This window comes from Nymphalis io, chromosome 2 (assembly GCF_905147045.1).
Source record: "Nymphalis io chromosome 2, ilAglIoxx1.1, whole genome shotgun sequence".
NCBI lineage: Eukaryota > Metazoa > Arthropoda > Insecta > Lepidoptera > Nymphalidae > Nymphalis > Nymphalis io.
Window position 1 is genome coordinate 13,640,249 of NC_065889.1, and position 72,089 is coordinate 13,712,337.

General features: G+C 33.4%; 1 protein-coding gene across 2 annotated transcripts; it reads right to left on the reverse strand.

Annotated features, from left to right (window-relative positions):
- Positions 1 to 20,796: 20,796 nt before the first annotated feature.
- Positions 20,797 to 51,461, reverse strand: LOC126776301 (uncharacterized). 2 transcript variants are annotated; one of them, XM_050498704.1, is made up of 12 exons: positions 50,592 to 51,461; positions 45,840 to 46,031; positions 34,785 to 34,931; positions 33,955 to 34,143; positions 32,493 to 32,643; positions 32,130 to 32,261; positions 31,724 to 31,891; positions 26,604 to 26,793; positions 25,506 to 25,657; positions 24,380 to 24,495; positions 23,748 to 23,906; positions 20,797 to 23,526 (listed from the first exon to the last, which is right to left on the reverse strand). In XM_050498704.1, exons 1-12 carry the CDS (start codon positions 50,878 to 50,880, stop codon positions 21,020 to 21,022), a joined length of 4,392 nt encoding a protein of 1,463 aa, XP_050354661.1. In that variant the 5' UTR covers positions 50,881 to 51,461; the 3' UTR covers positions 20,797 to 21,019. The 2 variants fall into 2 exon arrangements, with proteins under 2 accessions (XP_050354661.1, XP_050354670.1); XM_050498713.1 differs by having other exon boundaries at positions 45,840 to 46,027; positions 50,592 to 50,819.
- Between the last annotated feature and the right edge of the window lie 20,628 nt (positions 51,462 to 72,089).

The window sequence follows — 72,089 nt, forward strand, 5'->3', positions numbered from 1 at the left end:
GTCTTGAAGGTCTTAGACCCAGCCGTACGGACAGTTTCCACAAGCCTGTCGTTGTATGTGTCCACTTCCTAGCAGTCTGCTAGGCAATCTAATCGGTTTTGGAGTTCGAGCTGAAAGGCTTCGGGATTTCGGATTTGAAGAGGTGATGGTCGGAGCGTAGACTTCATCAGTCGGGACCTCTGGATTTTAACATTGATATTTAACGAGCCTCTTACGAGTCTGTGATCGCTACCAGTTTTGACTGCATTGATCACGGAGACGTCGTTAAATATTTGTCTTCTCGTCGACAAGATGAAGTCTATCTCATTCTTGGTTTTCCCATCAGGGCTCACCCAGGTCCATTTACGCTGACCTGGCTTCTTGAAAAAGGAGTTCATCATAAAGAGTCTCTCCTTCTCCATAAAGTCGGCCAACATCTGGCCCCGAGGGTTGCGGTCTCCAATTCCATGAGGTCCCACCTTTAACTCATCACCGAATCGTTTGCCTAGCTTCGCGTTGAAGTCCCCCATTACAACAGTGAAATGAGTCTTGTTGGTATGTATGGCTTTAGATAAATCCTCATACATGACCTCAACCTCATCGTCGGAGTGTGGCGCGTATACCTGTATGACCTTCAAAGAATACCGCTTGGTGATTCTGAGTATAAGGTACGCCACCCTAGCCGACACGCTCTCGATTTTCACAACGTTGTTAACGAGGTACTTGTGGACTATGAACCCGACACCACCTTGAGACAGTTGATCGCCCTCTCGGAAATAGAGAAGGTTAAAGGATTTCAGGATCATCGTATCCTCCCCCTGTCTTCGGACTTCGGATAATCCGACGATATCCCAGTGTAACCTGCTCAATTCTTCCTCCAGTTCGATGATCTTCTCGTCGGTCCGCAGTGTACGCGTGTTATATGTTGCCAGGGCCAGAGGTCGTCGGTGTTGGTAACACGAAATCTGCCGGGGATTCTTAGCACCCCCTGCCCCGCCGTTACCACAGCTGTTACCAAGGCTAGGAATAGCAGGGCTGCCGGGGACTAGGGGCCGTGGTTTAGTTGCGCGAATCATGAGGGGATATGCCATAATCGCCACGCTTGGCAGACGGGTTGGCGATCGCAGTAAGTTAGTCATAGTACTCAGAGAGACGCTGCTGCCCGTTCTCTGGTGTGTATTTCCTCGGGTCGACTTCTACGCCCCCCACGGGATGAGATGGGGTGGTGATATTTGTCGCCGTCACCACACGGCACACTCAATAATATGTAAAAAAAACCTACCTAGACTAAAACACGCCATAACAAACTTTAACGAAAGAATGGTAATTAAATTGCTTATCAATTTTACAATAACTTGTAAACTGCCTTGGTAATCTCGTAGGTAGTTAGTATCCGAGGTAGTAACCGAGGTTAGTCTAATACTACTACTCTATACTCTACAGTCTATACTATTCTATACTCCAACTCTCTACTCAGTCTAAGCTGAGTTATAGAGTTGGTCTTGTGGCTGTTATCTCGTCATCGAATTATGAAATAAATTATGCGTGGTTTACCAGATTTTGTTGGATTTGAATTGGAAAAAAGAAGACATTATTATTGAGCTGTAATGGTCAGTAAAAGTATAGTATATCCAGTGAAAGGTCAGCTTTAAGGGTATTTTATGATGAACGATCAATGTCCGCGACTTTGTTTGCATAAACGTGGGGTATGTAAAGTATTCTGACTGTCAACTATAGAAACGCGTGAAAATACTTTTTATAATTTTTTTTTATCTACACACAAACACACACACTCATACGAATACACAGACAAACATGCAAGCATTGCTTGAATAAATAAATTATCTACACTAATGTATTTTATACAGGTTGACTAGTGAATTACTATCAATATTTAAGGAGAATACTCGGAACATGATTCAAATTGTGTAAAAGAAATGGGTACTAAATTTTTGACCAAATTTACATAAATTTAAATTTAAATAAACGAAGTGTGGACATATTTCCAGCCGTGCCGGCGGCGCGTGCGGCGTGGTGTCTTACTGTGCCGCTTGCGACCCGCAACCCCTGCCCCGTGGCATAATATAATATCAACCAAAAATATATCTATAAATTGATACGAATGATATTATATGATTCAATTTGTCGTTTCTATAACCTTACCGAACAAACAAAGAAGTTCTTTTACATATGAATGCTTATACTTAACAACTCAATTTACAAAACAATAAAAAAAAATTATAGAATAGGAAGGCGGACGAGCATATGGGCCACCCGATGGTGAGTGGTCAACAACGCCCGCAGACATTGGCATTGTAAGAAATGTTAACCATCGCTTACATCACCAATGCGCCACCAACCTTGGGAACTAAGATGTTATGTCCCTTGTTCCTGTAATTACACTGGCCCACTCACCCTTTAAACCGGAACATAAAAATACCAAATACTGCTGTTTTGCCGTAGATATCTGATGAGTGTGTGGTACCTACCCGGACGAGCTTGCACAAAGCTCTACCACCTCTAAATATTGTATATAGTGTATTGGTATCATAGACTGATACTAACAATAAAATTAATATTTCATTTAATTTAGAATTTATAAATAATTTTTCACTCATACAGAATCGGTCCAACAGAATTAGTTATAGCAGATTCTTATACAATATACCAACCCGGCTTCATGCCTAGGCCTAAAGGGAACTGGGCCAAAAAAAAAACAAAAATAATATAATTTTACTTTAACCGCTTTGGAATAGTCCGACCTCTTTGAGAATATCGTGTACTGGTAGTAGGGTTTTGTGCAAGCTCGTCTGGGATCCCACTCATCAGAAATTCTACTGCAAAACAGCAGTACTTCGAATTGTTGTGTTCCGGTTTGTAGAGTGAGTGAGTCAGTGTAATTACAGGCACAAGGGACATAATATCTTAGTTCCCAAGGCTGGTGGTGCACTGGCGACGTAAGCGATGGTTTACATTTCTTACAACGCCAAGGTCTAAAGGCGTTGGTGACCACTTACCACCAAGTGGCCCATATGCTCGTCCGCCTACCTATACTATAAAAAAATGTTACTGAAATTAATATTTAAGTCACACTTAGCGGTACACAGTTGTCTGTGTATTTTTAATTTAGTATAAGTATTATTGGGACTACAACGCACAATATAAGTCTGCCAGCCAGTAACGCTCTCCGAAATGTTGTCTTAAGATCCTGGAATAAACAACGATTTAGGTAATAGTATAGTGCAATATTCGTATTTGCATCTAGCCTCGAGTATCGCTCTTACTTCGCTATTGTTGCCACAGACTATATCCGTGCAGCCACACGTGAATAATTTCTGATCAGACAAACTTAGATTGCCGTATTCGGCTTAAATTAATTCTAAACGTTATATTTACACTACAAAATGGTATAATAATATAAGAATATTGTTATAATATAATTTATATCAACAAAATTGTGATCGAAAACTAAAAATCTATTTTAAAATAAATGACTAAAAAAAGATTGCTTCGATGATAAACGGTTTAAATCTCTCAGCAGATACCATATGACGAACAATCATTCTAAGCATTTTCTTAAGACCTTATTCAGCTCATTGTCAGAACTTAGTTATAATACCATGACATATACGAGTTTGGATTATACATAACATGGGAATGAAACGATCGCTATCCTGGCTTTATGTTCAAAGAATCTTTATTTTCTAAAATACGAACGTCAATTAAATGAACAACATGACATAAAGTAAAATATAATAACTATGTCTTTTTATACTGAAAATTTATAAATAACTACTTGACATGATAAAAAACAAAACAATTGTGAACCATTAATATAGTGATTTCTCGCTTGTTTACTTTGGAACTTTTTTTATTTAAACTATGAATTTCGGAAATTGATAAAAATCTATTAATTTGTATTGTTTAATAATATAATAAGTATTTTAACGTATTTAAATAAATTATAATTAACTTTATTCTTTAAAAATACTATAAATACAACTTTAGCTACAAACAAAGTTACGTACTATGTTTAGCGTAAGCAAAACTACGTTAAATATTCATTAGTTTGGTATAGTTTGAAACACGCTGAGGTAAATACGAGGCGTTATATGTACAAATTATGTTATTATGTTTAAATATATTGAGATAGTAGGGAAACTAGAGTTAAATTTAATATTCAGGAAGTTTAAATAATAATGACGGTTAATAATAAATTGGATGGTTATACACAGTGATGGCTCATTTGAGTAACGATTGTAAACTCATAATTCCATACCCATATGGAGCGAGTCGGATAAAACGGAATTATCTGCTGAGATATCTGACCTAAAAACAGCTTGCAACATTAGCAGACTGAAGATGCTGTGGGTTGGTTACGTATATTGAAGGAACTATGATTTTTTGAGCAAACGAGTCGTTGGACGCCCTCTAGCCAGGTGGATCAAAGATCTAAATACGGTGACAGGACTTGATTAGATATAGAGTGCATCACTTTAGAAGAAACCAATTTTCAACCACTGCTAACATAGGTTTTAAAGACATTCTGCGAAAATGTCATGTCGCAGAAGGAGGCCGCGGAGCGGGAGCGCGAGGAGAGTGCCTCCGCTGATCCGCTTCGCCGAAGAAGACCGGGGAGAAGACGCCGGTGCTATGCGCATCTTCTACTCCCGCCGTGAGTGTCGCCGGGGCCAGGGGGTCTCTGTACCCCGAGTACCCCCTAGGATTTGGAGGCCCGCAGGAGCGGGCCAACCGTCGGGACGGCACGGTAGTATGCGCAAGCGATCCCGTGACGTCCCCCGACAAGATGGAGAGGGTACCGCTGGTTTTTTAGTGGGACTCGCCTTCAGCCCCACTAAAAAAACCACACACCCCCACACACCCCCCCACCTCATGTGGGGGAAACACATAAATGTGATTTTCCAGCAAGAAAAAAAAGGGTTTAAAGAACTTAACGGTATGCGGTAAAGTGAAAATTCATAGGTGCCACTTTATAAAGCAACAAAGACAGTGAAATAAAAGAGGCACAAATACACGGATCATTTCTGTCATATAGTGGATATTATTGATGGATATTGGATATCTTATAGCACCAAGTTTCCGATATCGCGAATCAATATATCATTCCTGGGGCAAAGTATATAACACGATTAAAAAGCATAGATGTAGTTTATTGATTGTCAATGTAAAGTTAATTGTATTTTATTACATTAAAGATAATGTAATTGAATGACAATTATAATTGTTTTTAAAAAAATTCTCACTGCTGGGCTGAGACTGTCTCTGCTTTCGAAAACGGGTTAGGAATTATACCAACAGCAGCACCGTTGTGGGTTGTTTGATTCACATCTTCATCCGACAATTTCCTCACAAGGTTTTTTTTTACCATCGAGCATGACATGCATTGTAAATACTAATTAAGCACATGAAAATCAGATTTACAAATTTAATTTCAAATCATACTGTTAGACTGTAAGATTACCGCGTTAAATAAACATATAAACAAAACAATTAATAAAAAATATGTATGTCAGTAATATTTATATAGTTAGTAGTTTTTTAAAACTAATTAATTTTACCATTGAAATGACGTTAATTTTCTAAGGAAATTGTGCCCGTCGACCTTTTCATCGAATACTCATCTCGCACAGTCTTATCCGGGATTTAATATAGGAAGTTCATTGAACCGGTAAAGGCCTTCTATGATCTACTTAAAGGATTGCTAGACATCCATTAAAGCGAGTATATTGTATAGAGGAAACTCCAACAAGATATTTTGCCGGTTTGGAAACGGCAATATCTAATGTTATTACTTATTGAAAAAGATAATAAGTAAATAATTATTAAATTAAATAATTATTGATTTGTAATGCTTCGTACTTTACAATATTTACTTTTTAACATAAGGCTCGTGCAAGCCTCTCTGATGATATTTGCTCATGTTTGACAAGTTCTTTCAACTAACACAACCTAATCAACCACGCAAATCTTAATAAAGTGAATCATCATAAATGATTTTAATAATATAGTAAGATTGCGCAAATAGCGCGTATGCTCGCGCAAGCGCTTTCCTGTGCGCTACTTTTAAAGCCTTTTCCGCTCGTGGACGTATTTGTTTATTTTTTTATTTGAAATTTAATTTTCATATATGTAATGTTGTTTTTTAATTAACAGTAAACAGTACTCTGCACGGCGAATGACCGGGCCTAACTTGGAAAAAAATAAAATAGGAACACTTTATAAAACTATGACACTCAACATGCGGCCGCAAAGGATTTGCGATAAGATAAGACTGTGGCTCTCAAGTGAGGAGAAAATTAAATTCAACCCAATTACCTAAGAGACTCTTGATCTTAATTTGAATTATGTTTAAGATACCAGAATTATCATATAATATTCGTTGGCTATAAAAGCTGTCTTTTTCGAGGTTATTCGCTATAAAAGGGTTTTTAAATAATACACTTCGATTATGTGAATAATTTATTTAATTTGATAGTTTAAATGAAACAAAAAATAAATACTAAAACTTGTATTTGCTCAAAGCTTACGTCAATGAAAAAGTTAATGCGGGCAAACCTTCAACAAATAAAGTAAATAAACATTCCACATTTAACGGCCTAATGGAGACATCGTTTTCCCGTATCAGCACAAAATAAATACAACATATAACTACATTCATCAGAAGTAATTACGGTCAAGCCTAGAACAAAGTGAAATAAAATTAAACAAGCTCACGTCTGGCCAGCATGCAATCGAACAGCGCGTGCGTAAGTAAACGAAAAAAATTTCAACCAATACTCGTAAATATTATAAATATAATTAAAGAAAACGAATGCAATTTTATTGTAATTAAAATATTACTAGATTAAAAAAATCTGCATATATATTAAAAGCGATGTGAAACATATTCCATTGAAACATTTTCGCACGTATTCATTCCCATATTTGCATATCATTTCATTCAAATAATTCCGTGTCAACGAAACTTGGGCGACAATTAAAAGCGGATGAAAAACTAGACTATCTGGGTTAAGCATTGTTCCTCATTCCATACATCCGACCCGAATGAGAATGATAAAGCTCTTGTAATTGCTACATATAATTTATTATAAAAATATATGCTTTAGAATTATTTTCGTCGCATTTAATTATGTAATACTCTAGAGTCTTTCATATAAAATTTATTCATATCACAATTAAAAACATATTTTATATGAAATAATGAAATTTCGTAAAGACGTGAAAGCATTATAGTTATAATATGGTTTGCTTAAACTCAATGCCAAATAGGACAAAAGGGTCTCATGTTTGAGCTCCTAAACTGATAAAATAATACGGATATAGAAATAACTAAAGTGAAAGAATTAAACGACGAAATTTTAATTAAGAACGATTTATATAAGCATGAAACCATAGACATACAATAATGCGGGAATTATGACGTATACAATATATTTACAGGTGGTAGGGCTTTGTGCAAGCTCGTCTGGGTAAGTACCACCCACTCATCAGATATTCTTCCGAAAAACAGCAGTACTTGTTATTGTTGTGTTCCGGTTTGAAGGGTGAGTGAGCCAGTGTAATTACAGGCACAAGGGACATAAAATCTTAGTTCCCAAGGTTGGTGGCGCATTGGCTATGTAAGCGATGGTTGACATTTCTTACAATGCCAATGTCTAAGGGCGTTTGGTGACCACTTACCATCAGGTGGCCCATATGGTCGTCCGCCTACCTATTCTATAAAAAAAAATACAAACAGCAATGATTTTAACAATTTTAACATTCTGATATCCTATCCCTTTTTTCTTCTTCACGCAGTGGAAACCTTCAGAAAGGTACCCGGCTCTCTTGAGGGAGGAACCGGGTTATGTAGGATCCTAGCCCATCCTATCCTAACCAAGTATAAGATGTTACTAAATACCACACAAAAGTGATGAAAGTGTTATATAAGATGAAAGAAATAATTCCACGTAAGGTCATTTATTATTCAAATTTAGCCTTAAGGTTCGTATTACATTATAAAAATTAAACGATATACTTTTATTTAACTATATACTTGGTACCTTATAGCTCCTTTTTAATAACGTTGCAAATTTTGTGTTTTACAGTGAAACTTAATTTGAAGTCGGTGTTTCAAATGTATTTGAATTCTTGCAAATGTTTCGAATTTACATATAAATTATTTAAAATATCCATTGAAATAGTTTAAAACCAAGTTTATTTGAACGCCCGCGCCAGAGGTCCCATTGCACAATATCTTAAAGCGATAAATTTTAAGGAAATGTGGATAATGCCTTTCTTGTAAGCACTTTATAAGTAACGATTATTTCATATAAATAATTATCTTGTAATGGTTCATCTCATTATATTTTTTATTTATTCTACAGTTTACGTCATATCTTAAAAGTATTAATGCATTCATACTTTTTTCAAAAATTGTAATATCTTCTACAGAATAACTGCAATTGTCTTATCATAATTTTTCATTATTTTAAAGGCAATTTAGTAAATTAATTACTAGGTATTAGGTAAAATTACTTATTGATAACTCAAAATAGAAAGAGTTTCTTTCATTACACAGTTGGCATAATAATAATTACCTTTACCCTTTATTAGTATTGAAGTATTTTTTTTTATTATTTGTTTACTTAATTGCTGTTGACGATATTCCGAACGAGATAGTCGTGTCGTAAGCTTAAAACAGAATCATTCGGTAAACCGCATGGGAGCCATACTCCCGTTGTTTGTGGAAAATATGACGCGATTACAATAAATTTTTGTAGTACATTGGAATACACAATTCCTGTTTTGCAATGGACGTGACATTCGTAAAAGACAACAAATCAATTTCGACTTTAATTATAAGAATGTGTTAAATAAGTAAATATATAAGATAATTCAATTAAAATATAATTTTGATTCTTCGTTATATACAACTAACATATTAACAGACTGCAAATGTTAAGTAGATAATAAAATATACATAAGCATACAATTCACTCAATGGGTTGGAATAAATGAGGAACCTATAAAAAAATTAACAATCTTTCCTCTGAGACATTTTATTTTTCTCATTTATACAATTAATCATTTATTACTATAGTTATTTATTTATTAACAACATAATATAAATGTTTCTTTTTATTCTTGACACTCATAGCCTTGTCAGCTTATTTGAGTGCTGCTTAAACTAACAAACATAAGCTCAGACAAACTAACATATATAATTAAAACACACATACATCAAACTGAATAAGCTCCAAACCATCTCATCAAAAAAAAGGGAGAGGAGCCCTTAGCCCAGCTGTGGGACAATAACACGCCGTTACTGTTACACATCAAGATAACATATAGGTGAGCTTTCACTAAATAAATCAAAACAAAGCTAATTTAATATTATACGTATGAGCGTACAGACATACTTTCATTACTAAATTATTAAATATTATCACAAGTGTTATTCTTATAGACGCAATCATAAAATATCGTTATAATATATTTTATGAAGCAATGCCAGTGAGGAAAATTAAAAATTTAAATTTTCCGCCATGAAGTTTCAGTGCTCTTGATGACAGATTAAATTTTTTTTTTTATTCTCTCCCACAGACAATAATGTTTACATTTTCTTTTTTTATAATATATATAAATACAGTGGGATCTATATCTATATATATAAATACATGGGATATGTGGGATCCGTAATGCGTAACAGCCTGTGAATGTCCCACTGCTGGGCTAAAGGCCTCCTCTCCTCTTTTTGAGGAGAAGGTTTGGAGCTTATTCCACCACTATGCTCCAATGCGGGTTGGTAGAATTCACATGTGGCAGAATTTCAGTGAAATTAGACACATGCAGGATTCCTCACGATGTTTTCCTTCACCGTAAAGCACGAGATGAATTATAATCACAAATTAAGCACATGAAAATTCAGTGGTGCTTGCCCGGGTTTGAACCCACGATCATCGGTAAGCCGAGATGGCCCTGTGGTAAGAACGCGTGAATCTATATGTGGGATACAGGAGCCCAAACTAGGTTGCCCTGTGCAAAGGGTCTCCTGGCTCCCCCTCTTGAGTATGGAACTATTTATTTGTTTAATTTTATAGAAAACAGGAGAAACACTAAAGCTTTTACAATATATTATCTAGTAATAAGTTATACTTATGCTAATAGAAATAAAAAGATAATGTATGCTTGTGAATATGTGCGTGTGAGTGCATGTGTATGGGTGTGTGTGTGTGTGTGTTTGTGCCTGTGTGTTGTATGTATGTGTATATATGGTGTGTAGTTTATTTTTTTAACTACAATTGCTTGTTTATTATTAATGTATTAAATTAATAATTTTTCTGTCTCTTCATAGTCCAGTTTTAAAAGCCAGTCAGTTAATTTCCTCTTACATGCGAATTTTAGTAAATTTGAAATAGAGAGTAATTTATTTAATTTATTGTAAAGCCTGGCTGCTTTAAAATCAAAGAATTTTTGGGCAAAGAATGTTTTGACCATTACAGATTTACATACTTCATAAGATCTTCTAGAGTCAGCTATATCAATAAGTGAGGCCTTAATCCTGGAGTGTTTTTTTTAAAATGATGTTCAAAATGTAAAGTTTTCTGACTGCTAGAACATTTGCTTCCCTATATAGGTCTACAGTAGGAAATATGCGTGGCTTAGAGAGAGCTACTTTAAGTATCATTCTTTGAGCTCTTTCAACTTCAATTATGTGCGTTTTGTTAGAACCACCCCATACAGTTATACAGTATGCTATTAAAGATTGACATAATGATATATAAACAGTCCTGATGAGGGTTGGCAGAAATTGTTTTGCACAGACTTGGTCAGACGCCAGAAGCTACGGGAGCCCCTAGGATGCGAAATAAGGTCATGACCAATCTGTACAATGCGCTGTGCATCCGCTCTCGTGTATGCCTTCCTACAGGACTTGGAATTTTTATTGTAGTTAAATTACATTTGGTATGATCTGCTAGATTACACGAATGAGCTACTAATTGGTGTGATATTGTATTATTAGGTGTGTTGCGTATTGAAAAAACTATGTATTGAATTTTACTTGGATTCAGAGTGAAGGTATTATAAGACATCCAGTGATTAACTGTATTAAAACCTTCTTGTGCAAATTCAAATACTTCATTCCATGTTTTACCGTGAAATGTAAGTGTGGTATCTGTAATGTATGGGGTAGTTTTATAATATTACTTTTGACTGTGGGTAATTGTAAACCTATGTATGGTGGTCTCTCGCAATTAAACGCTTAACCGAACGGACGTCTTTTATTGTGCTCAGTAATTATCCTCAAATAATTATTAATAATATTATATATTATTCACATACTCAACAGTGGCGACGAGTAGTAAAGAAACTACGTGTGTGACGCATCGTTTTTATTACTATGTCGGTGGGAAAACTGGAACACTTCGACCTTGGCAAGGACGATTGGAATTTGTATGTGGATCGGTTGGAACAGTATTTTATTGTTAACGATGTGAAACCGGCGATACGAGTAGCGACACTGATAACGGTGATCGGAAGTGACGCGTACGAACTGATGGTGAATTTATGTACACCAGTCAAACCATCTGCGAAAAGCTATGAAGAGCTGGTGGATGTTATGCGACGCCATCTTCAACTAAAACCGAGTGTATTGGCGGAGCGGTTCAAATTCAGACAAAGAGTGCAACGTCATAATGAGTCCGTGGCGGAATATGCGGCGGCATTAAAGAAATTGACGAAACATTGCGGTTTTTGTTCGGAAACATTATTGGATAATTTGAGGGATCAATTTGTATGTGGTATTAACAGTGACTGTATCCGTCAAAGAATGTTTGCGGAGGATAATATAACGTTCGATTCGGCGTTTAAACTCGCGGTGACAATGGAAGCTGCAGAGGCGGATGCAGCCTTGGTAGAAGGTCGTACCAGGAGATTAGGTGACGGCGTATCAGAGGCGGAGGAATCTATAAACCAGATTACGTCCAGGAGAAGAAGCACAGGGAAACATCTACGAAAATATATGAACGTAGGAACGCGAGAACCGGTTTTAAGCAGTGGTACAAGCCTCACAAGCGGAGCGATAATTAGCAGGCGGAGCGATAATAATATGAATGACTTCGCACGACAAAAGAAGGGAACGACTTTTAAACAAGTGTGTGACGTTTGTGGTGCAAATCATCAAGTAAATCGGTGTAAATTTAGACTTTATATATGTCGAGTTTGCAACGAACAAGGTCATTTAAAAAAGGTTTGCCCAGTACTACAAAGTCAGGTGTCATTAAACATCGCAAAAGATGATAGTTCCGTATGCACAGAAAACGAAGGCTCGGGCAGTGAGGAGGTAAACAATTTTTCTATAAGTAGTTATTTAAAAAAATTTGCACCATACACAATTAGTATCAATATTGATAAATGTGTTCTTTGTATGGAAATAGACACGGGCAGTGCGATATCATGCATTAGTTATAATTGCTATAAGAAATATCTGTCACATAATTTAATTCAAAAGTGTGATTTAAATTTACGCTATTATACTGGAGAAATTGTAAAACCCGTTGGTAAAATAAGTCCTATAGTTAATTACAAAAATAAAAGAAAATCGTTGGATATATTTATTATAAAAGATGCAAAAACGAATCTGTTAGGCAGGCATTGGATTAGCGAGTTACAGATCGAGATTCCTATTATGAATTGTAATAGTATTGATTTTAATTCCAAGCTGTTTAATTTTAATGAATTCAGTTCCAGATATTGTGAAGTGTTTTCGGACGGGCTGGGACGATTCAATGGTGGAACGGTTGGTTTTCGGCTGCGACCCGACGCGAAGCCGGTGTTCATGCGCGCACGACCGCTCGCTTACGCGCTTCGCGAGCCTGTGGAGCGGGCGCTGGATCAGCTGGTACGGGATGGAGTGATCACGCCGGTTACTACATCTGACTGGGCTACACCGATCGTACCGGTAATGAAAAAGGACGGCACAATACGCGTATGTGGTGATTTTAAATTAACATTAAATAAGTGCTTGGAGGTGGATCGTTTTCCTTTACCGAGAGTCGAGGATCTGTTAGTTAAATTACACGGGGGTATCAAATTTACTAAGTTAGATCTGTCTCAGGCCTATGCACAACTTGAACTTGATGAATCAAAAAAATACACTGTAATAAACACTCACAAGGGCTTATTTAGGTATAATAGACTGATTTATGGTTTGGCTTCGAGTCCAGGTATTTTTCAAAGATTGTTAGAACAACTATTTTCGGATATGCCTCGAGTGGGTGTTTTCCTAGATGATGTGATAATTACCGGGGAGGACGACCAATCACATTTAAAAACACTTCACGAGGTATTTAAGCGATTACAAAAATATGGTTTAAAAATTAAAAAAGATAAGTGTACGTTCTTTGCCGACTCTGTTACATATTTAGGCTTTGTAATTAGTAAAGAAGGGGTTCATACATGCCCAAATAAGATTGAAGCAATTCAGAAGGTTCGCATACCGAATAATGTATCCGAATTGCGCTCATTTTTAGGATTAGTTATGTATTACGCTAGATTTGTTCCAAACATTAGTACAATTTTAGCACCATTGTATATTTTATTAAAAAAGAAAAAAATATATGAATGGAATACAGTAAGTAATATAGCTTTTAATAAGGTTAAGCAATTGTTAACATCTAGTGAAATTTTAGCACATTATTCACCTGACTTACCCTTAATTCTAACAACTGACGCTAGCAGTTATGGAGTAGGGGCTGTAATTTCACATATAACCGCTAAAGGGGAGCGACCTATAGCTTATGCGTCTCGGGTGCTTAATGCTGCTGAGAAATCGTATGCTCAAATAGAAAAGGAAGCTTTAGCTATTATTTATGGCATTAAAAAATTTCACACGTACTTATACGGAAGGAAATTTACGTTACGCACGGATCATAAACCGTTGGTAGCTATTTTCGGTGATAAACATGGTATCCCTACAATGGCGGCTAGCAGAATGCAACGGTGGGCCGTTATTTTAGCTGGTAATAATTATATTGAATACGTTCAAAGTAATAAGAACGCGGCCGATGCTTTATCTAGATTTCCAACGGGAGAAGGGAAACTACAAGTAGAGGAGAAAACTTACGTTAATTTCATACAATTTTTTTACCTATAACACGGAAGACAGTAGTAGAACATCAGAATAAGGATAACATACTTAAGAAAGTAATTTTATACTTACAATCCGGGTGGTCCAAGGCGTGCGACGATGAAGATCTTAAGCCATATTTTGTACGTCGTAATGAATTGTATTTAGATACGGGGTGTATAATTTGGGGATACCGCTTAGTAATACCTAAATCATTAACATCTGAGTTGCTAAAGGAAATACACGTTGGTCATTTAGGTATAGTAAAGATGAAGAGCATTGCACGTAGTTACGTTTGGTGGCCCGGTATCGACGCCGACATTGAACGCACTTGTAATGAGTGTGTTACTTGTGCGATGGAAAACGCAGCACCAGCGAAAGCTCCGATCAAGCCATGGCCTTTTATTCCGGAGCCATGGTCAAGAATACACATTGACTTCTTAGGACCGCTTAACGGTAAAACATTTTTAGTTTTTTTTTTTTTTTTTATAGAATAGGAAGGTGGACGAGCATATGGGCAACCTGATGGTAAGTGGTCACCAAACGCCCTTAGACATTGGCATTCTAAGAAATGTCAACCATCGCTTATAGCCAATGCGCCACCAACCTTGGGAACTAAGATTTTATGTCCCTTGTGCCTGTAATTACACTGGCTCACTCACCCTTCAAACCGGAACACAACAATATCAAGTATTGCTGTTTTGCGTTTTAATAGACTCCACATCGAAATGGTTAGAAATTTTTAACATGCCAAATACGACCGCGGCTGCTGTTATTAAAGTTTTACGGGAAACTTTCGCTAGGTTCGGTTTGCCTAAAGAAATTGTTTCGGATAATGGGCCGCCTTTCTCGAGCAAAGAATATGCCAATTTTATGAGGAACAACGGTATTAAGGTTACATTCTCCCCCGTGTATCATCCGTCTAGTAATGGAGCAGCGGAAGGCGCTGTTAAGTTGTGCAAACGGGCAATAAAAAAGTCGTTAAGGGATGGTTGCGATATCGATGCCGCATTGCAAACCTATTTATTAGCATACAGGAACGTCGATCAAAGTACCACGGGTCTTTCACCTGCCATGATTTTACAACGTAGGCGTATAAGATCAAGACTAGACTTATTGCATAGGGATTGGGCGATGGAAGATAGAGTACGGGAGGTGCAAAATAAGCAAATAGAAAGAGGAAAAGGAGTTATAAGGCAATTTAAACAAGGGGATAATGTCTGGGTAAGGAATTATGGGGAAGGAAAGAAATGGTTAAAAGGTAAAATAGATGGTAATTTTGGGTCTCGTAATTACCTCATAGGTAGGGATGACGGTCCACCTATCAAAAGACACGTTAATCAGAAAAAAAACGTTGGGTAAGCTTTAATTTATCTACGTCGAAATCGCCACCACAAAACCAAAACATGCCGAGTGATCACCCCATATCTGAGCCACAGCTAGAAATACCGACGACTGAGTCGGCTGAATCATCCAACACGGAACTTATTATTCCACCATCGATATCCCCTGAGACTCAGGTAGATGTTCCACCATCGATTCGTTCCCAGCGCGTTAGGAAACCAGTTGAACGATTTCGATTCTAATTTGATTAGGCAACTAATATTATATAATTTATTTTTAAGTTAGGTTAAGTAATGTATAAGTAATTAAGGGTGAGGGTGTAATGTATGGGGTAGTTTTATAATATTACTTTTAACTGTGGGTAATTGTAAACCTATGTATGGTGGTCTCTCGCAATTAAACGCTTAACCGAACGGACGTCTTTTATTGTGCTCAGTAATTATCCTCAAATAATTATCAATAATATTATATATTATTCACATACTCAACAGTATCATCTGCATATGTTATTATTTAACACTTTCTTAGCTTTAGGTTACAAAGTTCATTTATATAGCAAAGAAATAGAGTTGGGCCTAAAATGCTACCCTGCGGAATTCCATAAGTGACAAATCTCTCATTGCTGATAACGTCACCTATTTTAACCTGCAGGGAGCGACCTAGCAGATAATTTTGTAAAAGTTGTAGTTGTCTATCTCTAATGCCTAAACTGTCTAGCTTCTATCGAGAAGTTAGACAGTTTAGGCATTAGAGATAGACAACTAATATAAAATGATCGCATTTTATTCAAAGAGACTGTATCGAATGCCTTTTGAAGATCAATAAAAATAGTTAGGCATTTTTCTTTATTGTCTAATTTGTCTACTATGAAATCCGCAAGAGAATGAACTGCACCCGAGGTTGATTTTCCTTTCCTAAAGCCATATTGTGTATCTGCGATTAAATTTTTATCTTCCAAATATTTAACAAGTCTATTATTTATAATTTTTTCAAGTATTTTCGAGAGGGATGGTAATATCGAGATTGGACGGTAATTTGATACAAGGTTTCTGTCTCCGGCTTTAAAGATGGGTATAACTATGGATTTCTTGAGAGAAACAGGAAATATACCTTCGGATAAACATCTATTAAAAATGTAGGTGAGCGGAGTCACAATAAATTCAATCAGACACTTGACTACCTTGGACGTTATGCCATCCCAGCCAGGACTACAGTTTGATTTTAGATCGATTATAAGTCTACATATTTCATCTTTTGTAGTGCTTAAGAGAACGAATGAGTTTTGTATAGATGATGTTCTAAAGGTATTAGTGGAGGTGGTTGGTAGGTTTGAGGTTATTTTTGAGGCCAGATCAGCACCTATGCTTGCTAAGTATTTGTTTACTGAGTTTACTGATTCCAGGGGTGTTTTATTTATATTAAGGAGTTCAAAAGGTTGGTTTGTAGTTTTATTTAAGTTATTAATATTTTTTATTACGTTCCATATTTTTTTGTTATTATTTCCTGCGGCTTTAATTTCATTTCTTTCGTAGTCTCTCTTACATTTTTTTAAAATTTGATTACAAAAATTCCTGTAACGTTTGTATGTAATTCTTAGTCTCATTATTTACCTCTTTCTTTTATTTGTAGTGCATTCTATCCCTAGTTCTTATGTATTTCAGCAAACCTATGGTGATCCAGGGTTTTTTAATTATTTTACTTCGAGGAAGTCTATTGGTAATTGTGTTTTTCAAAATAATGTTTTATATAAGGTTAATAAATATGTTCATGCACTGATCTGGATTGTTATTTATATTATATATCTCACTAAAATCTAAATTTTTACAATCATCTTTTAATTTGTCAAAATTTAATTTATATGAGTATTTTAATTTTTTATACATACTATTGGTATTTTTATTCATACATAAAAGAATTGGTTCGTGATCTGTTATTGCTTTTTTTAAGATGAAGGTAAAAGATGATAGTTTTGTTTTAAAGATTATATGGTCTAAGCAACTATTGGCTCTAGTAGGTGTGTAATATGCCGGGATTAAACCAAAAAATGACAGGACTTTAAGATAATTCGAAGTATCCTGATTTAAGTCAGCAATATTAATATTGATGTCTCCCATTAATATTATGTTTTTGTATGATGAGAGATGCACGAGCAAGTTGTGGAGAGATTCAATGAAATTATTTAAGAGGCGGAAACTAGGAGTTCTGTATATGGCAATTATCACCGTGTCTTTATTTATTTTTATTGTGAGGCAATTAGCCTCCTGCATGTTAGGTTCTTCTACTTTAAAATCTATATTATTATTAAAAATAACAATGACCCCATCGTTTTGATTGTAGTTTACTGAAGTGCTAAAACACGTGTATCCCGGAACGTTGGGGAGATTAATGACGTTAGAAAGCCAGCATTCAGATAAAATAATTATGTCAATGTTGAAATTCAATCTCGATAGTAGGACATTTAAGCTGTCAAAGTTTTTATTTACGCTTCTGATGTTCTGTTGCAATATTTTAAGATAAGCATTAGGGTTCAAAATTATGGTATTACAATATTCCGGATCACAACATTTTAAGTCTGTTAATTCAAAGTTATCAATGTTATTTATATTATTTAATTCTGCCATTATATTAAAATCGAATATTAGAAATGCAGTATGGAGGACTTATGAAAAATGTTCAATTAGTCTCATACTTTTCTTGCTTTCGTTGCATAAGATTAAGTGAGGTGGGTATGAGCATTAGTAAATACGCTATATAAACATTTATTATACTATGAAGTTTTATAATTGATTGAGTGCTTCTTATAATTGAGTTAAAAAAGAAAAATGAGTACTGAGTTTGTGATGTATATGTGTGAGTGTGCAATGTGTATACAAACAATAGATTAATAACTAAGAGAAAAGAATATAGTAATAATAAGCCCGAGTCGCTTATGTAGTTTCCAAGCGCTTGAGGTCTTGTTCGTTTTTTAACCGAATTGAGGGCTCATTTTCTTTCTTACGTAACAATATATTACCTGGAGTAGCCCAGCAGAACTTGTACTTGTTTTACGCAGCAAAATCTCTTGCAAGGAAATAGAGTCTTTTCATGCTTGGTGTAAGGAAGTCCGACACATAAACTGTTTTTTGAGGTCCATCGAGGCTCAGGTGCTTGGTGTTCAGTCTGTCGCCATTATCATCCTTAGTGAAACGTTTTGCCGAGCTCAATATTATGTCCTTAATGATTACCGACGAAAATTCCACAATTAATGGTTTAGATTTCTCATTTTTTGAAAATCCCCTGTGGATGTTTCGTATTTCATAAGGGTCAATCTCGACTTTGAGCACATCACCAAGTGATTTAACAATATCTTGTAATTCCTGCGTTTTTTCGGTTTTCACACTCGGAATATTTCTAATTTCTATACAAGTAGCACGACTTCTTCTTTCTAGTTTTTCTATTTTATCTACCAAATTTCTAATTTGTGCTTTGTCTTCTAGATTATCTTGCATAAGTGTGTCGTATTTAATTTTCAGCTCTTCGTATTTGTTACTTATGAACTCAATTGACGATGAAATTTGTGAGTTCTGATCTCTGATTGTGTTGACGGTACTTAGTAGTGATTCATACTTCGCGTCCTGTGCGGCTGTCCATGTAGTGAACATATTTTCAAATTTACTCAGAAAATATTCCAAGTCATCTCCCTCCCTGTTTACGCTTTAGTCTCTGTGACCTCATGGTTACATTGGAATCTCCGGTTATATCCGGAGATGATTGAGAATGCTGTAACATAGGAGTAGGTGTTTTCGGAGGGGAGTGTTCAATTGGCATTTTTCTATATATGCCCTTGACAAAGTGTCACCCCAACTTTATTTTTAATAAATAATTAAAAGTGATCGTATTTAAAGTACCAGGGCAGCAGAACTTCGCAAGAGGTAGGCGGGGCCTTATAAATCGTAGCCACGAAGCGGATTGTACTAGGCGCAAAGTACCAGGCGCCCCGATGAACGTATACCTTCTTATTGGTTATGCACTCCTATTTTATAGCACGGATTTATTGTTTTTAATTGTAACTTTAACAAACAATTTTATTCACAAACAAGCCATATGCACTCAGTAAGCGGTCCGAGAGGGAAGAGGATACCAATGTAGAGGATAAAAATGTAGATACCTTTATCTTATAAAAATTCGTGTTACATCTAATATTATATACAATCTGATTTAGTCTTACTTACATTATATTGAATATAGCGATTAATTTATCATCATATATACTTTTCTTTTCACAAATCTAGAATCTTATCACAAGTAGATACTTTGCTTGGGAAGATAGAAACCAAAGGTTTCGCTTAACTCAAGAGGCTTATTAGAATATAGATATGACTATGACTAATACGTATTCTCGAAAATCTTTGATTAATAGCGTATTAATAAAGACTTATTGATACTTATCAATAAGAAATAATTTATTTTTAATAATATAAATTGGTACGTATATTATATTTACTTATATGTGACATTGATTTGTTTTTATTTCACGCAGTAATGGAGCAAATTGTTAAGCGTGTTTTCTTGCTATTATAGAGAAATTTGTAATATAGAGAGAGATATTTTATAGGTCAGTAACTTTTTTATTTCAGAAAAAATATGCATAAATAAGAGCGTAAAAATAATAATTAAATAGTCAATTAATTTCCAATTGCATTTTAAATATTAATAAATGCCTAATAGAAAAAAAACAGATATATTTTTTTACTAAAATCCAAATATTATTTATTTAGTACTTTATTTATAGTGAGAATATATTTACTAGAAAGATTTAGATATTTTTAAAGAAAGTATCTTCTTTCGGTCGCTTATAGTTCACACCACAGACATAACGAAGCTTGGCAAGTCACATCGTATCAAAGAATTTAAGATAATAGGGATGTTAAGAAACCGTTTAAGTCAAGTTCAGCTAAATGCTCTTGTTGAATTACTCGAATGTAACTTTTGGTTAATTTAATTGTTCCATTTATCTCGAAGTGTTCTTTTTGATCTAGAAACTTCCATTCAGCGTTTCAAAGCCCGAGATATGGTTGATCCCTTCAATAAAATCCTCTTAAAGCCGTGACAAGCGAAATACTGCAGTAGATAAACGTTTCCAAATATACGATGGAATATATTTTAGAGAAGGACCTTTTAGTCGTGAATATGTAAAATAAAACACAGATATATTTCATCAGTATTTCATCAGTATCTAAATGCATTAAATAACTAGTTCTTTGGTTACAAATTGGTCAAATTTTTAATAAATATTATTCATTCCTTTATCACGTAGCATTTTTTAAGGCTAATTAATTTAAATAAAAGCAACCTCTTATCTCTAATGCTAAAGTAATTTTAAAGCTTTTTATTGTATAGCATCATCTACTTGCATCAGATACATATCGATTTAACAAACAATACACGAATTAAAAAGAAATAAGTTTACTATTCCTTACTAAATGCATTAAGTTAACATTTCCCTATTGCTTATGATAGAATTAGAATCTAAAATACATTTACATGTCAATCTTATAGAAAAACTAATAATTAATCTAAGCTATGTTACTTTAATTGAACTTTTCGTACAGTTCCTGTACTGGTCTCCGTATCATTGGAAGAACCTGAATTTGAATGTTCTAATTTGCTAGAATCAGATTTACTGTTAAAGCTACTTCCACTGCTGCCTTTTGTATTTCTATTTAAAATAGACGAAGGTTTTATTGTTTTTCTTGGTTTTAATTTCACGGCCTTTTCTGGAGGACTGTTTATACTCTCACTTCTATTTTTTAACTTGTTCAAACTGAAATTAGCCTTTATTTGTGCTGTTTGTTCCAAACTGCTTACATCAGGTAAAAGTAAATCCGAAATACATACGTAATTTTCTTTACTTTTTGGATCGATATGTACTGTGTTTATTTTAACGGGTACAATTTCCACTTTCTTTTCAAATATTGTTTCTGGGCCTTTTGAATCTAAAACATCCATATCCGTTGGTGATTCTACACCTCCAACCAATTCCTGAATTAATCTATCTTCAGCGAGATTATCGAGAAATTCGTCATCTACTTCATCATTTATATCGTCATCAGAATAAAACGACGAAAATGAAGTAACTGATCCCGAAGCGTGCGAATGAAAATCATCAGGTAACCTAACTCTTGGTACGTTTGAAGGAATTTCAATTTGACTAAGTGAAGGTTTGATTATAATTGTCGGTTCTGGAGTACACGGTGTATCACTCGATGCAATAATCACTTTCGGATATTCTCGATTACTACCAGATTTATCGCTCCTACTGACAGACTCAAAAGATTTATTATATGTTTTTTTGTCAGTCGCAGGAGACAAACTATCTATATTCTCGTAATTTCTATTTGAAATATCTGATTCAGATATCTTTTTCACATTTGAAACGTCAAAAGAAGAAAGTTGTTTGGAATTTTTGTATGCAAGGCGTCGTTCCAAAGTAGTAGTCCGTGGTGGCGGTTGCGGTGGAACTTTCGACCTGTCTTGTTGATGTTCAATACTGCCTATTCCGACATACCCGCGAAACGTTTGCAAAACGGTTGGTTGTAGAGATAATCTTTTATGTGCATTTGGTAAATCTGGAAGCACTTTGGGATAATTTCTCCTTTTAATAGTCATTAAAGCTTCTTCTGCAGACAGTGGCTCTGCTTGTGCTTTATCATCTCGAGAAGTTACATTAACTTCATTTCTGAAAGTAACTGGAGGAAGTATATCAATAATTTCAGCTTCACGTCGCAATTTTTCTTTTAAAAGCTCATAATTAACATCTGTCACTGGGTCAGAAGTAGAATGCTTATGTGATATTTTAAGTTCGTTATTTTGGCTTAAAGCCAATATCACCTCATTAGTGTACGTCTTGCTAACTTCATTTTTACCTACGGTATTGTTAACATTCTCAGATATAATAGCGCCATCAGTTTTTGATCTTTGTAATTTATTTTCCATACTGGAATGTTTTGATTCATCAAAAGATTTAGATAATTCTATTGGTTCTTGCTTTAGAATTGAATTTGTTCGAGCTGCAGGTGTAGCATCGATGGCAACGGAAACTTTTCTAGATTTAATACTGTCCGTTCCTTTGCTTTTTAAGGAATCGCTTGATTTATTTGTTCGTTTACCTAGTGTCGATTGCTTATTGCTAATTAGGGATGAATGTGAATCTAAAGCCGATGTTGATGTTGTTTTTTCTGAAGTTTTGTTATTTCCGCTATAGGTTTTTGCCAAAAGACTATTCGGGCTTAATGATTCATTAATTTTTAAATTTACTTTTGTTATTTTTCTAGAATCAGAAAGTAATTCTTCAGATCTCGTGTAAGGCTTTGTACTTATAAATGACTTATCATTTAATTCAGAGTTAGATTTTCTCAGTATACTTGGCGAGCATCTGTGCATAACTCCATTCGCGATCCAGTCCCTAACTTTAGTATGAGCATCTAGAGTACTAGTAGATAAATGCCTACGTAGCTGGAAACGTTCTCTAAAACCACCAGAATCGTCAGATTTCGGTGTTTTACAAACTTCTTTCTTTTTCACTTTCTTGCTATTGTTTCTAATTTTCGTAATACTCATCGACTTGATTACACTACAGCCATTTTTAAAGGTTTGTAATGCACTTTTGTCGTCCTTAGAACTTTTTTGCCCTATGACATCCACTTCACCGACTTCAGCGCGTGATTGATTAGAAACTTCAAATGATCGTTCTCTAATTTGTGATTTTCTTTTCTTGTAATAAAATAAACCGCATATACCAACATTTATAGCTATAAATAATATTCCAAGAGAAACAACAAGGGTGATGGTAGCGCTGGATGTTTTAACAGGTATTTCAGTTATTGGTTTTACAGTAGTGTGTACAGTTTTTTCCATTAAACCGGACGGTATGGGTCGTGATGGCGTTTTTATTGATTGTATTTCTCTGTATATCGTTTCAGTATCTGGTTTCGATACAGGCGGTGAATACGGCCGTAATTTACCATAAGCGGTTGGAGAACTGTAGTGAGGTGGGTTATATACTTGGGGCGTCCAAATTTTTCGAATGGGATCTGGAAAAGTTTAAGCTTTATTACTTTAAGAATAAATAAATAGTTTTATGTGAATATTTTATATTTCTCTAAAGAATACATCAATCATGTTGATGATGTATTTTTATATGATAAAAATAATGAAATATATGACAGTTGTATCAGTAAAAAAATAGTGGAAAATAAAATACAATATTTTAACTGAAGTTGATTATAAAAAATATTTATGGAACAAGATTTACCTGTTATTCTATGACTAGGTTTCGGTCTATGTGTTGATGGTGTGGGAGTAAACTCAAATAGAGGATCAACAATGTATCTTTTCATTTTATTTGGTAGCGTCTCGATCCAAAAGCTACTATAGTTAGATCTATATAAACTATTTATTGTGGGTGGCAAGTCTGAAAATATAATCCTATTGATATTATACATATATAACTAACTAATATTATAAATGTGGTGTTAGAGGCACCACCATCCTCTCAATATATATTTTATCTACAAGCCGCAATACTTGGTATTGTTGTGTTCCGATTTGAAGGGCAAGCAGGTAAGTATCACTACAAGTACCAAAGACATAACATCTTAGTTTCCAGGATTGGTGGTGCATTGGTGATGTAAGGGGTTTCTAATATTTTTTACAATGCTGTTTATGGGTGATGTAGACCACTTACTATCAGTTGCTAGTCTGCCTGAATACAACAATAAAAACAAGAAACATGATGAAATTTTACATTTTTTCGTTTTCTGTACCCTTGACAATTCAAGGGAAGGGAAGAAAACAGAAAAGGAAATAGGTAACTAAGCACCCACCCTTCCTAAGTGGGCGGAAACTGGTATTTTATAATACCGATCGAATTTTAAAATACTTTACCTATTCTTAAATACGGTTGATGAGCAATATTGTACTCCGGCCATTCCACATTATACTGGTTCCATTGTTTTTTATCGAATGTGAAATATTCGTTCACGCTTTGTGTGTTAGGTGACCTGTAGTATCGTAAATAAATTTAAGTCAGTTAAGTGAAATTTTTATGACGAAAATAAAGTAAGAGGAAAGTAATCGTCTGTAAATGTCCGACTGTAAGACAAAAGGCCGCTTTTCCTCTTAAGGAGTTGTATTTGGAGCTTATTCAATTATGTTGTTACAGTGTACTTTTATGGGTACATGATAGATTTTTATCTGACACATTCAGGTTCTCTCCAATTTTGTCTCATTCGAGCTCGAGACGAATAATTATTACATATACCAATTAAACACACTACGACTAAGTTGCGCTTACACGGAAAAGAACGCTTAGTCCGCAATCTTCGGTCAAGATTCACGTTTTAAGCCACTAGCCCATTTCGGTTCAATTTTATAACAATATGAGCTAAACATTTAAATAAAAACTTTTTCATAGAAAAAAAGGCGAAGTGATATTTTTAAAACACATTTATTTTATTTATCTTAAGATCGCTTATTTATTTATAAATATGATTAGAACTGATTTTAATAAGTTTTTTCTTGAATTCACTTTGAATGAAAAATATGTTCAAGACATAAAGTCGAGTGATGACGCGAACCATGCAGGACGTGTTCATAATTGGCAAGAAACACAACTTTCCGTAGTTGATTCGTTTCTCACTCCCGCAATTCAAATATAACACTAAAAAGTTATTGAATACATAATATCAATTTAGTGTATTTATAATTTTAAACGCTTACTATACATAAAATAAATGTTCTCCTGACCTATTTTAGTATCGGCAACCATTATATAAAATTCAAGTGCAGGACCAATGGCTTTACATGTTTTTCCCAGGAAAGGGAAACACTGCCAACTTTTAAATTTGGAACTGTTATTGAAAATTTCCGGAAAAAAACCCACCTGGTTTTGAGTCCAGGACTTGATGGTCTACCACCATAAAAGCTAGCCTTAAGTCAAGCAGTTGTTTATAGAATTGTATCTATACAGTGCTATAAGCAACGAATAGTATATATACTACTATATACCTACCCATTTTTAACAAAATTTGTCCACAGCCTCATTATCACTTCACTGAGTAGTTTTTCCTGCTGCGTGTATTCCGAATGAAAATGCGTATTGGCACCACCCAGAGGAATACCCAGCACGTATGGCATTTCTTCTCCGTGAACACTTTTGTTTAACTGAAAATATATGTTAATAGTATACAACAAACATTCTGATATAATTAAAAAAAAATTTTACATTGCACTTCAATCTACATTCAATTTAAATTATACAAACACATATCTAAAATTTACAGGATTTCATTGAATTTTAATCAAAATTTAAATATTCTTTATGCAAGTAGGCTCATAAAAGCAATTTTGAATTGTCATATCAAAGTATTTCTTGTAAAGAACCCACCTAATATGCAATTATTTATCATTTATAAACTACAACAGAATCCAATGCTCTGAGCTAAGTATTAAAACACATACTAAGTCATCAACTACAGCTCAGCGCTCACGTAAGATAAACTCATTCAGTCCGCTTGCATATGTACGTGTATTTGGACAAACATCTGCTACAGTAATATCAAGGGTTTATATAATTTAATATTTAAGTCTTAATAGTGGCACTTTTAAGGTTTGTTCTGCAATTTGTTAATACGATAAAAAATGAAAATATTTGTTATTATTACTCAGGATTGCCATTTCATTTACGCTGTTTATCGAGAAATTCTCGAAGGTCGACGGGTCGCATTGATTTGAGTATTTGATGGGATAATTAAAGGCTTGTAACTCGAGGGTCATATTTTTCTATTGATTTTTGTGAAAAATATCATAACTAGAATCTATGTTGATTTCATTAAAATGTTCTCTTCTATAACACTGAATCTTCCCGCACTGTGGGACCAGTTTATATTAAAACTTGATGTGATTTATTGGTTTTCAGTGCTGACATTCCTTAATATTTACTCGTAATTAATTCTAAAATTATTAATAAGAAGATACACAGCTATTCTTAGGAATATTAAGATTAGTTAAACAAAGCTGTGACTTCTTCTTTCGAATGTCAAATTAATATGACAGAAAGAAAAAAAAATGGTGTTATACGTAACGCTGACAATATATAATAATATCTTACTGGTGCATAATCCGTGCTAACAGAATTGTGGCCAAATACGTAAAAATATGATTGTCTATTGGCCTTCGATTGGTAGTTAGCGAAGCTGATCATCGGAGCCAGGGTCCGGGCGTCACTGAACAGGTTTAAAATAACATCGCGGTTCGTCTCCACACTCCAACGCTGAGGGTCCAGTTTTGACGGAGAGTATCTGAAAAATTGTAAGCACATAAATTATACATTATTTAATTTTTGCAATAAATAAATAAAAACTTTATTGTACACTTTTTTCATAGTAATGCAGCCCTTACTTCTGAACTAGTGTTAACCTTGCATTGTTTATTTATTTTTTTCAAATTGACATGTTGCTGTTAGCCCATGTGGCCTCGACAGCGTAACCGGGCGGGGAACGAGTCTTTATGATACTCAGCCGGTGACTCAGCCCACTTAAGGGCTCAGAATTCGCGTGTCCTTAGGGCGCCTCCTGTGAGGCACCTCGGTTTAGGAATCATCGACGTCGAGAAGGATCTTGCGTTAGAAGTCAATTACTACTTTTACGAACACTCTTATTAATCTAAATTAATCGAATAGCTTGAATATATGTTTGAGTGAATGCTTAGTAAATTTACAAAACATTTTTTATACACTAACAATCAGAATGTAGGTATGTGAACATACCGATCAATTTAAAGCAAGGCAAAAGCCTGTTATAAAAGGAAGATGCTTGGAGTTTATTCCCTCTTAGCTATATATGTTAGAACTTCATCTGTCAAATGCATTATATCTCAAGATGTTTCCTTTGGCATCAAGCACGAGATAAATTTTAAACACAAATTAAAGTAAGGATAGTGATAATGTATGTCAAGATCACATACTCACATACTGAGATATGAGCGAAAAGCAATTAATTTTTTTTTTTTATAGAATAGGAAGGTGGACGAGCATATGGGCCACCTTTTCTTTTTTTTTTTTTTTTATATGCCCCGGGATGGCAAATGACTCCACTCCACCTGATGGTAAGTGGTAGTAGAGTCCAAACGCGACGACGGCCAGTACAGTCGGGAAGAATGTTCTGTACTAGCCGTCCCCGCCATGCCGGCCCGCAAGATGCCTCTTCACGCCTCGTTTGAAGGAACCCGGGTTGTAAGAGGAGGGGAACACGTGAGCTGGTAAAGAATTCCATTCTTTGGTAGTGCGGAAAAGAAAGGAGTTGCCAAATTTCTTTGTGCGCGATGGAATTGATGTCACAGTTAGGCGGTGACATCGAGAACCAGCTCGCGTGGACTTAAGAAGGAAGGGGGAAGCAGGAATTAGAGAGAATAATTCCTCAGAGCACTCGCCGTGATACAGACGATAGAAAGCGCTCAGTGCTGCTATCTCGCGACGCAATTGTAAAGGTTCAAGGGTGTTTGTGACCTTTACGTCGCCAATAATGCGTACTGCACGTCGCTGCAAACGGTCCAAGGCCTCCATTAGGTACTTAGCGGAGCCATCCCAAAGGTGCGAGCAATATTCAACGCAAGACCGTACCTGTGTTTTGTATAACAGGCACAGTTGTTGTGGCGTGAAAAAACGCCGCACCTTGTTCAGAACTCCGAGTTTTCGTGAAGCTGTTTTTATAATAGCCTCGATGTAATCCCTTGGACTAAGGTACACCTGATGGTAAGTGGTCACCAAACGCCTTTAGACATTGGCATTGTAAGAAATGTCAACCATCGCTTATAGTCAATGCGCCACCAACCTTGGAAACTAAGATTTTATGTCCCTTGTGCCTGTAATTACACTGGCTCACTCACCCTTCAAACCGGAACACAACAATATCAAGTACTGATGTTTTGCGGTAGAATATCTGATGAGTGGGTGGTACCTACCCAGACGAGCTTGCACAAAGCCCTACCACCAGTAAAAGTAAATATATTTATTTATTATTAACTTTTAATGTGCTATGTTTAAGGTTAACATAGTTTTATGCCGTGACGACAAACGAATTGATGCTCTCTTATTATCTTTCCCACCACCCTCTACTCTCTACTCCCTCAGGTCTGCATAGAGTTTACTACAGTAACAGCCTGTTAATGTCCCACTGCTGGGCTAAGGCCTCCTCTCCCTTTTGAGGAGAAGGTTTTGGAGCTTATTCCACCACGCTGCTCCAATGCGGGTTGGTAGAATACACATGTGGCAGAATTTCAATGAAATTAGACACATGCAGGTTTCCTCACTATATATTAGACACATGCAGGTTTCCTCACTATATCAGTTTACTATAGACATAATTCGTTGCTATATATTTTTTTAGAATATCGCTGTGCTTGTGTTTTTAATAAAAGGGTATGTATAAATTTTCTACTTATTAGATGATAAATTTTAATATTTTGTGGATATAAATGTCAGATAATGATATTTTATTGTATCATACTTTTCAGATTGAGATTTTTTCCGTAGTCGAGTTATTATATTTAAACTGATTTTTTTTCTAATATATCGTTCAACCGATCGAAAAATCTGGTATATATTAGAGCATAGGGAATATTTTAATGCAAGGCATTTCCAATGATAGTTTTGTACACAAATTTGATGAGGCATAGAAATGGAGGCCGAGCCTAGTAAAAACTATTTATATTTGAAAAATTGTTTCTAATCTCCATATAGAACGAATAAATGTACTTATTTGGGTCCATATAATTTAAATTCATGGGGTCGTAACATTCGGTATCACATAATATCGACCTATATAACTGTTTTATGGGGAGAAATGTGTAACAGTCGGAGAGATGCCCTTTGAGATATTTTAGTTGAAGTTTTTACTTAGTGACAAGACTATATATCCCACTGCTAGAGTGAGACCTCCGTCATCAAAAGTCACTCCAAGCTCCAATCCGGTTTGGTGAATACTCAAGTGGCAGAGATTCGACATTTTTTTACTTTACCGTCGTACGAGACGAATCATAAACTCATATTAAGGGCGTGAATATTAATTGGTGCATGCCCGGATTTGCCTGCCATCTTCGATTACAAATCGAGTATTCTAACCACTGTAAACTGTGTCTAAAAATAAACTATAAGGATATTGCAATCTGTTTTATTTATTTGTGGATGCAGTTTCCAATATCGCTCGGATCACATGAAAAATAATGAAAAATATTGCAGCCACCAGCTTCATTGTGTTGTGACATCATTTGGGAACTATACCTATATTTAGACATGAAGCTATCAATGATATCGACATGATTGTGAATTTTGGGGATTCTTTTTTATTGTAAAAGATGGTTATATGATAATAATTTATATGATATAAATGAAATATAATTGTTACGATCGGCATACGTATGCGTATTTGTGATAAATCGAAAAAATAATTGCACCCATTCGATAATTAAACACAACAAAGAAACAATACAAGCCTTGATATGGTCGATTAATTTGGCGTAAATAGGAACAATATGGGATATTTATAGCACTTAGAACTACCAACCTCCTTGTGGGTAGCCACATTATTTACAAGCAGTTGATAGTTTAAAAATAAACTTTTTTAAATTTATTAAATGTTTCTAACTTAATTGTTCTTTTAAAAATCTCCTTTTAATATATAATACGGAATTTAATGTTAGCTTTTCGACTACAAGTAATGTCCATATATTAAGATGTAGACAAATCATATCGATAATTCTTATTCCACGTGCTGAAGTCATTTCATCTTTTAGCATTGCACGAAAATGTAAGGAAATTTAGAAAAATATGAAGATTTTAACCTTGGAATATTACCTAACCATAATTTAATTTTACGTTCATCAAAGTAAATCACGCAGCGTAATGCCATAAAGAAATAATGTTTGTACATAAGTCATCCAGTTCAGTGGTTCGCACTAGAGGTGTGAACCATGAACTAAAAAAAATGCCTTGTTAATATGATTAATCATTCATCTAAAATATAATTTTTAGGACATAAAAATATCCATAAATATATATTTACATATCCGTTCAATAGATAGTCATTTAAAATAATAAATGGTAATGATTAATCATAGAAAATTTAAACTGGAGTCACTCAAAACATTGGGTCAGTAAGACACTTGAGACTTAAAAAAAATATATTAGACAATAATAGTCCCAATATTAGAGAAGAAGAGTTGGAGAAGAGCTTGGAGCTTGGAGGACTTTTTCCAATTTACTGCTTCAATGCGGATTGGCAGAAACAAATTTGCGGAATTCACTTCACCGATTAGCTAGAGAATGAATCATTAACACTATTTTTTTGTTTTTTATTGACATTGATAATATTAGCAACATAATAAAAAAACTATGGTAAAGACAATCTGAACCCTTCGATACTAGTTTGAGATGTATTTATTGCTAATATTCTAGGCTAAGGTTGTTCATATGTGCTTAAACTCTCACCGGCAAGACACATTGATACAGTGCAACAGGTTTCGTGTGATTGATATTAAGCTTTATGTGCTTTTATTTACGGTGCAAATTTGCGAAGCGGATTATCTTTCTCTTAACACCCTGACAAATTTAAGTCATACGTCAGTGGAGATTGCTCTCGTAGGTATTTTCGCTGTCGTGCCTTGAAAGCACATTAAGCCGTCAGATCTTGTCGTATGATACAAGCAAATGGTGGCAAGCGTCTAATAAATGTTTAAAACTATTTTTGCAACAGCCTTAAAGTATTAAAAAATACTGCATAAAACCCATATGAAAGCATCTACATAAATGTCATTGTATATACATTGTTATATTTAAGAAACGATATTATAAAATTACGTCAATTTATTAAATAGGCTTTGAATAGAGCTTAAATAATTTAGCTTACACATCATTATAACAATAACAGTAGAGTCATGTTATTTGGCATAACAACATTTGATTTCATAAGCTTTGCATTAAATCCATATCCTAAATTATGAAGTTCTCGGGTTGTATTGTTTTATAGAAGGTCCCTTTATATATATATATTGTTATTTTAGGAATAGTTTTATGCATTTAGTTCTTTATTTGACATGTAATACAGTTAACAACTGAAAGACAAATGACATGATTTTCTGATAATATTGCGAAAATATTATTCTTTTAAGCTGCATGTATATTTAAAATGATGATATTAAATTAAGTCACATGTTATTAATTATCTAAGCACGTACTGTTTTAAGACTTCCTTCAGAGTCACATCTTCCGCTCCTTCGAAAACTATTTTAGCAAACTTCGTAATAAATTCATCTCTTTGATTCTCCAGAATACCATGGTCAAGTTCGATCACACCAAAATCATGGTAACTCTCAAGTTCTGTGACACCACTTAACAGTTGGTACCTAAAAAATATTACAAAATCATGAATATACTATAATCCTTCGTTGTGTCGTTTATGGTGGGTTTTTGGTGATAAGTGAATTTTGAGACTACACACGAGTCTAAGGTAATAGTAAAATTAACTAGCACTTGTGAAACTAAGAGTCGATAGTTGGAAGCTCGGTATTTTGTATCAACGTGAAATATTTCAGTGTTACTTCTGACGTAACTGTAACCGACTGAGAGCCGTAAATAACTTACTTGCTCAGAAGATTTGGAAATGCCTCCATTGTCTTCGCTGGTTCGCTTGGAATAAATGAACCAGCGACAACTGGTCCTAGAGCTGTCTCGAACTCTCGAGCTAGTATTTGCACTTTCTTTATTTCTGATAATCTGCAAATAATAATATTAAGCACTGAATATAGAAAAAAAGTCCTATATTACCAAGTATTTTAATTGTGTATCTAATAAAAACTAGTACATAATTATTTTTTAATTTAATAATTAATTTAAAAATTGTTACCTAAATTTTATGTAATTTACTTTTTCATCAATCTTTAGAATTTATAATTAATGTAAGATTTATTTAGTTATTTTTTATATTAGAATTGCAATGTATCTTACGGTTTATTTTGTAAACAAGCCATCATATTCTTCGAATTTAGATTACAGCCTAAACTCTGAGCGACTTGCAGTGTATACTGTGTAGGATCCTTGGTCATCGCTGAATCGGATAAAGAAGATCCTGACATGAGTATCGCTCGATGGAATAATCCTGAAATAATGATAAACGAAGATTGTAAATGAACATTAACGTAGCAATAAGTACTAAATCGACCACTTTACGTTAATACAACGTCTGAAATATTTCACTATTGTAAATCAAAATTTTGCAAACACAATTTTCGATGCTTCTATGCGGTTTGTGAATACACATGTGGCAGAATTTCAGTTAAATTAGACGTGCAGATTTACTTATGATGGTTTCCTTCACCATCGGATACGAGATGAATTTTAAAGACAAATTAAGCACATGAAAATTCAATGACCTGCCTGGGTTTGACCCACAATCACTGATTCAAGCGGTCTAACCACTGAACTATATTGTCTCATAGCCTTAGTCTTTGCTCAATATTATCAAAATAAATCGAAATTTAACTAAGTCAAATGGTATCTTGGCTAATGAAGTTAAAATATTTTTTGCTAACGAACAACCTAATCTAATCAAAACAAAACAATCTTCATTAAATATCTTACAAAACTTAGACGAAGATTGTTAACAATGACCAACAATGAACTGGCTCACTTTGTGGACGACACGAAATCCTACCCAGATTAATTATTCTCATTTCAATGGGTCAGATGTTTTGCTCAATTTCCCGTTTTTGTTAATGAAGCATCATTAGTCAAAACATTGTTTTCGTTCGTTAGCAGTTTTCTTTATGACGAAAGAAAATATTAAAATTGTTCAGAAAATTGCGAACCAGCTACTATGACTTTAATTAGGAAAGAAATTTTTAAATGTACAAAAAGAAAGAATAATAATGCTAATGGTAATGGTGGAATAAGTACACCATTTACTAAGAATTTTTTTTCTGTCTTCTGAAAGCAAAATATTTGAGTATTTTTTATTTTTCAGTTTCAGTACAGTTTTGGGCATTGCAGCATTGCAAGCAATGTATCAACGAATAGATAGTAGCCAAAGGTTGATTTAAGTTAAGGATTTCTTTCTTTTACCTAAAACCCACGTAACATATATAATCATTGTCATATATAATAACCAATTATGATGTGCGTTTTGCATACGTACCTAACTTCCTACGTACAACATAACAAAATTCTTCCATTCCGAGTGCATATAAGAAAATATTTGATATCATTTTAACTAACCGTGTATATATGAAGTATATGTGAAGTATTGGTTACCTGTTACTACAATGATCCACTGAGCTGCTTGCCGGACTCAGTAGAACCGGACTACACGGTAGATTATTTGTTTCCGTGACAACTTTACATTGTACATGCTAAAGTTCTATGGTCTATACTTTCTTCTTATGTAAAAAGATTATAAAGCAAAAATTCTTACCGTTAGATATAGGAGATAGCATGAGGAAATTTACACATGCCGCTCCAGTTCCATGACCCATCAGTGTCACCGAATTTGGATCCCCATTTAAATCTTCTATGTTATCCTTTATCCATTGTAATGCTGCTAGTTGATCTAGAAGACCGTTGTTACCGTAGACATGTTCAGTGATGCTCGGTTTCATGAAACCTAGAAATGTAATCAAATGTAATTTGCCATTTTAGAACAAATGTATAAATAAACTAGAACAGAGCGGTGTCCATATAAAAAGTTTTAAAATTGTTTGAAACAAGATAACAGCTGAAATATGATAAGCAATAGAACTAATCTGAAAGTCGCAAGATATAAATAGGGTTTATATAATGTTGATCACGAATATTCTAAGTATCATTATTTATTAATATATCTGTATGGTTACAGGTATTACTAGTGGTAGAGCTTTGTGCAAGCTCGTCTGGGTAGGTACCACCCACTCATCAGACATTCTACCGCAAAACAGCATTACTTGGTATTGTTGTGCTTTGGTTTGAAGGGTGAGTGAGCCATAGTAATTACAGGCACAAGGGACATAACATCTTAGTTCTCAAGTTTGTGGCGCGTTGGCGATGTAAGCGATGATTAAAATTTCTTACAATGATAATGTCTATGGGCGTTGGTGACCTCTTACCGTCAGGTAGCCTATATGCTCGTCCGCCTGCCTATATTATAAAAAAAAGATTTTAATATAATACCAATGATACCCTAAGAAATTGATTAGTACTTCGTGAGAGTGGTAATTCTAAAAGCTTATTACAATAAGTTATGATCAAAACTTTATCTGAACAACTTACCTAAGATACCCAACCTAAAGTTAACGGTGATAACCATGACATTGCCATAGGACGACAAAATCCTGCCATCGTATGGGTTGGCTGAGCTCCACTCAAACGAGTCGCCATGTATGAATACCAGCACTGGAAATTTCTTAGATTTATGCTCTGGAACAAAAATATAAATGAAATATAAGAAATAAAAAAGAAAGTGCAATAAATAATTAATATAATTCTACTACTACAACTAAGTTGTAGTTGCAATTTATTCTTTCATGTACATAAAAATGTTTACATAAAGGACTTAAATGAATGATATATGTGTACCAATAAATATTTAATAAATTAATACTAGCAACTGTGCATAAATTAACCACGCTACTAGCAGGCTAACAGCATTACTTCTTTGAATCGCAATTCCGATTCATTACACGAATATACACACAGTAGCAATAAGACGTGTTGTTATATATTTTAGAATTGTATATATATTTACATTTTTTTCACTTGCGAGAATGTTTGTGCGGTTACATAGCGTGTGGTTGTGAATATATTAAGTGACTGGACTATATCAGCGGTAAAAAATAGTGAAATCGATATACTTGATTTAATTTTGGGACTTGTTTAACATTTTTTAGATTCGTAAAATATCACACTACTAAATATGTCTACTGTTGAATATATTGCCATCAAATCAATTTGTACTTATATTTACAACAGGTTTTACAAAGTCAATTCATTCTTCCTTGGGCAAGGGTTACGCTGTACAATAAAATTCCTCAAACACTATTTAGCTTTGCCGATAAATACATTTAAATCACATCCGAAGTAAACTTTTGTTAATAAGGCGTATTATTCAATAAATATATAGACGATAAATAGTGTTAAGTTATTATTCGTTGATTTCCATTGTTAATTATAATAATTTTTTTGTATTTAATTATCAATGTAACTTGATGAATTACTGATTTTTATACCTTCCAAACTGGTGGTACCTTTCTTAGTTTAATCTTTCGCTTAAGCTCGCAAGCGCTTACTTGAATGAAGTATTAAGTATACGTAAAGGTCACAAACACCCTTGAACCTTTACAATTGCGTCGCGAGATAGCAGCACTGAGCGCTTTCTATCGTCTGTATCACGGCGAGTGCTCTGAGGAATTATTCTCTCTAATTCCTGCTTCCCCCTTCCTTCTTAAGTCCACGCGAGCTGGTTCTCGATGTCACCGCCTAACTGTGACATCAATTCCATTGCGCACAAAGAAATTTGGCAACTCCTTTCTTTGTCGCACTACCAAAAAATGGAATTCCTTACCAGCTCACGTGTTCCCCTCCTCTTACAACCCGGGTTCCTTCAAACGAGGCGTGAAGAGGCATCTTGCGGGCCGGCAAGGCGGGGACGGCTAGTACAGAATATTCTTCCCGACTGTACTGGCCGTCGTCGCGTTTGGACTCTACTACCACTTACCATCAGGTGGAGTAGAGTCATTTGCCATCTCGGGGCATATAAAAAAAAAAAATATATTTTGATTAGATTTGATTTATTTGTAAGTCTTATTCAACTTCGGTTCACGTGAATTTCTTATTACTCTGTCGATACCAAACTTTTCCATCAGATCAAGATGGCTTGAACTTTTAAGGTCACATAAGATTAATATAAAGTATTCGTTGGATGTTTATTGTATATTTTATGAGTTACACTTTAATATATTATATCAATATATAGTTTTTTGGTACCGCTTTCAAAGCTACTCCTGAATGGTTCACGTTCAACAGTCATTAAAAATGTTATTATTTAAGTATATTAAAAAAAAATAAGTTGTAAACAACAATATGTAAAAATTGATTAATAACACAAAATAATATTAATATGTCTCGTATTGTTAAGAAGAAAATATTTTGCTGCCATAAAACTTTCGAAATGTAATAAATCTTGTCGAAAACAAAAACAATATTTTGTTGCCTAAGATTAACATAAAACGAGAGAGTAACGCCATCTGTGTTCGATTTGACAACCTAAATATTAAAACTTTTTTTTTAAATTATTAATTTAATTTAAAATTCTTTGTTTTTTTTTTTCAACAAGACAATTAATTGTTTTAAGACTATAATAATTTGATAATTCATTATTTTCTAAATATATTAACGCCACCTAGCATATCTCGGTAGAACTTTCTATAGTGCTCATTTAAAGCTAGAATTTGTTATGTTCTGAGCAATTTTTTGTTTCTTTTATAGATGGCGCTGTAACAAGGTTATATTTATTTTATTATTAGCTTTAATATAAATGGGAGTTAGAAAAATAAGTACGTTATTTTTTACGACTATGATGAATGTCATTTTTTATTATATTAGATAGACAGACTAGAAAGTAGGCCACCTGACGGTAAGTGGTCACCGCCGTCCATCTACATTGTCATTGTAAGGAATATTAATCATACCTCACATCGCCGATGTGCCACCTATTCGTTATAATTTAGTATTAGTATTGCAGTTGCAGCAGCCAGTTACACTGACTCACTCACCCTTCAAACATGCACGAGGGACATAACATCTTAGTTTCCAAGGTTGACGGAGACGCATTGGTGATGTAATGGATAGCTACTATTTCTTACAATGCCAATGTATGTAAATAGGCGGTAGTGACCACTTACCAAAAATTCTATTTACGCCTGCGCATACCTATACTATAAATATATATAAAGTCCTTCCAAAGACCTTAAGCGACTCAATGCTACATATATTTGATCGTTATGAAAATCGTCAAAAGCAACCCAATGAGCCCAAACTCGAGGTTTGTAAAAACGGTTGAAGAGTTCTAATATCCATCTCATGATAAAGAATCATGAGGTCGACAGTCAGAGTAAGAACTCTTCATCATACCCTTGTAACCCAGTTGAAACTATCATGATTTTGTATACACAATGTATGTGCAAAATATCATTAGAATCGAATCAGTCTATAGAAAAAGTTGAAAATCCTTCACAAGTTTAGAAACAAACAAACAAATACATGTACTTTGCGACCTAAATAATACCGTTTAGAAGTATCATCATTTATAAGTATAGACTTGCATTGACATACAATTTCTCGATCTGATATTACGCGTAGAAATAGTATTGCAAAATGGAATTATCGCTATGTCGTTAGTAGTAATAGTAGTTCATGTGTAAAATACATGGAGACCAGCCAAAGATGTCACAACGAATATGTGATACCTTGACCTTACCCGTATTATGAGATTAATGCGTTCTTTCCATTTTAATTGCTTATATTTAATATCTTACAGCGCAATCTTAATCTTTGCACAAAACATATACGCTGATTGTATGTTTATACATCTATAAGATACAAAATGCTCAATTTTTTTTTTTGTAGAATAGGAAGGCGAACGAGCATATGGGCCGGGCCACCTGATAGTAAGTGATCACCAACGCCCATAGACAATGGCATTTTAAGAATTGTTAACTTTCGCTTACATCACCAATGCACTACCAACCTTGGGAACTTAAATGTTATGTCCCTTGTGCCTGTAGTTACATTGGCTAACTCACCCTTTAGACTTAATATTTGACGACTACCCAAACATACGGGCCTGCAAAAAGTCCTACCACCAGATGAAGGTTTGTATGCCAAAAATCATGGTGAAATTTTAAACGGCTGTTTCGATTATACGAAATTACTAACAACAACTAATTATTCCAGCAACCTGAAGAGAATCTACATTAAGATAAATAAAAGTTTTTAAATTAAACATCATCAACGTTTACATACGGTTCATGAAAATTTATTTCGACTCGAACATTCGTTTTATATTTCCCTATATTCAAGAAGTCTTTAAAATTTCCATAATAAAACAATATAAAGTGCACTTTACTTTAAGGCAATAAAGTTTTATTTAGCAATTTAGCCAAATGCGCTAAGAATTTTTACATCACTAAGCTTAAGTGGAAATATCTGCAAATAATGTCAGTAGCTCTTTTTATAAACGTCTGCTCTCGTACTTGACTTGATGCAGTTGGAGCTTACGTTACTTATTTGACAATTTGGTAGTTTTAACTAAAAGACACTCACATGGTTATAGCATGATATGAAATATGAGTCTCCGCGAGTCTATAGCTATCAAGCGATGTAGACGTCGTATATTCGATTTTGAGCTCTCAGGTCGTTTCAAGAACCGTATTTGCACCTTGGAGCGGATATTGAGATAGGTTTAGTCCTGTTTGCATTTCACTTGAACGAATATTTGCTAATTCTTAATTAAGCGAATAATTAACATTTGACAAATCTAGAATTTTCAAAGTACGTCACTTATTATCACCCCAATATTTCGAATCAGAATAGTAAATATTTCAATTAATAATCTTTTGAAAGTATCGTTTAAAAATTCATCAATTATAATGGATAAAAGAATATATACATAAAAATATATATAAAAAAATATTGTAGTTCAAAGCTCTTCTTGGCCAACATAGTTCTACATTTTGTTGTTTCAAACACCTAAGACTTTTAAGAACAAATTCTCGCTGCGTTTGCAAAATCACATTCGCTGACGATCGTTATCAAATGAATTAAAATAAATATTATAAAGGTTATAATTATTCGTTTCGTGCATGTAATTACACTTGCTTACAATTCGCACAAACACAATATTTCAATGTCGCTTGGCTTGAATATATGAGCAGGGCGCATTCCCCTCGCAGTCACATGCCAGGGGTAGGAGCTCAGAAAATTCACTTCATTATAAAATCAAATGAAATTTCATTTGATTTATACTTTTTATATAATTTTGCATGTATTACTAAGAAACTAAGTAATTTTTTATTTTTCAGTAACATAGAAAACAAGAGTGAGAATCTTTAATATCACCCAATAAATATGAAATCATTTATACTACCGCTTTACCTCATGTCATAATTTAGAATCGCCAAGTACAAATTTCCATCGTTCTTTCTGAAATTAAGGATTTTCCTACAAACTTCCATCCGTCTATTTATCACATATGAGTATTCTTTTTTAAATCCTTTCTTAGAGCTAACCTTTCGTGTAAAATAAACTCGTATGTATATTTTCATGATGCTAGTTCCAGTAGTTTGGGCTATGCGTTCATATATCAGTCAGATATTATATAATAGATAATACTCATAAAACTTTACAACCTATTAAGAAGTTATCAATATGTGATATATAAAATATATAATAGCCTTCAACTCACTTCTTTATAATCAATTATAATACTTTCTTATTAAATCAGAAATATTAGTATTATATTTATTTGATATAATATACGGAATCACCTAGAAGATCGTTTGGAGCTCTCAGAGCTTAAAATAGGTCATCGTCTGAAGGACTAGAGGAGTCGTGTTAGGTGTCGTCTTTAAATTGAATCCATGTCCTTGTCGTATTGTTAAAAATTACATTTGATAGTTCATCAATATATTACATATAATATATATTATAGTTCTGCTATGTTATAATTGATTCCGTGCCCTGGTTAACAGTTTAATGGTAGTGATCAGTACATATACTATAAATTATTTTCTTCGGTTAATATTGTCACACTATCACGTCCCGACTTCGTACGGGTGGAATTCCCAATAATATTTTCTTAGCGGAAGCTGTCATTATAAAATAAAGCTATGTTCCGAATTTCTGCTTCCCAGACTCAGTGTATTAATAGTCAACAAACGATTTTATGATATTTTGAAACGGTTAACGATTGGTTAAAACTAAAAGATTCCTATAAATACGAGATATTCGTATGTTTATACGACAAATGCACTGACGTAGTAGTCTAGACGATCGTACACAGAATATTTAATTGTTCCGTGACATGTGCTTTGTGAGTCAGAGTTTTGGTGTTCGAAACATCTCGTGGCGGAAACTAAAATACTCGGGCTAACTTCAGTTTGATCACATTATTTTTTTAGGTTTAAAAACCTTTTATTACGATGAATACTATGAACAAAAAAAATGAATTAATGAATTTAAACGTTGCGTTAAAATGCTTCATTCAAACATCACTAAAGTAAGTTAACAATTTTTTAATTTATTACAATAAGGCCAGCATATATGCTTGATGGTTAATAACCTTGAAATTCTGGTATTAAAAAAAAGTGTTATACTTATTTATTACTCTTCGAGAGACCATTGATCGATCTTAGGTCCGAGTGTTGTCTAAAAGTTGCAGAAACTTCTTCGCTTATTTTTTTTTATAGAATATGTAGGCGGACGAGCATATGGGCCACGTGATGGTAAGTGGTCACCAACGCCACGTGGTAATGTTAATTATCGCTAACACCACCAATGCGCCACCAACCTTGAGAACTAAGATGTTATGTCCTTTATGCCTGTTATTACACTGGCTCACTCGCCCTTCAAACCGGAACAAATATTACCAAGTACTGCTGTTTTGCGGTAGATTATCTGATGAGTGGGTGATACCCAGACGAGCTTGCACAAAGCCCTATCACCAGTATATGTATGAATCCTACCACCAGTAATGTGTACGGAAACAAATGACTTGCAATTAACTTAAATATGTAACAATCAATACTGTTGTCTATCAACAATTCTCTAATACCTTAGACAATAACCACACAAAACATATTGTTTGGACGTAACTTTTAATCGTTAGGAAAATTTCGCTTAATTTCGCATAAACAAAAGCGCTGAACAAAGAAATAGGTGAACAATAGACCGGTACCGGTTTCAAGCATTGTATAGCGTTCAACTGGCTGCCTATTTTAAATTCAACGTGAATGAGTGCACGCTATAAATTTTTCTAACAGCTTTAATATTAAAATGTAAGGGAATAATTTCTTAAAAACATTTATGTGCGATTCAATGTTTCACGCCGTTATCGTGAATTTTTGAATCACGCGTTACGAAAAACAATGGGTTCGTGATTATTTTCTGTTATTTTATTGTCTTTTATTTTTGAAGTAACACAATCTTTTTATTTTACTTAAAGTTGACTGGTAAAGAATGCCTTTTGTTCCAACTACGCAATTATTTTGTTGGTCAATACAGTTTTTAAATTATATGATAACACACATATTTCATAGAATTGAGATTTTTTTTATAGTAAAGGTAGGCGGACGAGCATATGGAACACCTGATGGTATGTGGTCATCAATGCCCATAGACATTGGCATTGTAAGAAATGTTAACGATTGCTTACATCGTCAATGCGCCAACAACCTAGGGGCCAAAAATGTTATGTCCCTTGTGCCTGTTATTATACTGGCTCACTCACCCTTTAAACCGGAACACAACAATACCAAGTACTGCTATTTTGCGGTAGAATATCCGATGAGTGGGTGGTACCTACCCAGACGAGCTTGCACAAAGGTCGCATTTGAGTGCAACGTATCTATATCTAATGTTTCAAAATCGTTTTCGTCAAAGTAATACAAAGTATGTATGTCTGTTACGCTTTCATGACCACTGAACTGAATTTGATGAAATTTTGTATGTATCTTGAACTTCAAGGATGGACATGGGCTACTTTTTTTACCTAATACCTAACACCCTTCCCCTAACACGCGGGCAAAGCCGTGGACGAAAATTAGTCATTTTATAAAAAAATTAACAACTTTTTAGAATGACATCGATCTATTCAAATGTTTCCTAACAAAAAACTGAAGACGCTAAAATCAGTTGAACCCATTTCATATATATTAATAGAATTTCCGTCCACGGAGTGTCCAAATTCTTAAATGTACTAAAAATAAAATTGAGATATTTCGTTTTGAACTACTTTAATTAGCTTTTCGGATACGAAAAATTCTACTTAAAGATTATTTATTTATTTTAAGCTACCGTCGATTGTTATTTAGTCTTACCTTTTAGGTTATTTTAAGGATGATAATTTCATGTAAGAAATATTGAAAAAAAAAAAAAAAAGTTGCGTTTAAGATAAGCTTTGTATTGATTTTATTTTTACGAGATCATACTTTTTTATTTGTTTTTTTCTTGTATTTTTTTTTTTTTTTTGTAAAATATGATATATTATAATCTCAAAGAGATGATCTTTCAAAATGTTATTTAACTTCATCAATCGTTAATGGATCGTTCTCAGAAGTTGGATTGCCTGTTTAGCGTCTCAAATGGGACGAATAACTTTGTTAATTACATCATTTTTGTCAAGTCAAAGTGAAAGCTTGTGAATTGCCTTACTGTTGGTAAAGCCTCTCTCGTCTTAAGGGGAAGGATTGAAATTTCAAACAATTACAGGATTCTGCGTCAGTTTGTTACGACAAATATATTCTGTTAAGAGGGCTTGGTTATCGAAAATTCTATGGGAACTGGTTTGATAATTTCAAATTACAAAACAATTTTTTTTAAATAAAATATTATTATTTTCAACACATCCCAGTGCAATAAACTTTGTTTGTTGTGTTCAGTTAAGTACTGATTTCTACCTTTGTGTCATCATCGATTTGACATTCAATACAGGAACATATAACATTGCTTAACTAAAATCTAGGTAATGGTTGTAATAAAACTCTTGATTACTTCAGAAATTCTTTAACATCATCTTTCAGCTCCTAATTCAAGGTGTATAATATAATCTAGGTCACAAACAGATTTAGCCTGTATTGCAATTGAGTGTTTTAGTAACTATCTGTTTGATGTAAACTAGATTGAAGCTTCTAATAAAACTATTTGTTAAATACAATTTATAAAATTCTTTCTTTCTTATTGTAAGCTTAATAATAAAGCGTTTTTGAATCGTCGCTATTTTAACTCTACTGTATCGGAAAGCAGCCTCAGCGAGAAGAAACCGTAAGAAATTCGCGTAGTTGCTCTTTTTGAAATAAAATATATTTACAATGTGGTAAGTATTAAACTTATAAACCTGCTCCTCAAAAAAGGAGAGAAGGCTTTGTTCACAGACTGTTACTGTGGTATTTACAATTATTGTGCTGTTTTGTAAATTAAATTAATAATGATAAGCTATATTTCATAAGAACAAATCCTTGAATGATTGAAATTTGAGTTACAAATTGCGTGAGCTAGATGTAAGTGGTTATACTAAAACTAAATTGAATTATTTAGTAAGTACTTTTGTTGTGTGTTGTGTTATGTGTCCAACACACTAGTTTCGATATATTTAAATATTTTACAAGACGTCCATCTACCAACACGTTATTTTTTCAGCCAAACAACAATGCATTGTATCGCAGATTACAAAAGGTATATAATATCTCAGATTCCATTAAAAAATAGTAAATTAACAGTCTGTAAATATTTTTCTAATAGACGAAGGCCAGCTCTATTTTTGAGGAGAAATGTTGCAAATTATTTTACTGCATTAGGTTAATGCGGGTTGGTAGATAAGCATGTATCAGGTATTTACCTTTTTTTTAACGCTTGAAAAACGCATTAAGCCGTCTCAACCACGGGAACAGTATGTGAGGCTCGCCGGTGTCCTAGGCGCCGAGTGCGCCCGGTACATCGGAATACCCACTAAATACCAGCGGTACCCTTTCCATCTAAACGAGGAGCGCTACGGGATCACTTGCAACCGTGAAATTAGGTATTTCCCTGACACTACATATGTAACGATATTTTAGCTTACCAACGAGCACAAGATGTATTTCAGTATAGATAAAGCACGACAATTCAGTGGTACTAGCCGGGGTTGGAACCCGTAAAATACAATTTATATATGTTCTAAGCATTACGATCTTTTTGATACATTGCATTTTATTTTCAATGTAGAATTTACAGTATACGCAATGGTTTACATATCCTTATATCTAATTCAAGTGAAGTTACCATCAATTGTCTGGTTTCATTTTGTTAAGAAAAAAGTCTTTGAAATTTAAGCTAGCTTTCACACACTTATTTTATATTTATTGTATCAACTTTTTATCGTACTTTCTGGTAGGGCTTTGTGCAAGCCCAACTGAGTACTTATCACTACTAGTATTCTACCGCCAAACAGATTTCATAACAAATAACTTAGTTCCATAATAGAATGGTTAATATTTTTTACAGTGTCAATGTCTGTAGGGAATGGTAACCACTAGCCGTCTGCCAACTTATTTTTAATAAATAAAAATCTTCTGATCTCATTTCACAATTTAAACCAAATCGCAGTTAAGTCAATCGAAATGATTCATCTAATTGCTGCGCAGGAATTTAAAACTCATTCAAATGTTTTCTCTCATTACTAAAACATAGAATGAAATGTTAGTAAAGCAAGCGAAATTCTGCTAAAAACGTCAATCAATGTCAATACGATTTTGCTTTACTTAAATTCTTGAAATAGTTCTAAGTGAGTAAATGAAACGAAATAAAGCTTTCGCTGACCTTATTCTTGGAATGTGCATACCCGAGCGGTTTTATTACTGTGCCATTTTAAATTCTAAAGAAAAGCATTACACTTTGTATATTTACAATATAAGATTCAATGTTGCATTTCCTAGTTGGACTATGTTGATAAAAAAGGTTTATGCAATATTCAATAAATCAGATTTTTTTTGTAAAATAATGTTACGTGTACTAAAAATTATATACAATTACACGAACATACCATATGTTCGTGTAATGAATATTTCAGCAATTGATTTTATTCAAATAATTGATCGCTGTGTTTAGCTTGTTACAAGATAACTAGATAAGCATACTAAGTTGAAAAGAATCCAAGTCCAAATTCTTAGCATATACTATTACCGGCTGTGGATTCTTGTATATACATAATATGTTGTGTTCCCAAATTTCATTATTGTTATTATTATATTAATATTCTATTCCAAACACAAGAGAAGTAAATAAACAACTTTGCCATTGCATTGACGCGATACTATTGGTCGAAATATTAAATAAACTATGATTTTCATTCTGGATTCGCCGCGAAATATTAATCAACATTCCTGTCATCAGTGGAGACAATGTTTTCTAAAAAAATTGAACTATTATTCAAATTTAAGGGCCAAGGTTCAACTACAAAGACATAAAAAATAAATTTTGAATAATAGACGAATATTTTTAATGTTCGTTCGCTTCAGCGTTTTTATATAATAATAATTGTATATTTTAAAAATAAATTAAAATGTTACTTCTTACCTCTATAAGGCACGTAGATATTTAAGTGCAAGCAGTCTTCCGACTCTTGAGCGAGGAAAGGTCTTAGTCTGTTTAGGTAGTGCTGTCTTCCCAAGGAGGGTGGGTTACCTTTCTTGATAATAGGCAAAGATTGTGGACAAACCGGTGCAAAGCGTGTCGCCATCTTGACACCAGACCAGGGTGGAGCACTGACTGAAAGAAATTACTGTTTTAGCATTTTTTGGGCATTAAACCTGAAAAAAAATGTGACACGGTACGCCTGGCGATGGGCATCATCGAAATTATCAGTTATTAGTATTAATGAATATATAATTAAATAGAACCAATAAATAGAGATTCGTTTATAAAATAAATATATCTCTTATGTTTATAATAATATATAGCAACTAAGTACATAGTATACGCGACACGCCACAAGAGAGAAGAGAGTGGCGGAGAGCAAGCTTGACGATTTAAGAGAGCGTCATGCCGTGTGCCGTCGCGGCTTATCGTGGAGTCGGTCTTACCCCCAAGACGAACCAATAAAAGTTTCACATTAAAAAACTTTCAATCATGAAATTCAAAATATAATAACCATTACGTATGAATATCCTCAACGTAAGAAGAGTTGTAATACAATCCCTGGTCCCATATAGTGACCCCATTCTAAGGCTTTGGCTATACTAAGACTTTTATACCGTACCGTACCGTAACAGCCTGTGATTGTCCCACTACTGGGCTAAAGGCCTCCTCTCCTCTTTTTTGAGGAGAAGGTTTGGAGCTTATTCCACCACGCTGCTCCAATGCGGGTTGGTAGAATTCACATGTGGCAGAATTTCAGTGAAATTAGACACATGCAGGTTTCCTCACGATGTTTTCCTTCACCGTCAAGCACGAGATGAATTATAAACACAAATTAAGCACATGAAAATTCAGTGGTGCTTGCCCGGGCTTGGACCCACGACAATCGGTTAAGATTCACGCGTTCTAACCACTAGGCCATCTCGGCTATTACCTTAACTAGCTTATTTTACGAAACACATAAACGTATTGCTTTTTCTTGAATAATAATATTAATAATTTATCTATTTAAGTAACAAGACTCATATACAACAAATTAAAAAAAAATTCTAATATTAAATAATTACGAAAAATACAATATTTTTTTATCCTATCATTTAGGATTTAAATAGAAACAGTGATAAACATGGTATGAACAAGAGAAGCTTTTGGCACCATGTTTTTGGACTTTGCTATGTCAATACATTCCAATCAGGTACCACCCACTCATCAGATATTCTACCGCAAAACAGCAATACTTGATATTGTTGTGTTCCGGTTTGAAGGGTGAGTGAGCCAGTGTAATTACAGGCACAAGGGACATCAAATCTTAGTTCCCAAGGTTGGTGGCGCATTGGCTATAAGCGAAGGTTGACATTTCTTACAATGCCAATGTCTAAGGGCGTTTGGTGACCACTTACCATCAGGTGGCCCATATGCTCGTCCACCATCCTATTCTATAAAAAAAAAAACATTCTTGAAGCAGGGCGGGCAATAATGGTAATAATAAGACACTTTATTGGAAACCAAGACAGGACAATTATAGTAAAGATAAAATGTTTTTTTTTCTTCTTAGTATTACTATTTTTAATTAATTATTACAGTTTTTTGTAATTTGAGATTTTGATTTGTCTTATATTTATATTTATTTTTTATGCTAACTACGTACTCGAGTTTATTTTTAATTTTGCGATTGTAAATATAACATTTTTTTATTTAAACAAATTAAATACCTTGTAAATAAAATTGTGTTTAATAAAAATAAACACATGTTGCGGTTTCGATTGGTAGATTTAATAAAAAAAACCACCAAAATTAATACAAAATTACAATTATAAAATTAATTAAAGTTCAAATATTCACTAATTGTACGCTTACTAAAATAAATGTAATGTAAATCATCACAACGTTCGTTCGTCACTGCGGCGTAATTGTGTACCGAGTGTATACCGAACTCGAGGCGCTTAGGTTCAATTCGCTTTCCGACCGTTTTTAATAAAATATATTACTGTTTATATAACATTACTATACGTTTTGTCTTTATTTTGTCAACTCTGTAATTTCATGTATTTGTGAGTACAAAACGCAGCCTTATGAATAGTGATCTTTTCCAGGCAAACTTAGGACCAGAGGAAACGGTCTATTGAAGAGATCTCCTATCTCAAGATATTTACATCTAGGTTGATTCTATAAGGAAATTTCGTAGGCAGCTTACTTTTTTATGGTATGGTGGACGAGCATATGGGCCACTTGATGCTAAGTGGTCACAAACGCCCATAGACATTGCCATTGTAAGAAATGTTAACCATCGCTTACATCGCCAATGCGCCAAAAATTTGGGAACTAAGATGTTATGTCCCTTGTGCCTGTAAAATATATCTATATAATTGACTAAATGGCACATAAAAACACTTTAAAAAAACTAGGTCTGTATCCACATTTTAAAACTTCATACTTAAAAGTACATATCATATAATTATACCACTACTGTCATTAAAGAAAATAAATAAAATTGAAACAATAACAAATATGTTGTCAAGGGGCCAAAATAAGTAATTACGTTAATTACATACTATTGAAATACATAAAGGTTCCAATCCCCGGGATTCATTTGCAATTTCCCAATTGAACAAGTTTTCAAGCACCAGACGTCGGACTTCGGAACGCAACGTTCAATGAACCAGTGATCAGCGTTTCGCAGTCATCATTAACGATTCGTTTCATTATAATGAAAATCAGCACTTAACTATCTTACAATATCCGATGTGTGATGTGAAATTGAATACTGTATCTCGTTTGAGGGTAGGGTCTCGTTGTTGTTATTTGTTTTTAAAACAAAATGTTCTTATGTATGTCATACTTATTACAATAAGAATATTTTCTTATGGAAATAAATACATGTTATATGTATATTTAACTAGATATCCATTCCGGATTCATGTGTAAAATTATAATTTAGTAGCCAGGACGGACTTTTTAAAATATCCCGGGGTTGCCGGTAATAGTAATAAGATGTTATATTCAAATATTGTAATAAAAAAATATTGAGAGGAGGTGGGTGGTTGAAAATTAAGGATTACATTTTTTTAACGAGAGAAGTCCAAAAAATACCGGTACTAAGAACCATCCCGGCAACCCTGTATGTTTGTTGATAATTTTTAGTAAATTGTTAAAATAATTTAAATAAAACGAAATACTTCAATTTATTTGGCGGATGCACTCAAACAAACACTGAAACCGCCAAGCCAACTTTTATTTTATAATACTATAATATTATATACTAAAACATTTTCAAAAACACGCTGCATCTTTTAATATAAGTTATGTATATATTATGTACATATAACCCGCATTGGAGGAGCGTGGTGGAATAAACTCCAAACCTTCTCCTCAAAAGGCAGAAGAGGCCTTAGCCCAGCAGTGGGACATTAACAGGCTGTTACTGTGATCAATTTTCAAAAGATATACAAAACTACATTTTAATACTACATGTTAAATGTATAGTTAAAATATGAAAAGTAAAAAAGAATAATTTTAGCAAATAAAACATATTGAATTATAAACGAGTATTCAAAATAGTAATATAAATGAAAATTTCCACAACTAATGAAAGAAAAAATATCATCAGAATTTCAAAAAATAAAATGAAATTTTAGCATAATATTGTGTTGCCGCTAAATATATTGAAACCATTAATATCAGAATTCCCGTTGTCGCTGGAAGACGCAAATAATAAAAATGAAGTAATATTGTTTTTTTTTCAATCTTTATAAATAAATATAACGTAATTTCCCACTGCTGGGGCTACCTCTTTTAAATGTTTTGTTTGGTTAGAACATATTTCACGTTGCTCCATTTATATATTAATGAGTAAATAATCCGATTAAATTTGAACATTTCCTTCCAGTTTCTAACACGCTGATCAAAGTATATTCATTTGAATTGTAATTGGTCGATGACAGCTGATGACGCAATAGGCAACCAATGAGCGTTTAATAATTAATCAAGTTATAAATTTGATTTTGATCAGCGTTTCTATGTATTAAACTACCACTGATTTGAATTTTGCATTATATTGTGCATTTTTAAGGAGCTTTAGGCTGTATAACATTATGCTTCAACACTTTATTTTGTACTTTTTATGTAAGCGGGTGTACATAAGTAATCCCAACGCGAGAGAAACCGAAAGGCACCTAATAGTTATTAAAAAGTAATGATAATTATTATGATGCTGTCGTCCTCGTCGATTTCGGTTCGGTTTTTATTCTCAAGAGTGACTAGCCAACTGCACAGGCAATATTATTATAGTTCATAATTATGCACGAAAATATAAATGCTCCCTCTATTCACTATGTCTCGTTATTCGATAGGACAGCAACACACGACCGGAAAGTGTTCAGACGCAGCACCAACGGCTTTACGTGCTTACTCAATGTAAATAGAAACAATTTCAAATATAGGATAAAACTGATAATTTTTGTCAGCAAGATCCAATATTTTTTCATAATTAAAAGGTATATGATAATTACAATGTAAAAAACAAAGGATGTTACCAAAAACAGTCTCATTGTTTAAGATCTTCCAGGCAAGCTTTTGTCAGACAAATTAGGTTTAGACCATTTCCTACACTAAACCATACATGTTATATTAGATTCGACAAATATGTTTGTGTTAACATGTTATATGATTTAATTTCCTTTAGTAAGGTCTCACCTGGTGGCATAAATCGTAAATGTCCAACTGGAGCCGCGGCATATGGGATACCGAGAAACATTTCCACTGGCTGTAAATCATACTGTTTCCCAGGCTTCACTATCAAACCTCTCAAGGCACCCTGCCTCAAGTGATATTCCCTTGTTAACCGCTTCTCATCCTTCGGGAAGTTTCGGATGTCTTCATAAACCTTAGCTGCACCCTCGTCAGCCATCGGCAGCAAGAGAGAGATAGCAATGTAAATAAACAAATTGTGGCTTATAAACGGAGTGGCGTGCTCAGCGGCCATCTTGTTTATAGCCACCGTTTTGCTCTCATTGCAGCGCGTGCTTAAAATAATTTTAGGTTTATAGTTTGTTTGGTTCTTTGGTTTTATTGCCGTGAGTCACTTTTGAACTCTTGTCTCTAACATTAATCGTCACTGTAATTGCCCAAGTCAAAGTCTGGTATCGGAGTAGTCAATTTGTTTTATGTTTGACTGTTTGCTTCGACTATATCGCCTCCATAGTTCGTAATGTTTTATATATTATATTAAATCTCCAATATAATATATGTCGTTATAATATTCACAATAAATATTATATTCTTAATCAAATATTGTTGTTTAATTGGAAATAATTTAAAGAGTTTTCATCGAGGCATCCCGTTTTCATGTTTCAAATATTTGTTAATCTCTCGCTCCGTAGCGAACTTTATATAAAATTCAATTTCAAAAACAATCGCGTCCACAACACAATCACATATCGTCACGCACTGAAGCAAAACAATAAAAAAAACACGCTCCGATTTCAATTAGATCAACCCTCAAACGTTTTGCCGCTCCAACCAATTTAATCGACGATATTTTTTTTCGATTCTGAAAATTCACATTTCACGATCAATACCGCAGTGCGCTCGCGCACTACTGGATCGGATCCAAACTGTCCCTGCTCGACTCGTATACCGAAATACGACGGAATGCGCTTCAGAGGGGCGAACATTTCTGGGATAAATTTCTAAACTTGAATTCCTGTATCCACATCAGCGTTTAATTGTAAATTACTTCAGTTAGACCCGCTTCGTTCAACTGATGAGCCATTTGGAGGACCATTATCATGTTTACGCAGACGCTTGGTTTGTGCAGTGCCACAAATTAACATGGAGCCATTTTAATGTTACGCTTAATTAATTTATTTCATAGTAGACATTAAGTGATCATATATATAAATAATAAATAACTTTATACTGAAGTATTTGACTACTATATATAAGTATTTTACTGAAGTAAAGATAAGATTTTGTCAACAAGTTTTCGACTTCGCTCATTAAATACATTTTTCTTGAGGCAGAGTAATAATAATAATAAGAAATACTAACTAAAATTATTTATATAATAATATATTTTTAGTTAAATTTTGAATTATTATGTTTAACCTATGTTTTACAATTGACCTTTTTTTTTTTAAAGATTGCATTGCAATGTTTAAAAAGTGTAAAGTTGTAACAAGAAAACTTTTAATGTGATATTTTAAAGTTCACATTTAACTTAAATAAAGTCAAACTTTAAAAACCCAATAATTAATATTATTTCAAATTATTTTAATAAATTGATGAATAAGTACGATAAATCTGATATAAAATGTAATTAATGAATTTGTTGAATTCCACACCATAAAGTAGAAATCTTCAGTATTTATAAATGAAAAAACTGTGTGTTTGTGTGTGTTAATAAATAGTAATTTTATCAAAACATTCAATTTCAACGACACAAGGAATACATCTGTTGATTTCTTAAGATGGATTTTTTATTTATAATCTCGCGCATAGCCGCGAAGTTAACTCGCATCATTACAGCGAAGTATTTTCAGCCCCACTACCACGTGCTGCCGGTAAACATCCGGAGCGCTAGGAAGAGATAATTACTTGGTTTTATTGCAGAATTATATTATACAACTTCATTACTTAATCGTTAATTTTAATACACTTAACTAATTTTATGTGATGAAATAAATTGCGTCCAGAAAACTTTCATCAATTAATCTGTCTGTCCCTGTCTAATCTACAGCATTAAATCATTCTAAAGAATGAGTCAAGAAATGTTCTTATAAGTAAGACATATCCGAGCTCGATTTAATAACTGCTAATGTAAGACCCCACGCTTTGCGGTTAGCAATGCGCAGTGTTGCATATTCACGCACAATCTCGAGCGTTCGCGTGCGAACTTGAGTATTGTATGCGTTTAGTTTGCACCGCATGATATACATATATATATGCGCAAGTATGCGCTGCGTTTTGCCAGATATATGTATTCAGTCCCAAGGAATGAATGTACAGTTAACCACTTCAAATCTTAATCCAATTATCACTTCAGCTATGTAGATTTTTGATATAACTTTTAATCGTGCATAATTATTATATAAAGAACTGATAAGAATTAGTAATTAATTATAATATAATATAACATAGTGAGTCGATTAATTCCATATTATATACGTTGTATAAGTAATTACAGCATCCTGATATTAATTTTCAAATGTCCTAACACAAAGATTGTCTGGAAGAAATCACTAGAAGGCCTTAGGATTGCCTTTTGTGCTGCACACATTTTTTTTAACTATATAATGTAGTACACTGTATAATAAAGAGTCAGTTGTGGTTAATGTCACATATTACTTTCTGACATTTCACGACCGTTTTCCCTGCCTACCTACTAATTGAATTGAAATGAAATTGACGAAAATCCGACATTGGTATGGTGAAGCGTAATATAAAATGCCTTAATCTCGGTGGACCGCAGAATGGTTAAGCGTTGAAGAAGAATTAAATTGTCAAAATTATTATTTTGAATATACAATAACCGACGCCAGACTCGTATCTAAAGTTTCGAAGCTTTCAATTTCTTAGGACCATAAATTGTTCGTACCTCAAATTAATTTCTCGTGACGTTAAAAAGTTTTACGACTCTGGTGTATATTGTACTAGCTAAATGTCGAGGAAAAATTTACTGAACCGTTTTTAACAGACCGTCGTGGTAATAAAGTCTTCGTACTTACTAAAGTATCTACCACTAATACCCGTGGCTTTGCTTGTCTATATATGATTTTGAATATTAAAGTCAAATTCGTAACAATACTTATTATATTTAATTATGTTTTCTTAATTTTGTATTTTATAATACTAATGGCATTCTCTCAATGTAATTTAATCAAAATAAATTAACTGAATTCATTAATATTTGCACGCCATTATAACAAAACATGCTCGGATACATATATTTTTCTTTTAATTGTGATAATTAAATGCGATGTTACCGTGTTCCAATACCATAATAGTCAAAGTAAAATTAAATTCCAGTTCAGGAAAGAAAATACACTGATGAGTGAAGGAAATTAATAACCTTTTCACTTGAATGATCTTTTACATTTTTTTTTATTTGGCAACAGGCAGTTTCAAAGCTTTTAGGAATTCTATTGTAAATTGTATTTTTGTCCCATATTTTAAATATATATGTGTATAGATAAATATAAATATATATTAACAATTATAGTATAAATCACTAACAGTAACAGCCTGTTAATGTCCCACTGCTGGGATAAGGCCTCTACCTTTCGAGGAGAAGGTTTTGGAGCTTATTCCACCACGCTGCTCCAATGTGGTTTGATAAATGAAATTAGACTCATGCAGGTTTCCTCACGATGTTTTTCATCACCGTCAAGCACGAGATGAATTATAATTAACACAAAATTAAAAACGCATAGTATAAATAAAATATATAAATCAAATTAGATGATTACCAAACAAGACATAATATAAATTTAAGTGCAAAAATTATAAAGTTAAGTAAACTTTTGAGATTCAATAGCTAATCTTCTTCTGTACAGAGTACGGTATAATGTACACTCCGATTAACGCCTTCAATATAAGGCTGTGCTCATAAGAGCCTATTTGAATAAAGATTATCTCGTTTTTTATCTATATAACTTCATTCTTTAATCTGTACCTAATAAGGGTAGCTTTGACCTTGCTTTCATTTTTAAAAATGGAACACATTCTTAATAATTACATCGATTCGAGCCAAATAGTCTCAAGATAACCATAATATTCCACCAACGTCACCGAATAGTCATTAATCTTACCTAATTAAATATATATGATATGATATATATGAGCCGAGATGGCCTAGTGGTTAGAACGCGTGAATCTTAACCGATGATCGTGGGTTCAAATCCAGGCAAGCACCACTGAATTTTAATGTGCTTAAATTGTGCTTATAATTCATCTCGTGCTTGACGGTGAAGGAAAACATCGTGAGGAAACCTGCGCGTGTTTAATTTTATTAAAATTCTGCTACATCTGTATTCTACCAACCCGTATTGGAGCAACGTGGTGGAAAAGCTCCAAACCTTCTCTTCAAAAGGGAGACGACGCCTAAGTCCAGCAGTAGGACATTAACAGGCTGTTACTGTATTGTACTTAAAGATATTCCATTAAAACACAACTTCAGTATCATTTCATTATATACGTAGATTACTAAGAACTTGGTTAAACAACACGTCTGTTCTCTGACAAGGCGTTTCTGTCGACCTCTCAAGTTGACATTAGATTAATAAGCGATGTATTTTAACAGAGTTCACTTCCTAGTGTTAGTGGGTTGGTCTATTTAGGTCAGTGGATCCAAATATAGATTTCATCAAATAACTAAATTTAGAAGGTTTCGTCTCTTAAAATATGACTTGGCAATATATTAATAATGAAATTGAAAATAAGTGAATGAGGGTGTGGGCGAATTTTTTTTTAATTTGTTACTTCAATAAACACGTTACGTCACTATACATGTGACGGTACTCAGCTCTCAAGTTTAAAAAATGTATGTGCTATAAACGTAATGGATGAATGGCCTATGTACACGAATATGTAATCAACTCAAAAATATATAACTGCCTCTTATTTATAATCTTTTTGTTTTATAACACCTTGTAAACTCGTATGTATGATCTAATTTGGAATTCGCTTGAGCGGTTTGGAATCCATAATACTCAAAGTATACTATAATAATAATAATAAATTTATTTATTCTCTCCCACAGACAATAATGTTTACGTTATCCACACTATGTCTATCGAAAATGTACAGAATAAATTTATTAGAAGATTAATGCGCAAATTTGGGTCCAATTTTATTAATAAGCTTAATATTTTGACGCTTGAGAAACGCAGGGAATACAAAGATCAGGTTTTTCTTTACAAAATTGAAAAAAAGGTCGCCGATTCAAAGTACTTAGCCAACAATATTTATATCAAGTGTTTACATTCCATTGCCCGTTCAAAACATACCTTTTATGTCCCTATGCATAGAACGAACTGTGCTAAAATCGCTTTTTGGTTTTGATATTCTACCGCAAAACAGCAGTACTTGGTATTATTGTGTTCTGTTTTGAAGAATGAGTGAGCCAGTGTAATTACAAGCACAAGGGACATAACATCTTAGTTCCCAAGGTTGGTAGCGCATTGGTGATGTAAGCGATGGTTAACATTTCTTACAATGCTTATGTCTATTGGGCGTTGGTGACTACATACCATCAGGTGGCCTATATCCTCGTCCGCCTTCCTATTCTATAAAAAAGAGCATGTGACAATTATAATAAACTTTACAGTAATATCTTGAACGTTAAATTAGATATCTTTAACGTGAATTTTTTAAGTTCTTAGAAGCCTTAAGAAACTGTATTTGTCATCAATATTCTTATCGTTTTTTTTTGTTTTGCTTTTTAAATTACTTGTTAATACTTTACTTTATATACTTTAATTACTTGTTAAGCAACTTGTTCTTGTTAGGTTCACTCCATGTTTTAATGCAGAAGTGGAAACTTTGTCGGCTTATGTGAGACTTATTTTGTTATCAAATGTTTATGCATTATATTATGCTGTATGTTTCACAAAATTAATAAACATATAAATTTTTAACACTTAAGTCTTCAATTATAAAGAATTGATTGTTTGTGTAAGATCGGTATATAAAGCAAACAAATAAAATGTAATATAAGAAGACGAGTTGTAATAGTAAATAGATTTTTTTAAATTAGTACCATAATACACAAAACTATAAGATAACGCAAAGTTCCCACGAATTGCATATTACGTATTTTCAACTAATATTTTCTGGCTTAATTTCCATATATAATATTTCATAGTTATAGTTTTGACTGTTAAAAATACTCACGAAACATTTACGAAGGAAATTTTAATCATGACATGGCAATATTATTATTGGCGCCCCAAGAAAATTATAAATGAATACTTTACGCAAACTAAATAGCAATTCGGTCAGTTTAATGTATAAAATGCCTAATTACTTGTAACCATTGAAATCACAGTCCAACTACCGGTTCCGTCATCAGATGGATAGGTTCTTTGGTATCAGAATATAAATTGTATATATAAGTATGTGTAGTATATTCTTTATTTCGTTTCAAATCTAAAATTACTTATTATAAATATTTACTTAAACTTTTTTTATTAACTCGTATATAAAATAATTATCTACAATAACAAGCTAAAATAAGGCATGAAAAAATTAATAATTAACTTTGTATTACATTTTGTTGTTTGATATAATATTGAAAGAAATTCTATAATTGGAATAATCACTCGATTTAATTAAATAAACAATAATAAACTCCTGACCGATGGCGGCCGTCAAAAGAGGCTAGGCAACTGCGCAGGACATGTTATAGTGCATAAGTGTGTGCGCAAACACACAGTCACACTCATCAATGTAAATAGCCATATTAACTAAATATGCAATCAATTTGAAATCATAGACTGATGTTTCATTTTAATTTATATATATATCACTATCAAAAATATACAGAAGAATGAACATTATTCATACTCGTATAGTAGTACTAAAGTAACAGCCTGTAAATGTTCCATAGCTGGGCTAAGGCCTCCTCTCTTTTATTTAAGGAGAAGGTTTGGAGCTTATTCCACAACGCTGCACCAATGCGGGTTGGTGGAATAAAAATGTGGCAGAATTTTAATGAAATTAGACACAGGTTTCCTCACGACGTTTTCCTTCACCGTCAAGCACGAGATGAATTATAAACACAATTTAAGCACTTGAAAATTCAGTGGTGCTTTCTCGGGTTTGTACCCGCGATCATCGGTTAAGATTCACGCGTTCTAAGAACTATTTAACTTAACATAAATTGGATCTTTTGTTAAATTTGATAATTTAACAAAATCGTGCAGTACCCTCGTTCATTTGGACATTGCACAGTATATGCCTGACATGTTGTAAATCTTTATTTTAGGATCAAAAGTTCTAATACAGATACCCCATCGCATAGTGTCTAAGGTGTCCATATCGTTTTAAGAAGAACAACACGTATTATTATGTAATATGTATTATTCCATCTGTCTTATTCACTATTAATCTTTATATTTTACTGTCACCGTCGAAGACGTTATATACCTTCTGCCTGTAATTATATTAGTCAACACAATATCATCAGTCAAATAGAAGGAAGTATTTGTTGTTAAAGTTATTTTATTTATTTCTTATTACGTTGTGTTTATTGTTCTTATATTGATTTGTAAATAAAAGGCTAATTTTCAAAAATGTTTTAAATACAAACTTATTGTACGTTAACTAGTCTTGCATGTTGTGACCTTTAAGTGGAATTATGTATAACATAGTAACTTAAGATTTTCAATAACATAAATATATATAGTTTTGTTGTTGGTTATGAATAAATAAACAAATCATTAAAACCAATACTATATAAAATATTGCTAAGCGATACCGCTGGTAAATGCCAACATAATATGTCAATCATTGGTTTTATTCCAATTAATTATTTCCATTTTCAACCATCTGTTGCAAACCTAAGCATATGAATCACTAACACATTCAAACAATTTCACCACATAGACATAAGTCAACTAAATAAATGTGGAATCTCAAAAGGAAGCGCAAGTAGAACGACGATGTCCTAAAATAAACCGTCATAGTGACGAGCAAAAAGGTTAGCCGCAGCTGCTGTGTTCCAGAGATATCGATTGCAAAAAGCACAGACAAACAGACGCTATAGAGCTGTGTGCTCAGTGAGCTTCGGGTTACGGATTTGTTTTCAACAAATACAACAGACATTGAAGACGACTTCGAAATAAAAAAAAGTGATAAATATTTTTTTTATAACACGTCGAAAGGTCGCGTTCATATGTACAATTCAAAATTATTAATTTGTATAAAATATATTATTATTGTCATAAAAAAATAAAGATAAGAATAGCCTGTAAACATCCTTAAGCCTTATTGTGTAGATTGACATGTAGCAGATTTTTATTTAACAACGAGTACCAAGTGAATTATATACACAAATTAAGCACTCCAATTGAGTGGTACTTACTTCGACTTGATCCTGTTATCATCGGTTAAGATTGACGTTTACGAACTACTGGTCCATCTCGGTTCCTAAAACTGAACACAAGATAATATCTTATTAAATGATGATTGCTTAGTGATAAAACAAAATTTTTACATGTATATATAGATAATTTAGTCAAAGAATATTGACTCTTACATAAATTACAATAGCATACAAAATCATTTATGTTGATGATTCGAGTTAAGTCATAATTAATAAAAGAAAAATTAATCAGACGTTGTTCATTAGTAATCTTGGCAACATTACCCTAACGATCCCTTAGCTATTAAATATTTGCTTTAGGTCGCAACAGATGCGTAGTGGGTGTTCTTATTGCGAGGATTACTGAGAACTCGATCTTTGTAGACGTTAAATGTATTATGATAATCGGATACGATATGATGACTGAGATTCGTTTCCTCGAATCGTTACATCTTTCAAGTTTGAAGATTTCATTTTTCTAACTATAAAAATCGCCTTTTTTATACAGCTTTAATGTGAGCTATGCTATTTTAATATAGTATTGATTAATTAGTTTAAAACATTCGACATAAGTAACAAAAGTTATAGTATATAAAAGAAATAAGTTTAAATGTATTATAATTATAGGATATCACATGACAAAATAATAGTTTTTAATATCTATAGCCAAAGGAAAAATCTTAATTCCTAAGCTAAGTTTAAATAAAAAATAAAAGAATGACGAATTGTAAATACATTTGTTTATAATAGATAGTAATTTGAATATAATTGTTATAAAAGTAAGTCTCATGCGTAAAAATACATACACCAGTCAGAAAAAAATATAGCAATAAAATATTAATATGTAAATATATAATTTTTCTATACTTATTACTTATATTATTTATATATAGATATTTGTAGTGGACGGAGCAATGTCCGCTTCACAAAGACAGACAGCCGTGGTCAGGACAACTGGTTAAGAGAGTGCCGGACTAACCTAACCGAGTCTAGAAGCAACGATTTCTGCATCTTAGCTGTGAGCGAACAGCCATGAAACCACAGTCACCTCAAATGTTGAGCGAAACTCACTCGGATTAATTTATTATTATCGCATTTAGTTGAAAATTTGCGGTAAAATTTAGCTACTTAATATTTTTAACTAGTTATTTTATACGTTGTCGAGTGACTATCACCCATGGACATTCACTAGGTGCGGGTAATACATAGATATATTATTAGGACTGTTACTTTAAGTGTTTTTAAATGCCTAACAGCTGGGCAAAAAGGTTAAAAACCCTCTCTTAAATGTTTTGAAGGTGTGTAAAAGATTTTCATCTTACAAATACATGTTTCTTAAATATATGATTTCAGTGGTGTTTGGCTGAACTTACAGCCGCAAACTTCGATTGAGATTCACGTGTTTTAGCCACTTAGCCACTTGACTATCTTGACTCTCTTTATATTATATCCTCACAAAGCGTGCGTACAAACGAGAATGACTAATAAACACGAAGTATAGAACAAAACGGGCTATCAAAGAATAAATATAAACCAAATGTAGTTAATCCTCGAAAAAACATAAGCAGATAGTGTTATCTGTGACTCAGTAGCATTCTAATGAGATCATGGAAAGAAACTCGGAGAATAGAACCGTAAATCTTGACGTGACATCATCTTGACATGTTGAATTTATATCGGGAGGTGCGGTTAAGGACCTTTATATTAGAACGTTTGCAAAATGTGATAAATTTGTTAAGATGAATTTGAAAAAATATCAAACAGTGTTATTGTGAGCTTTCATGTGTTTGAAATCAAATAATTTTTGAAGTTAGGTATAAAAATCTTCCCTGACATTATATACATCATCCAAGAGAATGAATATCGCCACTCTCTTTAACAATACAATGCAAGTATACGATGTTTAGCAGCACCTAAAAATGACGATTGCTCTCATTCACACACTCGACTCACTCGACTACGGAATGATTCAAAGCCGAAGAAACATTTGGTATTCAAATGGCATTTCGTAAAAATGATAAAGGATACCCCCAACGAGGTAGTAAGAAGATATTAAGACGCCATTAACGATCGTACGACGATAAAGCAAGAACCGAATTTCAAATGTCCCATTATAGTTAAAGTTATTTTTTATCCGAAAATTTATTTAAATTAATTGCTTTTTTATTGCTGCGACGAAATCGCTATTATGTCTGTTTGTCACCGAACATTATCTTGTTGCAAATCTTTTATTTATTTCGTGCCGTTTATTTTCACTTGTATAAATGAGATGTTTCTGCTATCCGGAAATTTTCTTCGGTCGTTAAATTCTGTAATAGTCTGTTACGATGACAGCAAGGAAATGGTACTCTTTGCAAAAATATATCATTATAATGTGCTTCACTGTTATTACGTCACGAGTGTCTAATTAAAATAACTTTAATTTATTTATACCTAATCAAAATATATTAAAACGTAATTATTAAATGAGCCGTAAGTGTTTATAATATTGGTATTTATTTATTGAGATAGTTACACCATGAATTTATCACTGAGCACTTAAAATTAACAACTTAAGCAGATACTCTTAAGAAGAGATACGATTTTAAAGGCGTAAACAACATTCAAGTATTATTAAATATTCCGGTTTCCATGAGGTTATTTATCAAGAAATGTTTATTATTTTGCAGGATGGAAGACTTCACGGTAGCAGGCGCAAGCAATCCCGTGGCGCTCTTCGTTAAGACGGAAAGGGTATTTATTGGGTATTCCGATGTTGAGGCGCACTCGGCACCTCAGACACCGAGTCTGTCAACTGTTCCCGTGAGGAAAACGCGTTATGTGTTTTTCGAGCCAAAAAAATATGGATGACTATGAAATGCTACAAGCCAAACTACGAGTTGTCACCAGCGCATGCTATATTGGCGCTTTATGAAGTATGTGAGTGCGCTGTCGATTCCAAATTATCACTCCTAGAACTATTGTAAGCTCACAACGATACTGACATTTGGAAATGATGAAGAATCACTAAGATAAAAAACTGTTGTAAATTTTTGATTTCATGGCACCTCGAATATGTATGTTTCCAAACTATTTATATAGAACAGACCAACGCCTATTTGTATACGTAAGGTATAATTTCATCAATAACAAAAAATCTAGCCTCTTAGTTTTTGTCATTTATATATATACGAAAACAAGCAGGAACACACAATACGGTTATGCCTCAAATGTATTAAAATAAGATGAATTATTTTAATTGAAGTTGAGTTTATTTATAATTATAATAACGAGCTCAAACGCTAAAAATAAATGACCGCTTTGCTTGCTTAATTAACTATTACGAAAAATTCTCTACAATTTTTTCTCGGTTAAATGAGTTGGAAAGGCGATGGCCCATTTCAAATTTATCGACACCAGTTAAAGAGTCATTCAATTCAATTGGATGTTTTTAAAGGTTGTTATTAGTATGAATAAATTCAAAATCAAAAATTAATTTATTCATACGTTATTTGGGAATTCGTAATCGTTGATTTGTATTCAAATTATAATATAATTGCATTTATTTAACTTAAATATGTATGTAATTGTTAAAAAAGGTAGTGAGTTTCTTGCAAGTCTTTCTTGATTTTGACACGTTTTGATACAAAATTTATGAAAAAAATTAGTAAATCTTGTATAATTCATTATTTTCAATTACGAGTTTTCTAAAATTCTAAACATGGTGCAAACAACATAGTACAGTAACAGTCTGTGAATGATCCACTGCTGGGCTAAGTCTTCCTCTCCCTTTCTCGAGGAGAAGGTTTTTGGAGCTTATTCCATCACGCTGCTCCAATGCGGGTTGGTGGAATACACATGTGGCAGAATTTTAGTAAAATTAAACACATGCAAGTTTCCTCAAGATGTTTTCCTTCACCGGCAAGTACGAGATGAATTATAATTAAAAATTTAGCACATGAAAATTCAGCGGTGCTTGCCCGGGCTTGAATCCACGATCATCGGTTAAGATTCACGCGTTCTTACCACTGGGCCATCTCGGCTTCGGCAAATTACATAAACAGTAGAAACCGTGTCTGTATAACTAAATTTATCAAACGAGCGGTCGATAAAAGAATAGTAACAGAATACGGAAATTGTATTAAATTTTTATTTTGTTAATCTGTCTGACTTTAAATGCTAATATTATTATATTTATTTTGAAACTACGAAACTGATTCTAGCGGCTTGAGTGGAAACCGTGTATAAATTTATCTGAAAACGAGCGTGGATGATAAAAAAAGAGTAACAAGTTAGTTTGTTTTAAAACTTAATTAGTGACAAATTATTGTTTCTGATTTTTTTTTTTTAATAAAATATTTCTTGTTTCTGTTTTTATTTTAATTTGTACATTAATTTGTTACCTCTTTTCGTAATTGTGGTTTGCAATGGTGTGTTCTACTGTAATTGGTTGAACATAAGTAGTCTTAAATAAATGTAAAGCATAGTATGTTATGTACAACTGTTGGAGATCCAAATAAATGTTTAACAGAACACGAATGAGTATTTTATCACCGATTTGTATTAAATATTTTAACCAAAAAATCAAATATCAAAATAAAATATCGATTGCTAGTACTTACTACAATTATTAGCATATATAGATAAGAGAAAGAGAAAATAAAATAACCCAAATACTTCAAAAGGGTAAGTAGATAGGATATTGTCTTTTATTATCTAAACGCAAACGTCCAAGAGACTTGATTTGAGCTGATTACGTTAAGCCATAAAACAGGATTAAAATCACTGATTTGTCCCAGGACAAGGTCTGAGTTTATCTGATTTCCAGATTTTTACGCGTGCCGCACGCAAAATGGCTTCAGTCCCATTAGGGGTAAACAGTTCGCGTATAAAATTAAATAGCTACCAGACATAAAGGATGAATTAAATGACTTAAATCATAGAAGTAAGCGGGTTTTTAATGCAGTAAAGAATTATATTAATTCTATCTTCTATGCACATATTAATTGTGATGACGCTAGATTGTGAAAATGTAAATAAAAATGTCAGTAAGACATGGTTTTTAAGCTGTTAGATTTGTTAAATTGGTAAAAGTAAATGTTAATAAGTCTACTTGATGTGCTGCAGTATATTATATTTATGATGACGACCGATTTTATCTACTGCATCCAATCTCAAGACAGATTAGTCATGTTATGGTATACAAGTGTGTATGCAAACACAGATGCACTTTCTATTCTCTCACTTTCATAATACGATGGGACGATAATCCGAAACGACTGAAAAGACAGACAATTCAGGTGCAGGACTAATGGCTTTTTATGCTTTTAGAGGCATGGGACATTTACGGACTTTTTACCAGAATTTTTCTTTTAATTTGCTTAAAATATTTAACAAAATAATCGTTGTTGAATATTCTTCTAGAACATTCACGAGAATGGAAGAATTCTCGCTTAAATATTGTGACATGAACCACCCAATTGCAATGTCGAATCTTCATTAAGAGAAGTTGTTTACTGAGGATGGTGGATACGAAGCTGTGACGAGCGAACTGAGATTTAAATTCGATGCCCAGTTAATTTTTGTTAAACGTTATACAAAACGCTTTTAATTTGAGCCGATAATAGCAGCAGCAATGAGAATTAATGTTTTCGTAAATGAAGTTGTATGATCAAATTTAAATATACTTACTCAAATTTGCTTTTATAAGTGCTTTAATACTTGATACTGAAGACAAAGTTTTAAATGCTTTAGAAATAGTAAACCCATTAACGGGTGAAATTATGTAAATGAATATTAAAATCTCTAGATTTGTGATCGAAATTTGTTGTAGAAGAACATGTCTTTGGACAAAGATGTAGTCGATCTGAGATTTGTTTTGTATAATAATTCAATTCATGAGTGTGTTACGTCACACCGCTTCAGCCAATGACAGCGTGCTATGACACCATTCGCAACTACCGGAAGCCTCCGGCAGGGGGAATAAAGCATATATTGCCCTGCCAGCTCATTTGGAGCCAGTATTCTACTACTACCCGCATCGTAAGCCGAACCTCTGTCCGGTTGTGAACAAAGTGTGATAGATATTAAGTGCAATAAGTGTGATCAGTATGATTGATAATAGAGAATAAGTGAAATAAGCTTAATTCATAATAAATAATAAGTCTGATTATACCGTACTCCCTTTTCATTTATACCCACTGTTTCAAGTGTCAATAACTTTAACGATAAAATAAACTATTTTTGTACTTTAACAATCTTGTTACGTTTCTTTGAATTGTATATTGTAATAATTACTAAGAAAGCATTTACAATATAATTGCAAGACATCAAGGAACGCTTGAGTAAACAATGATTAACAGATGTCCGTTGCTTAGTAACGATGTGATAGTTCGATGTAATTATTGAGACGCAAATTGAAGTTTGATCTCTTGATTGATACATAACAAAGATCAATTTAAATAAGGGATTGTAGATTTTTTTTTCAGCTGTTTGTTTAACGTTTAATTTTCAAAAATCCAGGACCTAGAAAATATATTTTATTATTAATTCTTAAAATAACTCTATATTCTTAAAATAATAAAGTAATAAATTGAAATAAGAGTGCCATTAAATATATTTAAATGTCAGAGACATTGTTGGGATTAGCGTAAATAAGTTATAAATTATTTCAAAGAACAAGAATAATAAGGATTGCAAAAATCAGTCTTTTTAATAAATTTTACATTTTATTACAAGCGTAAATTTTTACACGTCAGCGTGTTTAATAAAGGAGAACTCCCCTGAACGGAAACTTTGAAGAACCTAAACTTATAATAGCATAGTAAGCCAATTAACGAACAAACTTTTACATCCGAAATCTATTACGATAAAACAAAAGCGGAAAATCAAAGCAATAAAGAACTCTATGGATAAATTAAGTCAGCTGACAGATAAGCAAACACTCAGACGGAACTTGTTTCAAACCCTTATCGGGCAGTTTGGAGCGTTATCGGCCAATTCTCTCTAACAAATCCCTTTCCTAAGTTCGCAAGAAACAAAGTTAGTGAGAATTGCTTCGAGAGTTCCATAATCGAGAAGTTCACGAATTAAGACTGATTTTATTGCAGCAGTTTTAGATAGTAATAAATCAAATGTAAAGTCAGGTATCGAATAACAATCATTATTTTACTGTAGACTGAAATAACAACGCAATATTTTATTTTTTAAAAGCTTTTATTTGAATTGTTTTTTAATTTATATAAAATCTTGCAACCAGAATTAAAATAACTTCCTCTTAGTTAAAATTGTTAATATTAGATAACCTGATGAAAGAACTCCTTAACGACCAACAACATAGACAAGGGGGAAATTTGTATATAAAACTTTTTTTTTACAATTAATTTAATTTCTTTTTTGTAATAGTTACTTGAAACTATTATAAATTTATTTCGTTATATATAACAAATAGTATTTGTTCATTTATCTACAAAATCCTTGTTACGTATAGCCAATTACGTCTCGTGATTGAATATCACTCCCGTTGAGGTAAATTAATTACTGAAGCTTTGTTCTGGTCATTTTATCAGTTACGTTTATTTTGCTATTAATTTATTGCATAGTTTTAATATTCATTAACACATATTAATTATGGTTTTCACTTGTATTGGAAATATCAATTTGTTAACTGGAGTTAAACATGTTGAATATTCTTCAATCCAGCAATCGACCAATCAGAGTGGTTATTTATGCACGTGTTTATGAAAAAGCCTAAACGATCTATTTTGACTTCGATATCGTAACCATAAATCTTATATAAACATAGTCATTTTGTAATGATTTGTTATATAAAAATTAAGTACATTTTTGGCTGTTATTGTAAATGAACCAAGCATTATTTGATCAATTAAAATATTTTTATCCAAAATAATATTTCTACAATTTCGTTTGATTTTATTTTGTCAAACGTTTGGAGATCCTTTGAATGGAATTGAAACAATATCCAATATATCTGGGCTATAATAAGAACCTCTGTATGATCTGTCATTGACATAAAGGCTGTGTTGACGAGGGTCCAAATTAGAGGTACCATTCTATATTAGTAAGGAATAAACGGGTTGGCTGTCGGTGAAACTGACAGGTCAACATTGTTTAAAAATTTTCAAAATAATTTTTGAAAAAAAATTACGATTGGTGTAATTGTTATATATTATATAAAAATTTACTTACCTTACGCGAGCTTACCGCGGGCTCAAACGTGTGCTTGATTTGTGTGTATAATTTATCTCGTGCTAAGCGGTGAAGCTAACATGCATTTTTTAGATGAAAATCTCAATCACATGTGTATCCATTAAGCCGTATTCGAGTAGCGTGATGAACTGAAGATCTCAACCTTCTCTTTAAAAGGAGAAGAAGCCTATGTCTAGCAGTGGGACATTAATTGGATGTTGAGTCTTTCCTTCTGTTAAAGAAAAGGATAGAGTTTGACTAACCATGCTGATTCATTGCAAGGTCCATGATAGGTATCTAAATGTTTTGTTAAAATATATATACATGCGATAGTATAATTTATTCAGCAGATATATTTAAAGACATAATATATGCACGTAGTAGCACATTAAACCTTCAATAATGATCAATATTTTTGTAAGGAAATCGAACTCTAACTCGACTCAATGACTGTAAAATTAACCAGAATAACTTGGCGGTATTGGTATGGTATTTTCTTTTTTTTATATATATCTTTCGGGAAGGCAAATGACTCTACTCTACCTAATGGTAAGTGGTAGTAGAGTCCAAACGCGACGACGGCCAGTACAATCGGGAAGAATACACTAGCTGGTACCTACTTACTGGCGCGCAAGATGCCTCTTCATTCAAGATGATTCTTCTTCTTATTTCTCTTTATAATTATGCAAGGACTATTTACCTTAGCTACATGAGATCTATCTGTTATAATATCTATTTCGGTTATCGTTTTAAAAGACGTTTAATCAGTACAAGAGATGATAACGTTCAGAATACCAGCTATAAGTGTTGAATCAAAAGCCGACTAGAGTGAAATCCTCTAGTGACATATTTGCTAGCAGACGTTTTACCTAAACACGACTAAGCCGGGATTACTCGGAGACAGGGTAAGCCGTATTGACGTAACTTTGCCGTAACCTATGTAACTTTTTATGGTAAAAGCAAAGTATTTAGCTTTTATGAATTGCTTGCATTATAATAGCAGGAAAAATAAGAATTTGTCTTTTGTCTTGAAGGAAAGCTATAATAGAATAGTCTAACTGAGCTCAGAAACAGAAGAATGAAAAAGCATGATATAAAAATCCGATCTAATTGAGATATGGAAAGGACAGTGATAAGACATTAATGACGATTGATGTGAAATACACCTTTGATGTTTTAATCCCCAGATCTATCAATTAGAACAATCATAGCTCCTTAAAATAAGCTCCTTAAATCATATTATAGCTTGTCAATTATGTAGCCGATGGCGGGGTGTCGTTCGACGTTAGATGGAGTATTTACTGTTAGAAGTAACGGTTCAATAGAATAGACCACATTCCCAATGTTTCCAAATCCATCTTACATATATTAGATAACCAGAAGTGCAAGTGGCCATCCATAATGACATAATAACATATTACCGCTTATTACATTATTATGGGGACAGTAGTTTTCAGGAAACATATAATTTGATTTTAATTACATACTGTACACGTAATAATCAATTAAAATATTTAGATATTGCAATACATACATACCATGTAATAATAAAACTATTATTAAAAATTTCAGATATGTAAATTTTTATTTCTACTTTACGAAGATACTCGAAAACATATTAACTGATAGTAAGAAAAATTGAACTGGACGAGTTGTTTTATTTTTAGAATCTGATAAAAGTTTTATCTCAAAGGAACTCTTCGATCAAGAATAAAGAACGGACGAAGGACAACACTGACAAGGGAACTTAATTAATTATTACAAGTGTTCTTTTTAACCCTCTTCACTTTTATTTGTTTAATTGAATCTTTTGTAATGGAAGAAGAATCGTTTTGATATTTTGGAAATGAGCCACTGACGTCTCGAATGATTACTTAACAATAAATGTCGAAAATATTCTAAACTTGTTACAATATATCCATAAAATTATAATGAATCTGACAATGAAAACTGAAAACTTTAGAATTCAGTTTTATATATTTTGAAACCAATATCAACTGCTTCGTTTATCTATTCGTTAGATAATAAAGCTTCAAGTACGGAGTCAAACAAATAAAATCTTAGAAATAGACCCCAATTAGCACTGTTATACTCCTTTAACAACTATACATCTTAAAACATGCTTAGCATTAGTCTTGCGCCTGATCTATTAGTTGGATCTCATCAGATATTCAGAGTTAAGGAATGTGGTAAGCTATATACTAGCCAATTTTCCTAAAATAAAAATGTAGTTCACAATTCTATGCAAAACAATTTTACCTTGAGCTTAATTATATTTTTAAATGCTTGGGTTATAACTTATTCCACATCTATTACATCGTTTTAAGTCAGACTGATTTCTCAAGTTTTTTTCCGAGGATTAGGATAATTAAAATACTCACAGAAATCCGGTGGCTTGGTGTTAAGACGTAAAGTGCGTTTTTTCCTCTTGGCTCTGATGTATTTCCGGAATTTGTAAAAAAAGTTTTCGGAAAAGGAAATGGCTTTTAGAATTTTTTTTGAATGCTTTCAAAACATATTATTATTTTCCTAGTTCAGTTAATGTTTTTTTACAGTCTTAGAAAAGTAATGGGCTCAAATATAATGGACTAGATTTAAACATTCGTTATTGTGATTATTTTTATGTCTGTGTATAAGCGAATGAATTACTGTATAATCATTATAAAATATATATGTATATGTATATATGTTTAGAGAGCATAAAATTTATCTATCATTGCGATATTAAGGATTTTGTCCAAAACTTCAATTAGGAATATTAATTGAATTTTAAATATAATTAACTAACACCTATACCTACCTAATAAATAACACCTGGCTAATTCAAATATGATTTGAAAGTATATCAAAAGCTCAATTGGAACTCGTAAATCTTATGCCTCAAACTTTCCAAAAACTACTATTATAATTTGTATGTGTTGTATAGTTTTTCAATATCGACTTAGTGTCTGTTTAAGCGACTGTCGAGTCGAGATGGCCCAGTGGTAAGAACGCGTGAATCTTAACCGATGAACGTGCGTTCAAACCCGGGCAAGCACCTCTGAATTTACATGTGCTTAATTTCTGTTTATAATTTATCTCGTGCTTTTCGGTGAAGGAAAACATCGTAAGGAAACCTGCATGTGTCTAATTTCATCGAAATTCTGCCACATGTGTATTCCACCAACCCACACTGGAGCAGCGTGGTGGAATAAGCTCCAAACCTTCTCCTCAAAAAGGGAGAGGAGGCCTTGGCCCAGCAGTGGGACATTTACAGGCTGTTACTGTTACTGTTACTGTATAGTTTTGTAATTATTAACAAACGATTATAAAGTAAATATTAGTTTGATAATTACAAAGGTAAATATAGGTACCAACACGAGAGCCTAGGTGGGGCTCTCGTGTTGGTGGAGCCTAGGTGGGGCATTGGCTAGAATATTATATTTTTTTATTTTATAAAATAGGTTAGATAAGTAGTCACCAACGCCCATAGACATTGGTATTGTAAGAAATGTGAACCATTACTTACATCGCCAATGCACTACCGACCTTGGGGACTAAGATGTTATGTCCCTTGTGCCTGTAATAACACTGGCTCACTCACCTTTCAAACCGGAACACAACAATATCAAGTACTGCTGTTTTGCGGTAGAATATCTGATGAGTGGGTGGCACCTACCCAAATGAGCTTGCACAAAACCCTACCACCAGAACGACTCTTAATCGAGAATTGCGAGTTCGTGTTCAAACTCGCAATAATGTATAAAGGTAGGATATTTGTATTTAAATTTATCTCGTGCTCAGCGGTACAGGAAAACATTGTCAGAAGCATATATCGAATGGAATTCTGTCATATGCGTTCATTCACAGGTATAGAAAAAGATCAAAATTTGTCCTCGAGATAACCCTTAGCCCAGCAAGGGGCTTACTTTAAACAAAGATAATACAATAGTTTCACATAAATACATCGAGTGTAACCGAGATGGCCTAGGGGTTAGAACGCGTGAATCTTAAACGATGATCGTGGGTTAAAACCCGGACAATAACCACTGAATTTTCATCTGCTTAATTTATGCTTATAATAATTCATCTCGTGCTTGACGGTGAATAAAAACATCGTGAGGAAACCTGCATGTGTCTAATTTCATTGAAATTGCGCCACATGTGTATTCTACCAACTCGAATTGTAGCAGCATGGTGGAATAAGCTCTAAACCTTCTCCTTGAAAGGGAGAGGAGGCCTTCGCCCAGCCGTGGGACATTAACATCGAGTTTAAATTGAATAGCAATACATAAAATAAATACCACGAGTTGAAAGCGTAAATGTCTAAACAATATTTTCAACTCGAACTTTTCTAGATTGTCTCAATTTACTTTCAAGTGTCAGGAGTTACACAACTTTACGTAACAAGGGAAGCGTTCATGGAGTGACATCGCAGACTTCCAGTAAATAGGCTCGAGATAAGACTGCAGAGGAAATGTATTTTAAAGAGATTAAATATTGTCATAACTGTAACTGTGATATTTTTAATGAATTAAATAATCTCAGTATTATTATTTATTACAAACACACACACACACACACGCACACACCCACACAATCTATAGTTATTGAGTATCTAAGATGTAATATTTAGTTACCTTTTGATTATATTACTATTGCTTAATCACGTAAACTTATATGTAAATCTTTTATTTCAACTAAATAGTTCAACAATTATAAGGAGGGCGCTGTCACCTAGAATACAGGTTTTTGCCCAGTTTAGGGAGCGATGTTTGTAATAATACATAATGTTCTATGTGTTATAATTTAATTTTTGGTTAGTAAACATTTGGCGTGGTTGGTAGATACTTGCCTTTCACGCCGAAGGTTGTAAGTTCGATTCCCACCCAGGACAGACATTCGTGTGCATGAACATGTCTGTTTGTCCTGAGTCTGGGTGT

Excerpts from the sequence above, each read along its gene's own strand:
- LOC126776301 (XM_050498704.1), bottom strand. The coding sequence starts at position 50,880 with ATGGCCGCTGAGCACGCCACTCCGTTTATAAGCCACAATTTGTTTATT. Across the intron at positions 34,144-34,784 it reads CTTTAGGTTGGGTATCTTAG|GTTTCATGAAACCGAGCATC; the intron begins GTAAGTTGTTCA and ends TTACATTTCTAG. Across the intron at positions 25,658-26,603 it reads TTAGCACGGATTATGCACCA|TTAAACAAAAGTGTTCACGG; the intron begins GTAAGATATTAT and ends ATATATTTTCAG.